The sequence below is a fragment of the Quercus lobata genome, chromosome 2 (genome assembly GCF_001633185.2).
Source record: "Quercus lobata isolate SW786 chromosome 2, ValleyOak3.0 Primary Assembly, whole genome shotgun sequence".
Classification (NCBI taxonomy): domain Eukaryota; kingdom Viridiplantae; phylum Streptophyta; class Magnoliopsida; order Fagales; family Fagaceae; genus Quercus; species Quercus lobata.
The window spans coordinates 71,481,214-71,553,078 of record NC_044905.1 but is presented as its reverse complement, the minus strand read 5'-3'; the positions used below and the strand labels follow the sequence as shown (position 1 = coordinate 71,553,078).

General features: G+C 36.6%; 4 protein-coding genes across 6 annotated transcripts in view; 3 read left to right on the top strand and 1 right to left on the bottom strand.

Annotated features, from left to right (window-relative positions):
* LOC115976446 (sulfite oxidase) overlaps window positions 1-7,722 on the bottom strand; it is a 9,707-nt gene extending 1,985 nt beyond the window's left edge. Inside the window, exons 1-10 of one of the 2 annotated variants that reach the window (XM_031097729.1) lie at window positions 7,502-7,722; window positions 4,940-5,055; window positions 4,775-4,837; window positions 4,528-4,564; window positions 4,309-4,390; window positions 3,490-3,608; window positions 3,248-3,343; window positions 2,535-2,645; window positions 2,348-2,449; window positions 1,121-1,168 (exon numbers count right to left, since the gene is read on the bottom strand). In XM_031097729.1, coding sequence (XP_030953589.1) covers window positions 1,121-1,168; window positions 2,348-2,449; window positions 2,535-2,645; window positions 3,248-3,343; window positions 3,490-3,608; window positions 4,309-4,390; window positions 4,528-4,564; window positions 4,775-4,837; window positions 4,940-5,055; window positions 7,502-7,576 — 849 coding nt within the window. In that variant the 5' untranslated portion in view covers window positions 7,577-7,722. The remainder of the gene's footprint in view (window positions 1-1,120; window positions 1,169-2,347; window positions 2,450-2,534; window positions 2,646-3,247; window positions 3,344-3,489; window positions 3,609-4,308; window positions 4,391-4,527; window positions 4,565-4,774; window positions 4,838-4,939; window positions 5,056-7,501) is intronic. The other variant, XM_031097730.1, reaches the window with a different exon arrangement.
* Window positions 7,723-18,967: 11,245 nt separating this feature from the next.
* Window positions 18,968-25,005, top strand: LOC115976445. Of its 2 annotated transcripts, none has more exons than XM_031097727.1 (8): window positions 18,968-19,090; window positions 20,240-20,309; window positions 20,979-21,631; window positions 21,720-21,923; window positions 23,080-23,172; window positions 23,310-23,411; window positions 23,506-23,890; window positions 24,646-25,005. In XM_031097727.1, the coding sequence occupies exons 3-8, from the start codon at window positions 21,011-21,013 to the stop codon at window positions 24,699-24,701; spliced, it is 1,461 nt and encodes a 486-aa protein (XP_030953587.1). In that variant the 5' UTR covers window positions 18,968-19,090; window positions 20,240-20,309; window positions 20,979-21,010; the 3' UTR covers window positions 24,702-25,005. The 2 variants fall into 2 exon arrangements, with proteins under 2 accessions (XP_030953587.1, XP_030953586.1); XM_031097726.1 differs by having other exon boundaries at window positions 20,240-20,406.
* Window positions 25,006-31,433: 6,428 nt separating this feature from the next.
* On the top strand, window positions 31,434-34,930 carry LOC115976444 (pentatricopeptide repeat-containing protein At5g56310-like). The gene is made up of 2 exons (XM_031097725.1): window positions 31,434-34,181; window positions 34,302-34,930. The coding sequence occupies exon 1, from the start codon at window positions 31,503-31,505 to the stop codon at window positions 32,988-32,990; it is 1,488 nt and encodes a 495-aa protein (XP_030953585.1). The 5' UTR covers window positions 31,434-31,502; the 3' UTR covers window positions 32,991-34,181; window positions 34,302-34,930.
* An 18,201-nt stretch (window positions 34,931-53,131) lies between these two features.
* On the top strand, window positions 53,132-55,559 carry LOC115978230. Its single transcript, XM_031100247.1, is given in 5 exon segments — window positions 53,132-53,543; window positions 53,703-53,898; window positions 53,900-54,216; window positions 54,812-55,151; window positions 55,153-55,559. Coding segments are annotated over 5 exon segments (1,158 nt in total). The 5' UTR covers window positions 53,132-53,488; the 3' UTR covers window positions 55,403-55,559.
* Window positions 55,560-71,865: the final 16,306 nt, after the last annotated feature.

The following is a 71,865-nucleotide window of genomic DNA, read 5'->3' as shown; positions in this document are numbered from 1 at the left end:
CGGGTCTAATAAAGCTTGAAAGATTTTGAAATCCAAACAGAGCTAGCTTAAAAATAACATAATTAACAGTAAATGCGTTACCAAACAAGGACCGAAGCAATTGAAGCATATTTTCTCACCTAGCAAACAGCTCCTGCGAAGATTTTCTGGGAAAATTTGAGATCTGAGAAAATTAGTTTCAGAATCAAAAAGGGGAAGTGTTGAGAAAAGGGTTTGGGAAGAGAGGCAAGGTGCTCTCTTTGTCCAAATTCTCACTGTGTCTCTGTAATTTTTCTTCCATCCATTGGGTTAAATGGGTGGGTTACTAATTAAATGGATTGGGTTGATAATGAATAATTTATTTATATATAAACGGGTCATAAATAGAGAAATGGGTAATTACACACCCAACTCATTTATGACCCAACCCGCCCATTTGCCACCCCAATGGGAACAAAGAGAAAATATAAGAACTTTAACAGCTAGACATAAAATCCGGAATTACAACAGAGATTCAGAACTTGTTGTGGGTTAAGTAAAATTCAAAAAGGATATGTCATCTAAGTCACAAAAGTATGACTTCCAATTGAATAGAAAGGTGGAAAAGAATACATGTGGCTGATCTGATTAGTTGTTGAGGAATCATAGTTGACCTCAAAGTTTTGGGACCAGGACTTGGTTGTGATTGTAACTTGTAAGTAAAAATCAAAAATAAATACAATGCCGCACCAGCATATTATAGAAAAGAACTCCTCAGCACCTACGGACCATATACCAAGAAATGTTCCAATTCAAATATAAATTTTGATGCTAGAAAAGTTTGGATAGGTAAAGATGGGTTGTACAGCCATACACAGTTGAAAAAAATCATACATCATTATCATCAATTGATAATAACATCTCACAGATATTTGGATCATTCTATTTTTGTAGATATTTCAAAAGCTAATGAACCACACAATTAACTAGATATCCTATGCTTAATGACAAAGTTGAGCAGAACCCTTAATATTCATGCCACAGGAGAACTAGTTGAGCTTAGTAATGCTACTCATCAGATGTTTCTGCATGTCATGATAGATGGTAAAAAATAACTTCATACACAAGTAGAGTAAAACATGTAATTACAAATAGAACTAACCTTTCCAGGTTTAATTGCATTCACATCTTCTAAAGAGCATATTACACTCTGTCAATCAGCACATTTATGTTAGTAGATATCATTGCACAAACACAGAGGGAAGGGGAAAAATGAGAGATAATATCTGAAGTTTAATTTAGCAAAAAAGAAGCTTTTTCTATGAGGAATTTTATGGTACCCACTATGATTTTTTAAGGATATTAACTTCCAAAAACACATGACAGTAAGTCATGTCACATTGAATAGTAACTCTATGATATTCTAACTTCTTTTCTTCTTCTTTTTTCTGCGACAAACTGTGACAAACTCACATAAGACAATGTCTATGTCAAGTCTGATGGTACTTCACCATATCACTAGGTGACCTAGGATATTTTTCTTTTTTTTTTAGTCACTTTGGACAAATAGTAATAAGGTTAGACAACATAGTATTTATGTCAAATCCAATGGTAAATTCCGCAAAATTGCATGGTTTCTTCCTTCCTTTTTTCTTTTTTTTTCAGTGGTTGTCACTTTAGACAGACAGTAAATAGGGCTGTCTATGGGCTAGGCGGGTTTGGGTTTACCTAGAACCTGCCACTCGATCCAATAACAGCAGGTTGGGGCAGGAGACCAATCGATGCCAACTGGTCAGTGACGAGTTGTCGAGCAAGCGAGTCATCGGATTTGGCAGGCCTCAGTTTGAGATCACAATTTAAAAAACAATGGTTTGAAGGTGATGAAGGAGATGACTCTATAGTCGCACTACCTTGCCCAGATCTCAACCTCCACGGTTAGATCTGGACTTCCAACTCCCGCAACCATATCTCAACTTCAACTACTGCAACTCCAGTACAGACCAGGTCAGCTGGTCGGATCAGATCCGCTGGGTTGTTGGACAGCCCTAAGTAACAAGTTCCACATGACTAACTTCGTCACATTTGCTGGTAAATTGCCTCACATTGAGAAGTAAATCCAAGGTGGGTATAATACTGCTAAAAAAACTAGAGGTACCATAGAAGAAACCTTCTTCTATATGATATATCAAAAGTTAATAAGATGTAAATTACATGTAACCGACCTTGACATTAACTGTATGAATGAACCAATATTCAATTAAAACAGCTTATCTGAGATCCTACTTGCATTTAAGAAATCAAAGTAATGCTTCTCTAATTAGAAAAACCTAATATTTAACATCAGAAGCATTAGGTATTACAACAAAAAGAAGTAGCATATTGAAATTACCTGAACAGGGAAATCCATTTGTGGTCTCCTGCTTGCCCAATTAATGTTATCCCAATCCACTGAAGGGGGAAACATTTTATAGTCTTTTTGCATAAAGAAACCCTGCAACATGTGTAAATTTGACTACATAAACAATGTAGCAAACGAACCATTAAAAAAAATTCAAAATTAATAGTGCATGTCCAACCTGGCATTCTTCTGCAATTATATTAATAGAATCAATCCACTTAACAGAACGGGCACCAATAATACCAGGGACAACCACACGCAATGGATACCCATGATCCCTGTTAAGAGTCTTTGGAATGATAACAAGAAAGTAAATCAACAAGAGAACAATAGATAATATAATAAAAAAAAAGGTAACACAAAAACAAGCCTATGAAGAATACCTCAAAAACATGAGATAGATCCACATTTTTTTATTGGTTAGTTACAAATGCACCCGGTGAGTCTTGAACCCATGACCTCACCCTCCATCCCATTATTATGGGAGGAGAGGGTGCCAACTGAGCTATAGCTCATTGGCAACATGAGATAGACCCACATGCAACACATGCTTTTACAATATGCACAGGAAAATCTTTTGAAATACATCTTGTCAGTTAAATCGCAATTATCATAGGGAATTATAATAGTTATACTTGACTGTAGGAGTAACCAACAAAAACACTTGGCAATTAGTGTTGAGCTCCAAAAACAGAATTTTCTGGCTGGGATTAGCATAAGAAGCATAAAGTAGAAATTTATTAAAACCAAAACTAAGAGATAAAGAAAGAGTAAAAAGAAACCAGGAAGACAATTAGTTCGATACAAAGTGAAGTATAGAAAGATGGCATAGTTTATTAATAGATAAGCACAATAGTTACATTCTTAGGACCTCAAGGAAAATTCACTTACCTCTCCATTCATCTCATAAGCAAGTAAAACATCTGCATCAGGATTTGTGGCCTGACTAAGTGGAATAGATGCCTTGTAGGGGCCACCATTCTCTTCCTAAAGTTTTAATTATTCAGAAAGCATTACATCAGTAAAGTCCCTCCATAAAACTTAACATGCAAAAAAAAATTCATCATACTGAAAGGGCCAGAAAACAACAGAAGAAGTTTTAAAATAATATTTTGAAAGGCCGAGTTTGTTACCTTACATTTATCAACGCTTACAAATTCAACATGTTTTCCACCTGATTGAGTGGTACTTGTCAAATTAGGTATTCCAACGAGTTCAAGAACATCAGCCAACTTGGCTCCACCCCAGACAGCTGAAAAGAACTCAAAGAATGACAAGAAATTATAATTAATTAGGTAAAACATGTTTGACTGTAGCTGTTGTATATCTCAACATGATTTAGATACTTCAGAGATATGAATGATAACTACTAAAAATCCTTCAGAAAATATATGATTTTAGCTAGACTGAAACTTATATACAACTCAAGTCTTCCCTCTGTCCAGACTAAAATTTTACATATCAGAAAACAAGAAGAAATTAATTGAAGGAATAACACGACTTCAATTAATTCTCTTTGAAGCCAAAAGGCAAATCTTGAATCAAAATGTGATTCCCTTCTACTAAGTATGTTAAATTTCAATTGATTATAAAGTATATTTCCAAATGGGTTTCTACGGGGTTGTTGTTATTTTTATTTTAAAGGTAGGGTTTCTACAGTTATTTGTATCACAACAATTAGCTATATTGAAAACTTAGTTGTGTGAATTTTTAAGTAATAAATGTAGCCTACAAGAAACCACATTTTCAACAAATCAGTAAAGCATCAAAAAAAAAAAAAAAAAAAACACTATGGGATCAAATTTAATCCATCATCAGCGTCAACATATCCTCTAGTATGCCAAAACATCACTGCAAAGATTCTTAACTCCAAATTATTGTCCTGGTTGAATATCTTTCAGATTAACACCTATATCAAAACAAATGGTAAATCTACAATGGAGAAAACAAACCATTTCCTAAAGCAGAAACATCCCAGCCCACTCCCTTCACTTTTCTGGTTTTGCTCATAGCAGTCCTTCTGTTACCTGCACACTATGATATAAGCCAAATAATTAGTTCATAGCATAGCCAAGAACATAGCCAAGTTTCTCTTTGCTACAACTTGATGCAAGAGGCTCCATTTGGCTCCAAACAAAACAAAGGCAACAACATATGTACAACAGAAATACCTGTAAAGTGGCAGTAACATTATACTTTGGAAGCATCCTGTAACAGATAACAAGAGTGTAAATTCCTTGGTCAAGTACAGTTGTATTGCATGTGAACAAATATACTAGTATTGCCAATTTCTGTAGAAGAAATCAAACAAATTGTACCAACATAACAATAGAGATTAACCTAGCTTTATGTTCCAAATGTATAATAGGCATTCTAGTACAAAATGCAGAAAATGTGATCCCCTATCCCAGCACTCACCAAATATCCTTCATAAACAGCTTCTTGGGATTCTTTATCAACCCAGATATAGAAAAACAATATCTGTTCTGCCACACAGGTTCATGATCAGTTATAATTGCTTGACATCAAACACTTTGAATATCTTATAGTTTGGAGAGAAGGAACTAAAAGAGCAAATGAAACCTTTCCAAGTCTTCAACTATTGGGATTGGACCATGATTTCTCTTGTAGAACAAATCCACGGGAGTCACATAAGAGGAAACCAAGAGTGAACGTGGTGGCTCAGCATTGAAGGGTTCCTGTATCAGAGATGTTAGGAAAATAATATTTACTCTTTTTTTGATATATATATAAATATAAATTTTTTTACTCTATTGGATTTGAAAGCAGGGGAAAGAAACATTAGCATATACATAAAGTACAGTATTGCAAATGGTACTCAATTTAGAAATTGCTTTTGGTTCAATGAACAATTTTCCAAAAGAATAACTTGCCTTGATTCACTCTATCAGCCATATCTTCAGTTGAATAACATACTATATATTTTTCATTCATTTTGTTTTTCCCCTTAATCTTCTTATGAGAGTAAGCATCTGTAGCAGTTGCATTATACATATATAAATCAGCTTGTACCTAATTACAGAACCACATTTAGACCAAGGGGGGCTGTGGCCCCCCTGGCCCTTGAAATTTCTTTACCCTGTGTATAGATAAAGTTTTGTATAGTAACTAAAAAAAATTATAGTACATATTTAAAATTAAAAGTTTAGACTTCCAGAGTTGCACCTGACCCCCACCAACCCCCCCCCCCCCCCGCCTTTTCAAGAATTAATAAGTTAGTCCAAAGAGTTAAAAAAAAAATTAATTAATTTAGTTAATGAATTCCTTAAACTCAAGTGGTGCTACTATATTGAAGTTGTCAAGCTCAAGAAGTGTTGTAAACTCGTCCATGGACCACCAGTACCTTGAGGTGTTCCCATCCCCCCATGCTTTGTCTTTGGAATTGATTCCGGAAAAAAAAAATGGAATGATTTTATTAATGGTTCTGTTTTCTTTACTGCAAAATGCTTAAACTTTGGGGTTGAAAAATATATCTTTTCATTTCCTTGTCTTTATTTTTTCTTAGTTATTTCACTTATTTCAATTATAAAAATATAATATCGAATTATAAAAATAATAAATAAATAAAAATAATAAAAAAAGAAAATGGAGGGCTAACTATGCATGTATCATCCCCCTTTTTTGGTAGTTCTGGTGACTAAAACATATTATTAAGTAGTTTTGATACAGTCAAACTGAAAGCGTTATTTTTGTTCAAATTGTTTGGGATTTTCATTTTTTCAAAATTATATTTTTCTCTCATTGTCATGGTTATCAATTCATTATTATTTTTTTGTTCTCAAAGCTGATTTTTTTTTTTTTTTCTAAAAAAAATTGTTTGGGTTTGGAATTAGGTTCCAGGAAAGATATGAAATCATAAATTTGTTTATATAAGAGAATTTAGGGTAGTCTCAAGCTTTAAAATCCAGAGAAATTGTTGTGAAATTTAGTATAGATTATAGAATCAATCATAGATGACTTATAGGATTTTTTAAAAGAAATTTGTGTTATATTTTTATAGATGATCAAGTTGAAATGTGTTAAAAGATAAAGTATAGTTTCTATTATTCAATTTTTTTTTATTTTTTATTTTTGATAGGTAATCAAAAATATATTATTAAAGAAAATAGTAAGGAAAAATACAAGTTGTTCATGATGATGAACAACAAGAAAAGGATAAAACAAATTACAAAAAATAAAAATAAAAAGAGAGAGGGAAATTAGGAAACTAATCTAAGAGAAAACATAAACTCAGAGAGAGAGAGAGGAACAATCAGTAAAACCCCAACAACAAGACCACTCAAAAAGACTACGCTGGCATAAAACCTTTAACTCTTCCAACGTCTTCCCAGTGTCCTCAAAGGAACAACAATTTCGTTCCAACCAAGTAATCCACATCAAGCAGCCTGGAATTAAATTCCAAATATTCAAGTATGATTCCCAAGCCATTGGTGCCAACAAAATAATAATCCCGCCATTGAATATAGGCTAGTTTTATTTTTCATATATAATTTATTCTTGAATCTTTTTATTAGTTATCATTCTTAATTGGTGATTTTTTTTTTCTTCATACTTTTGTCTCCCCCAAAAATGAAATCCTAATCCCTCCTGCACCAACCCAAGTTACATGATAAAAAATCCCTTGACCCCAATCTCAAAATGTACTCCCAAATGCAAATATGAAATAAAACAAGATATCTGATTAGAGATTTTTGGCACACACAACTCAAGCCCAAAAGAGACCTTTTGCAGCAAAATGACCACTTTTGAAAGCTAGAGCCCAACATGAAAATTGATAACCCAGTTCCACCAATTCCCAAAATTACAATTTACCATCCCAATAGGACCATGGAAAATTATACCAGATACCAAAAAAAAAAAAAAAAAAAAAAATGAAACTTAGATATCCATATTAAGTTACATTCGATCACAATAAGAACCCGGATGAGGCAAAAGCGTTTATATCCATTTTCAATCACAGACCATAACTTTTTCACGTATACATACATAAAATTGTGACCATGTAGGTAAGTTTTGAAGATTTATACAATTCCCAATAGAAAGAACCAAACTTTATAGGAAAAAAAAACTTGATTAACGATTAACCAATTACAATTATTATTACAATGATACTGAAAAGTTTACCTTAGCGTTGATTTGAAGACATGGGTGACGAGGTGGTTCTTTCGAGTAATCCAAGGGTCCTTCCAGTCCCGGCATTTTTTCTTAGCTTTTCCTTCCCTCGAAGCCTCCAAAATGGGTTCTCTGTAGTCTGTACAAAGCTAAAGAATGGGTGAGGATGAAATACAAGACCAGATCAATCACGGCTGTGATATTACGCGGTCACAGTCCAATGGGTGGCTTTGTTGCTGTGAAAAATACGGTGACAAATGGTCTGTGAGGTATTTGGCTGTCACTGTAGCAATTTGAAGTTAGGCTGTTGCCTGTTGGTGTGTGTGTTTTTTTAAACCTCGGTAAAGATCGAGCGACAGGTGGCAATTGGTGAGATTGTGGGCTGACGTGTACATAATTTTGGAATGTTTTGGATTTGAGACGAGACTGTTTGGGCATTATCTCATAGCTGACTCAGCTGAGTGGAACACACTAAAAAAAACCATCAGCGCTGTTAGTTTTTTTTTTACAACCCAAAATTTTATATTCCTTTATAATTGTTTTATTTTAGCCCATCGCTCTCCACCCATGGAGAAAGTATACTCTGATTTAAGTGTATATTTTTTCTCACTCACAATTGGTGGGTCTCATCCATTGTGAGTGTGAGGAAATATTCACCAGAAACAGACGTATTTTTCCCCGGCCCATGGTGGATGGGGGGTTAATCGGTTATCCCTCATCCCAATCCTTTTTTTTTGTTTTTTGCTAGGTAATTGTTTATGCAGGTGCAGGGGCTTGAACCCCTGAGCTGAAGGTCACTAAGGAGACCGGGTACCACTTGGGCCAACAGGCCCGGTGGTCCTCATCCCAATCCTTGACGACATATGAAAAGTGTCCTAAGTTTGGTTTGAGCTCGATCTAAGCTTATAAATTATGTTTGAACTTGAGCTTGAACTTGAGCCTATCATATAGTCCAAAAGTTTAAGCTCGGTTTGGCTCTGCTTGATTTATTAGTCAAATTGAGCTTGAGCTCAAAATTCGATACAAAGACATTATCAAGTCCATTTAGTTTAGACATGTAATCCCGACTCCAAATTAATTAAGGTTTGGAGGGATAAAGTTTATTCTTCAAACTCAAATCAAGCTTATTACTATGTCCATAAACTAGTCTGAGCTTGACTTGTTTTTCATTGAGCTTTATTGTTCACAAACTTGTTAATATATATATTTGGCCTTAGGTCATTTATTAAACAAGTCTAAAATTAAGGCTTAAGATTGACTCGTTCATAAACAAACAAACATGAATGACTTTTTTTTATCGACGAGTCAAATCTGAGCTGCTTATGAACAACTTGATTCATTTACAATCGTACATGAGGTAACCACATTCCATACTAACACTTTCAATGTAGTGTGTTAGTGACATACATTCATTATTCAAACATTTTAATACCTAACTTAAGTATGACCACCCTGCATTATTAAGGTGGGTGTTGAGGGCCATTTGTGGAAGCTCAGGCAGACAGAAAGAAAGCCCAATAATAAGGGCAAACAAAGAATTGATAAAATAGATAGCAAAAAACTATTAGACCCAAACGGCAGGAATAATGGATCACAGGCCCAACAAACAAACGAATGGGTCTTGAAGAGGTAAGCGAGCTCAAAGAAACTAGGAAAGAAAGAAATAGCATCCCATGGGCAGTGTATGAGGTAGAAAAGCGAGAAAGGGCCGCCGCAGGCCCAAGGCAATGCAAACTAAGAGAGTTAGGGTTTATGACAGGCCCATGAACCCTAAGGATGAGAATAAGGTTATTGGGCCGGGGAAGCCCAATGAAGTTAGTAAAAAGCTCATGGGAGTGTAGAATTAAGTAAACGGGCCAAGGAAGCCCAAAGAAAGCGATCGGGCCATGGATGCCCAAAGGGACATGGGAGCCCATAAGTAAAAGCAAAACAGTGCCCATGACAGGCCACTGAGAAAAGGAATAAACGGCTGGCCCAAAAGAGGTCCAGCAGGATTAAGTTATTACGGTAAGAATAACAGCTTAACGTTGCAATAAATAAAGAAAATTAAGAGTGGACCAAAGAAATGAAAGGCTCATCATCAAACAAAACCCAACTCTTGAATGGAGCGGGAAACCAAAGAAAAGCCCACATGAAAGGTCAGAAAATACAGACGGAGAGCCTCTAGATCACGGCAGACGCATGAGCAGCAGGCAGACTCTTGGACATATTTGAAAGGAAAGCACGCGCAAGGCCCAGGCACCACCAGCCTGTACCCAGCCAATACAGGACGTGGTGGGGCCATGGGCCAGAGGTAAGAGGTAAAGGGGGTATGGTTTGGTGGTGGGGAGAGGGGAAAAGATCTATTTTGCGGCTCCTGCCCAAGCCCTTTTGGGAGGTACGTCCTGCTAGGATGACAGACCACCCAAAAGAAGCAAGTTTGAGGGGGAACCGTTGGGTGCATGCCTTAAGGGAAAGAGAGAGAAAGCACTTATACCGTGGCAGGAAAGAAGTGCTACGGTAGACGGAGGAATGAAACAAAACCTACCTTTGTTTGGCAAGGGTAAGTGCCACACACCTTTGGTGGTTGGCAAGTGCGCCCAGACTAGACAAAGACGGTTAAGGGGCAAAGTAGTAAAAACTGGCCACGGCAGGCACTATAAAAGGACCTTTGTCGTGCCCTAAAAAGAGGATCGAAAAACAGAGTATTCACGGAGTAAGAAAAAAAAGCAGAGTAAAAAGAAAAGAAAAAAGATAAGAAAGAAAACAGAGAAGAAAAGAGAGGAAATTAGGAAAAAAGAGAGATAACTCAATGGGCATGCACCAGTAGGTCGGTTTCCCTCTCTCCCCCTTCAAATCCTGCTCTCTCTTCTAAAACGTAACAAGGATTCTTTTTGGGCAATAACCATTTAGGTCCGACTCCCTTAAAGCCATTAATCCCCACGGCAGGATCTTTTCCTGGGAGATTATTTGCATTGAGAAGAGGGCGTTCTCCTCTTTTTGGCTTTGCTTTAGCAGACCAAATTTAAAACTTGATTTATGCCCATTATTGATTAGTTCATATTATTTTATTTCTCTTTTACTTTCTCTGTGAATGACATTATCGCAACTGTAATCATGCTTTATGCTTTATAAGTAGGGATTACATAGCCATTTATTTAAATAGTCAGAATACTCTGTTTTGATTATTATTATTATATCTGTTTGCCGTAACTCATTTGAAACAATTCTGCTTGCCGTAAGCCTACTCCTGGCAAACAAGGCATAAGTTTGTACACAAACCGGCCCAAGTTGAGTTACAATTGGACCGGCCCCAACTCCCTTATTTAGAAAACATTCGGGCCCATTACCGCAGGAGGCAGCCCAGCCCAACGCACAAAAGGCCCCTACAGTGGGCAATTTTATTTTATTTATTTTTATGTAGGTTCTCTATATCAAATGAAGAGTAATTCCTTCTCCAAAAAAAAAAAAAAATGAAGAGTAATTATTTAATGCTCTGTGACTAACTAATTAAGTTTATGGTAAGACACATTGTTCATATGAAAAACACTATTGAAATACTGAATAATTACATTCAAATGAAATATGCTACTCTGTACATTAAAGAATATAAAACATTATTTAGTCAAAAGAAAAGTAAAAAACAAAGGAGGGGTTGGCAAAAATAAATAAATAAAATAGTTGAGAAAAATATAACTGTTACATTTCTCTTATAGCTTTGCCATTTTTATTTATTTTTTCTTAGATAATCTTTGGGTATCAATTGATATAAAAAATAGAGATGGATAGCAATGGGTAGGGTAGAGTCGAGGAATGAAATTTTCATATGAACTTGTTTAATTTTGTTATATTTTCCGTAGATGGAAATTTTATTGTTGATATAATTAAAAAAAAAAACTATTGTTTCTATCATATCTTGAATTTCATTTTAAAAGATAGAAATAAAAATACTTTATTTATGTCTATTATGATTCAGAGGTCATAAAAAAAAAAGGAAAAAAAAGGAGTTTTAATTGAAGGGAAAAGAAAACGTTTTTTTTTACATTTCAAAAGTTATAGAAATTGTTGATGCTCATTTTGGGAAGCCCAATAGAAAGAAGAAACCCAGCAACATGGGAAGAAAAGAGTTAGTAAGTATATAGAAAAACTATTAAGCTCAAGCCGCAGGAATAATGGATCACAAGCTCATTAAATAAACAAATGGGCCTAAAAGAGCTTAGAGAGAGAGAAGTAGCAAACTCATGGGCAGTATGTGATGTCGAAAAATGAGAATGGGTCACAGCAAGCTTGAAGTAATGCAAGCAAAGAAAGTAAGAGGTTGATGGTAAGCCCATGAGCCCCAAGGATGAAGGATAAGGTAATTGGGCCAGGGAAGCCCAAAGGAGTTAGTAAAAACCCATGAGAACACAGAGTTAGGAAAAGGGCCAATGAATCCCAAGGAAAGCAAATGGGCCAAGGATGCCCAAGAGAAAATAAATGGGACACAAGATCCCACAAGTAATGTAATAAAAAGCCCAATGACCATACTGAGTTATTGAGAGAAGAATAAGTAGCAGGACCAATGAAACCTAGTAGACTTGGGTCAAATGACATCACAGCAGGAATGACAGAATAGTGCAGCAAGAAATGGTAGCAAGACTGCAGAAAGGAGTAAAAGAATGGGCTGAAAAAGGAAAAACCCACAATCAAACAAAGCCCAGCCCTTAAGGGGAGCAAACCATAAAGAAAGGGAAATCAGAAAACAGCTCATGCCATAAGAAGTCAATGGTGGACGGCAGAATGTGTAGAGAAACCTCCAGACCATGGCAAACGCAGCGGGTAAGTTTTGGACACACGCAGAAGTTGAGCACGCGCAAGGCTTAAACTTCACCAGCCTGTACCCAGCCAATATAGGAGGTGGTGGGTTATGGGTCAAAGGTAAGAGAGGGTATGATCTGGCGGTGGGGAGAGGGGAAAACCTATTCTAGGGTTCCTGCTCAGACTTTTTTGGGGAAAATGTCCTGCTGGGATGACATACCGCCCAAAAGAAGTAAGGATGAGTTGGAACCATTAGGTGCATGCCATGAGGGATGGAGAGAGAAAGAGCACCCACAACGTAGCAGGTAAGAGTGCCACGACAAACAAAAGAACAAAATAGTCTTCTTTGTCTAGTGATGGGGAGTTGCACGGCCAGCACAGGTAAGTAGTGCTGGCTGAGCAGTTGACAAACCAGTGGTAGTTGGCAAGGACACTCAGACCAGAGAAAGGTAATTAAAGGCTAAAATAGTAAAAGTTAGTCACAGCAAGCATTATATAAAGGACCCTTGCCGTGCACAGTAAAGGAAAAGAGGAAAAGAATCATGATAATAGTAACCTCTAGGAGAAAATCACAACACTGAGAAAATAAGAGAAAAATAAAGAGAAAAGGAAAATTAGAAATAAGGAAAGAAAACAGAGAGGTAGAGTGGCAAGCATGCACCAATAGATTGATCATCTCTCTTAAAGTCCTGCTTTCTGCAAAAAGTAAAGGATTCTTTTGGGCATAAGTCATTCAGGTCTGCTTCCCTCAAAGTGATTAATTTCCACGGCAGGATTTTCCCTGGGAGATTGTCGAGGGAGAAATTGATGCCTCTATCTAAGATGTTGGGAAGCCAAGCCAAAACTCGACTATGAACTCTTGAGATGATACCCAAAGGCTTTCGGTGTGATGACAAAATCTATCCAAGCAAGAAACAAAGGCTGCACATGACAAAATAGCAATAGAAGCCCAATGAAAAACACATTACAATACTTAATTAGTACATTAATGGTCCTGGTCCGATAGTTCAAATCAGTCCTCTAGTGATACGGTATTATCTCCAGCATTAGGGTAATTTCAGGTTAATAAGTGTGTTTATATGGTAAAAATCATATTTTTTCCTTAGTATTATTAAGTCAACATGAGGGAGAACTTTCATAGTTTCCAAAACATTATGGCCTTCATCATAATAATAATAAACAATGATTAAATGCTCCATAATTACAAATAAAAGAGGAAAAATGGATGGAATGAAGGGAGAGAAAGATCCCCAACTCAGTGCACCAATTATTAAACTAAGATTTCGGTAAGTATATGTGCATAAGGCATGAATGAGGTGAATGTGAGCTGTTTCGAGTGAGTGGGATAGGATTAATACTGAGATTAAAGGTTTTTGTGAGTAATGGGCTGTTTGTGACTAGTTGGAGGACATTTTTGAGCTGTGATTGTGTAAAAGGGGGAGAAGAATATCTGGGATTAGATGAGTGTAGGCTAAAAATGATAAGTGGTAAGCTTAAGGAGAGCTAAACCACCAGAAAAATTGGCAAACGAACCCCAAAGTCTTAGAGGGGGGTGGCTGTCCCGTTGTGGGCTGAGGTGCTTATGTTTTTATAATGGAGTTTAGAAAAGCATTAATTAACAAGCATAAAAAAAAAAAAACGTAGGTCTGATTCAGGGGAGCAGGTCAGCTGAATTAATAACTTGGATTTGGCCTAAAAATGGGAGATTTGCTTTTAAGGATGTTTTGTTTCTTTGGGCAAGGTAGTTTTTGGAGTAATATTGCATTAAATGTTAAGATTGCTAAGATTGTGTTCAGCCAATGAGATTAAGGCAAGTATTAAGGAAGAATCCTAGTACTGCAACTGAGATTTGGACCTTAGGAAGTAGGATTCAACACCCCAAGCCAGATGTCAAAGTTTAAGCCCACTTTAGAGGGTTCCGCTGAAGATCCCTTTATGCCCTTTAAACCATATGTTCCCAATTTTTTTCCCTTTAGGATTCATGGGCTTGGCACATGAATCATGTTTTGAACGTTTTTTTAACATTTATAGCATCAATTTGTTGAAGTTTGGATAATTTGGTTTCAGCTCCCCTTTCGCTGAAGGAGTAGTCTTGAGGAAGATGATGGAGTCCCTTCATCCTTTTGACTTCAGCTGATATGACAGCCCTTGGGCACTGTTCACGTCAGGTAGAGGGTGGCAGAAAATTGATGATACAGCCCCTAGTTCATCCTCAAAGGCTTGGTCCTCTTGTAGGGGGCTCTAGTTGTTTCTTTGGTTAGGGATGAACAAGAGCTGGTTGCCCACTTTCAAGCCTCTTGCTGGGACCTTTTTGGACTGGATCTTTACTTCATTTCAGCACATTTAGTTGGGCCACATGACCCTTTCTTTACTTGGGCTTGCTCCCTTCTCCACGAGATTCTTGGGCTTACAAAATGGGCATTAAAGACATGTTTTGCCATGAGTTTTTTACTCCTCGTGGATTTTAAATAACTCCTCATAATTTTTACTATGGATTACTTTGTAAATGATATTTTCCTTGGGGCTTTTTTAAATAATAGCCTCCAATATTTTTCTTGAGAATAATATTTATCATGGGCTTTAAATAAATATGGTAACAATCACTATAATGGAATAATGTGATGTTTTCATGAGTTTCTCTATAGATAATCATAATGGACATGAATAATTACCATGAGTTTTGGTAATAAATATTATGAATGTTGTGATGTAAGATGGATAGTGAACATAAGTTTATAATATGAAATAAATAAATAATAATCATATCTTTTCATGAGCTTTTATAAGATGATCGTCATGGGTTTTGAGAGTAGATAATTCATAAATTTCATAAGCTTGTAATATTATGATAATAGGTTTAAAGATCTAAAGTATTGTTCATTATTGGACTTTTAAGTGAAAAAATTATGATATAGTATTTTGCCAAGTATTGATAACCTTGGGTTTTCGACAAATAGTGCCAAGTAGTTAGCTTGAGTTTTTAATAGTACCAATGTAAGTTGGGTTTTTGTTATTACCGATGAGAATTGGGTTTTGATGTTGCCAATGGGAATTGGACTTTGATATTGCCAATAAGAATTGGGTTTTGATGTTACCAATGAGAATTGAGTTTTGGATAAATAAATCGCCATGGGTTCAAACCATGAGTTTTGATCATGGACTTGAATTCCATTGATAAAATTGTTTTGCCATGGATTTGAATCATGGACTCTTCAAATATTGCCAAGCATAAGTATTCTTGGGCTTTAAATAGAATAAAATGTGTGTATTGGGTTCATAAGGTCGGTTTTGGGCTTAGCTAAATAATGATAATAAAATTGGATAAAATAAGAGTTTTTGAGCTTTTTGTGATAGTTTATATCATGACCCAATTTAGATAATGAGATATGAAATATTTGTAATAAACATAATAATAGAGCCAAAAAATATTGGAAAAACCTAATAACTTATAGTGATATAAATAGGTGGTACTCAAATAAAGTTAGGTGTAAAAAAAAGTACCTTAATAGAGATTATTCACATTGAGGAAAACGGTTTCCCTCATTGGTCTTGGTCCTGTGATATAACTTAGCATAACAGATTAATTTTTTTCTTTCTTTTGTTAACTCATGCCTTACCTGTTTATTTCCACCATTTTCTTTACAAGGCTTTTCTTATCATTGTGATTATCATTCTAATTGGGGATTATTTATTCACTTTGTCTAAAGTTAAAAGTACTTTATTTTATTATTATTATTATCATGTCTGCTTGCCATGACTCATCCGAAGTAGTTCCGCCTACCATGGGCATATTTTTTTTTTGCTAGGTAATTGGTTATTGCGGGGGCTCGAACCCCTGAGCTAACGGTTTCATGGTGTTGAGGGTCATTTATGAGAATCCAAGTAGAAAGAAGAAAAGCTCAATGACAAGGGCAGTAAAGAATTGGCAAGCAGATGGCAAAACCATTAGGCCCAAGCGGCAGGAATAATGGATCACAGGCCCATGAAATAAATAAATGGGCTTTGAAGAGGCAAGTGGGCTTAAAGAAGCCCAGAAAGAGAGAAATAGCATACACATAGACAGTGTATGATGTAGAAAAGTGAGAAAGGGTTGCCGTAGGCCCAAAGTAATGCAAACAAAGAAAGTAAGGGGTTAATGGCAGGCCCATGAACCCCAAGGATGAGAATAAGGTAATTGGGTTAAGGAAGCCCAATGAAGTTAGTAAAAACCCATGAGAATGCAGAATTAGTAAAAGGGCCAAGGAAGCCCAAAGAAAGCAAGTGGGCCAATGATGCCCAAGAGAAAGACAAAAGGGACACAGAAGCCCATAAGTAAGAAAACCAATGGCCATACCAAGCCACTGGGGGAAAGAGTAAACGGCTGGCCTAAAGAGGCCCAACAGGATTGAGTCATTACCGCAGGAATAACAGAATAACATGGCAGGAAATGAGAGCAATCAATAAGTGGGCCAAAGAAATATAAGACCCATTATCAAATAAGGCCCAGCTCCTAAGAGGAGCAGGAAATCGAAAAGCAGCCCACATAAAAGGTCAAAGAAAATGGACGGTAGGCTATGCAAGCAAGCCTCCAAACTACGGCAGACGAATGAGCAGCAGACAAATTTTGGACACATATGGAAGGAAGGCATGCGCAAGGCCCAGACACCACCAGCCTGTACCCAGCCAATACAGGGCATGATGAAGTCAAGGGTCAGAGATTCAGAGGGCATGGTTTGGTGGTAGGGAGAGAGGAAAAATCTATTTTTGAGATTCCCGCTCAAGTTCTTTCGGGGAAATTTCCTACTGGGATGACTTACTACCTAAAAGAAGCAAGCTGAGTTGGAACTACTAGGTGCATGCCATGAGGGATAAGGAGAGAGAAAGAACCCAAATCGTAGCAGGAAAGGGTGCCACGGCAAACAAACAAACGAAATACCCTTCTTTGTCTGGTGATGAAAGGGTGGCACACAGACGGACCAGTGGTGGTCGACTAGTACACCTAGACCAGACAAAGGAGGTTAAGGGCTAAAACAGTAAAATCCGGTCACGGCAGGCACTATAAAAAAAGAACCTTGCTGTGACCAAAAAACAGAGTAAGAACGGAAATCATAACTAAGAAATAGGAATTAAAAAAGAAAGACCAAAAAATAGAAAAGAAATGAGTGGGAGGGAAAGAAGGAAAACAACCAGAAAGAAAATAAAGTGAGAATTAGAACGGCAGGCATGTATCGGTAGATTGATTCTCTCTCTTTCTCACGAAATCCTGCTCTCTGTTAAAACCAAAAGGGGCCTCTGTGCATCAGCCATTCAGGTCCGTTTCTCTCAGGGCAGTTAATCTCCACGGTAGGATTTTTCCTGAAAGATTAATTGCGTTGAGAAGGAACGTTCTTTCCTCTCTGGTTTTGCTCTTGCGGACCAGATTTTAGTCAATTTCTTCATCTTTTGATTAACCCATACATATTACTATTTGCCCCCTTTTGTTCTGTTCTTTTCTTTTTGTAAAAGTGATTATTATTACTGTGATTGTGTTTGGGGGATTATTTGGTCATTTCCTACTAAGTAGCCAGATATTTTATATTTTTATTATTATGTCTATTTGCCATAACTTGTCTGAAACAGCTCTGTTTGCTGCAAGTACGTTCCTGGCAAACTAGACTTAGTTTGCGCACAAGCCGGACCAAATTGAGTTGCAATTGAACCGGTCCCAACTCCCTTACCCAGAAAACTTGGGCCTAGTGCAGTAGGAAGCAACCCAACATTACTAGCACAGCCCACCACTTTACACATGGTAAATTGGGTACCACTTGGGCCACAAGGCCCGGTGGTGCCTACTATGGGCATATGAATGAAGTTCTTGGCAAATGAGGCATAATTTGTGCATAAGTCGGACCAAAATGAGTTGTAGTTGGACCGGTCTCAACTCCCTTACTCAAAACACTTGGACCCAGTACAGCAGGAGGTGGCCTAACCCAACATTACAAAAAAAGGCCCACCATAGAAATTTATGTAAGTTGCATGTGGTATTTGTCTAGCTACTAAAAAGTAAAACTAACCATCAGTAAGTAAAATTTCGACGTATAAAAAAAAAATAAAAGGATTATTAATGCCAAAAAAAACACTTAATAAACAAACACAATATATGATGGATATTCTATCTTTTGGTGAGTTTTCTATGTTTTCTTACATTTAAAAAAAAAAAAAGAAAAAATTCAGGCGGTATCATGTCTAAATGAATGACTTCATATTTATCAAATTTATGTGTAACGTAAGTATACTCACTACCCAAAAAAAAAAAAAATACTTGACTTATTTTGATCCAATTTTTTTAAGGGGTTAACTAAAAAGGGTCGAAATAAACACTAAAAATGGGTGTCCATGTACTAAGTATTAAGGTTGCGTTTAGTATTGGCTGAAAAATGTAGCTTTTTTTTACTATTTAATTTATTTTTGTTACTATTTATGAGTTTCATCGCACTTTTTGGTTTATGAGTTTCACACTATTTCAACTAGTTTTTAACTTTATCTTTACTGCTTTCAGCAAAAAAATTTTAATTTCGGTTAAATAAGCTGTTTTAAATCCACCCTGTTAGGAGGGTTGTAAGATTTAAGTTTTGAGTTTAACCCTCGAAATAAACCAACAGAACCGTTAAGAGAAAAAAGAAAAAAGAAAAAAGAAAAAAGCGGGAGAGTGGCTCCATGTATTTATATTTAGAATTTAAAAAAATAAAAAGAAAAAACTCATTTCGTTCAGTCAGTCCCATTTTCGTTGATTTTAAGCTCTCCGACGACGATCAGAGGCGTGGTGGTCGGCGATATCATCTTCGCCACTTCTTCGTCCGATTACAGGTCTCTCTATTTAACTCTCTGTTTGTTTCCCGAGAATTTTTTTTTTTTTTGAAGTCTGTCACGTAAATTGCATAGCAGACCTTGCCAAACATTTTTTTTTTTTGGTATTCTCTCTCATTTTCTCACTCCCGTTCTCTTCATTGGAAGAGAGAGACTACGAAGTATTGGTCCAATTTTGGGTTAGTCCTAGTGTTTTGGGGGTTCAGGCGAAAGCAGTAGCATAATTTTGGGTCTAGGGTTTGGATACTTTGGAATTGGAATTGCGTAACTCTCCTATGGAATCTGAAGCATTGGCTTTGGGTTTTCTTTATTTCTTTCTTTATATCTGTTATTTTTATTCCAATCATAATATAGGATATGCATCTATTTCATTTGGTTGGGTCTTGACGATGAGAGGGAACGATGGGTTTGGTGAGAATTGGGATAACGTGAAGCATTTTGATGTTGTTCTTCATTATCCTAAGGATTCTGGCTTTTTTGTTGTTTGATTGGGGGTGCATTAGAGAGTTTGAATGTTGAGGATGATTGTGGGTACATTATAGAGTTGATAAGTGTTGATGGTATAGTATTTCAATAGTATCAATTTAAGTATGGGTTGGATTTATGAGGGTTTTTTTTTTTTTTTTTTGTGATGCTGTTTTGTTAATTTTTGTTTCCCTGTAGACACTGCTTGCGCCCACACTTTGGAAATGAGCACTGGTTTTGTTTTTTGTTTTGTGTGGAGCACAAGGATTGGATGATGAAGTTTTGAGCTTCTGTGAAAGTATTTGATCTGAGATTTTGATGCTGGTTTTGAAAAATCTATGTGTATAATTATTGTCCATTTCTTTTGATTCGGTGCTTAGGATTTCGTTTGACCTTTAAGCTATAGATTTTTTTTGATACAAGTAATTTAGCTATTTCTCATTTATTTTGAAATTGGTCTTGTTTTCTTAATTCTTTTAGTTGTAATCTTGTCTGTGTAAATTGCATAACTTGTAACTCTGAGAAAAAACTGGAGAGGGACATATGTTATAGTCATGTTGATTATGAGACTTTATTTGTACGGTCAATGGAAAGTAGTAGGCTTGGGCAATTTTGTTTTGTTTCATGTGTTGTACATTTTAATTTCTCTCAATTCTAAATCTAACATGGGTTCTCACTTGACAGAGAAGCCAAATAAGTCATAAAAGACTTGGAGAAAAGGGCATTGGGAGAGGAACCATAGAGTGGTTTGTTGGTAATGTGTTACAGCAGCAAGGATTCAAATTTCACTAGGAATTTAAAAAATACAAGATCTATCATCTATCCATCATATTATATAATTTGCAAGTCAGGTTGTTCACTCTATCATATTGCACTAGTGATCTATCAGCTATCATATTGGTGCCATTGTGCCAAGGACAAAGTTATGTCTTTTTAAATTGTGACTTTTTTCCCACTTATTTCATATCTCAAACTCTAACATGGAATATTTCTTTTTTTTTTAGTCTTTTCCACTGGCTTTATCACTTGTTTTAGTATTCTTTTCAGGAAGAGGACAACCTAAGGGGTGTCCCTCATTTAAAATTTCTTACAATTTTATTACTGGGTTTGTATATTTAGTTATCAAGTTATTTTTTATCATTGGATTTATCACTGGTTTTGACTGGCTTTATCACTGATTTTGTAGATTTAGTTATCAAGTAATTTTTTCCTATAATTTTTAGCTTGAGTAAATGAAGACTTGGATATTATGCTCCTAATTTTATATAATGTTCTTCATGCATTGGTTTTAAAATGACAAGAACAATGATAGTGCCCTATAGGCAAAAATATTTTAGAATAATTTTTCTATTGATAAGTGATAACACTTTGATGTACTTTGATGATAATAATTCAGTAAGTTGTTCTTTTATTCATATTGCAGCATTATATTAAGATATCATTTCTACATATAAGATGGAACACAATTGGGTAAAACTCAGGAGTAGAGCCCATCCTGAGTATAGACAAGGAGTTAAAGACTTCCTAGATTTTGCATTTGAGCATACAACAATGGGGAATAAAATTTTTTGTCCATGTAAGCGATGCAACAATTACTTTGCAAAGACTCGAGATGATGTTGAGGGTGATTTGCTTACTATTGGTATTCTCCCAAGCTATACTCGATGGTTTAGACATGGTGAGGAGAGACGTTTTGAGACATGTGATTCTTTGAATAGTGATGATGAGTCAGATGAGGATGGCTTGAGTGAGATGGAAGAAGATTATTGTGCAGCTTTCAAAGCAACAAGTTGTATAGCTGGAGATTCAAGTGGCAATGGTACTCCTAAAGGGAAGAAAAAAAGGAAGAAGAGAGGGCGAGGGCCTACTCGGAATCTTAAATTGTCCAAAGAGTTTAAAGGGGGAGAAAAATATGAAATCAGTTGGTTGAATGGAAGACCTGTAGGGCCTCATGCTCGTGTTTTAATAAATGAATGTACAAAACTTGTTAGGGAACAAGAAAATGTACCTCTAAAGTTCACAGATTGGAAAAAAGTACCCGATATCAACAAAAGGAAGCTTTTTGATAAAGTATTGGTATGTAGTATAACAAAATCTAGTAGCAGCCTCTATGTCTTCTTTGTGATATTCTCATTTTTGTAAATTTTTTTTCATTCTATTTTAGGAGTATTTCAAAGTTGAGGGCCGAGAGAAAGAGGTTTGGCGACAAATGGGTAATTCTTACTCAAATTATCGTGACTTCCTAAAAACAAATTGGTTTAAGCCATATGGTGAAGCAACGGAAGAGGCACGAGCTAATGTTCCGCCTGGAGTAGAGAGGGATGATTGGAACTGTCTTGTGGATTTGTGGACCAACAAAGATTATATGGTACCATTACATAAAATTTATTCTTAATTATGACCTATGATGACTTGCTTAGCAATACAAAATATGCCTTTATTTTTAAAAAAGAAAAACATCTCTACAACCCAATTTAATTTATGCATTTGTGGTTACTTTGTTACCTGTGAATCATTGAATTTATGTCATCCTTGATACCTTATTCATGTGTGGTTACATTGTTATTATCTCAAATAATGATTCTACATCATACAATGTTATACCATCAAGAAATTTTGCACTCATTTTCTTGAATCAAAACTGATAAGAATGAGTTTTTGAACACAGTATTATTACTTTATGTTAAGACCCTCCACTGCTGCTACATATTGCAATGGACCCATTCTACTGCATTAACCTCTGCTGCATTAGTTTGCTGCTGAATTGATGAAGTGTTGAGCTACTGAACTGAAGTGATGTAATCTAGCTATTGTGATGAACAGTTTATGTACTTAGTCTAGTATGTACTCAACTGATTATAACAGTTAAGATCGGTTAATCCATTCTACTGCATTAACCACATCCCATCTCATTCCATCTTTCTAACAATTAAGATCAGTAGGACCTTAACAATTTATAAGTAGCAGACAATGGGGGCATAGGATTAGTTAGATTATGCAGCAAATAAAGACTTACCATTAGTAAGTCATTATTTATTTGTATATAGAGATTTAATTTATAAAATGGTCTAATGGGTTTTTAAATTTCATCTTTAAAGAATGATTTTTAAGCTCATTCAGTGCTTTTCTTGATGTAGCTGTTGATGGGTATTCTTCTGTCAGAAACTTAGAATAAGTGTATGGTTAATGCAGTAGATTATTAAAGGGGGAGTAAACATTTAATGGCTTCTTAGAATAATTTTTATCTCACTTGTCAAAAAATAAGAAAAAACTTAAAACATTTAAAATACAAATTGCTTGAATGTTTTGGAGTGGCTGGTTTGTATACAATAAAATGTAAATATAAAACCTTGGTGGTTATGTATTGATGCATAGTTGATTTAGTATAATATTCTATGTTTTGATTCTATTATAATGTTTATTAGTGCTTAATCAAGGCTGGGCACGCTAATATAATGTAGGCAAAGATTAATTATTGTGTTATTAGAAATGTAGTTAATGCATACTTATCATTCTTAATGTAGGACATGTGTTTGATAAACAAGAACAATCGGAGCAAAAATGATATTGTCCACACTTCTGGATCAAAAAGTTTTCAACAACGGAGTGCGGAAGAGGTATAATTTGATAAATTATCAGAGTTCATATAGTTACACATGATGTTTTTGTCGAAAATACCTTTTTTGCTTATTCTTATAATTATAATCTAGTCAAAAACCAAGTTTATTTCCTCCTTTGTTTTGTCAAATGGTAGAAAGAGAAGACGGGTCATGACCCTACAAGAGTTCAATTATTTGACGTCACCCATGTTCAACCTAATGGGCAAGCAGTAAATGAACCAACACAAGATGCATTGGTATGAAACCTTCTAATCATATGATATAATTAGTTGTATATGGTAATTTTTTATGTGGTTTTGTTGCATGTTATACAATTACTTTTCTCTTTAGATGGCTTTGAGGAATCTTACTGCTCAAGTGAATGAGGGAGCATTGCATATGTCTCAAGACCAAATGTTTACGGAGGTGTTTGGACCTGAGCGTCATGGACGAGTTCGTGGCTATGGGGCCGGTATTACTCCTACAAAGTTAAAGGGCTCCTCCTCATCCATAATGCATGACCTTGAGAAACAACTCCAGGAATCTGAGCAAAAACGTGTGGAGGCAGATGCAGAAGCTAATGCTAAGGTTGATTTGTTGAAAGGAGAGGTAGATCAACTTAAGAGCATGTTGGAACAACAAGCTAGTCAAATGGCAGAACAAAGTAGACGTTTTGAAGATATGATGGCGCAAGTGATGAGTTGTATGACCTCACAATCAGCTCAATCAAATAGAGGTTTAAGGATCATTGACTTCAATTTATAGCTCTAAAATTTTCTTACTATTCTTAGGAAAATTTTGTAGTACAGTCATCATTATAACTAAGATAGCTATGCATCTTTTAGAAATGTGGTCTTATGACTAGGACATACAGCACTAAAGAGATGTTAAAACAGATAACAAGGAATTGGAAATCTGCTGAATTCTAATATTTCCCAGTTTAACCCAGACTCTCTCTCTCTCTCTCCCCAGCTTAATGAAATGAAAATTATTTTGGTATGATAGCCAGACTTACATAATTATTATATTAGCAAGTAGATTCTTGAAATGATTTAATTACACAATTCTGCTCGCTTATGCAAGTTGGTCAGAGTGGCATGGTGTTAGTAAAAATATCAATTAAATTGAAGCCTATTACCAATTACATAGATGAATTCTTTTTGAAAGTCCATTACTTCTTTTTTTTGGGGTAAAACTTTGGAAGTCCATAACTAGTTAGGAATGAATATGAAAGTACACGATGGCCTTATTAATATGTTGGTTTAGGGGTCTAGTTATATGATTAATGGTCCGTTTGGATGGAGGGAGAAAGAGGGGGAGTAGAGTAAAATAGAGTAGATTTAGCACAAAATTAACTTATTTTTAGCCTACTCTACTCTACTCCCTCTCCTTCCCCCCTCCATCCAGACAGGCCATAAAGGTATCTAAGTTTGGTTTTGCCTGTCATCTCTTATAGTGAATTATTAAACTGAAGTCTTTTTGGTTTTCCTTCTTTACCATCAGCTTCAAGAGAAACAACGCGAAATAGAAGGACAAAGAGAAAATAATTCTGATTGATATGATCGCCAAAGAAAGGGACCAGCAAATTGTGGAAGACAAGTTAAGTGTAAGCCAAAAAAAAAAAAAAAATCTGATTGTAAATTTAACAAAGATGCATATGGTGAAATGTGGTTTTTTTTTTTTTTTTTTTTGATGTTTTAGTTTATCATATTAAGATTTTGGAACTATTGTGGACTTGGTGAAATGTGGAATTTGGTTGTTTTGTTTTGATGTTATAGTTTATCATGTTAGGATTTTGGAACACATCGAAAGAGATTTGGAGCATGTTGTATAATATTGTGTTTTGAGATAGTTTAGACCTTGTAATGTGCTTTAGAGTATATATGCATGGTTGTGGTATGTATTGAAATGGTCTGGAGCAGGTTATATAATATAATATTGTGTTTTGGAATATTTTGATTGAAGAAGTGAAGAAAAAAAAAAGAAACGAAAAACAAAACTTATTTCGAGGGTTTGGAGACCTTTAAAAAAGGCTACTATTAAGGAGGAATATGCAATTGGGAATTTCACTACCTTGAGCATTCGCACTAGAGATTACAAATGCCAAATGTAAGGAAAATTTGGCGTTTCAAGCCTAAAAGAGCTCAGCATTTGGAATTGTAAATGTAGACTATTTTAAATGTAAAAATAAAAATTTTATTTTATTCCTTTTCTCTCTTATCTGTTCCTGACTCTCCCAGTCTCTCAACTCTATCTCCCACGTCTCTCTCTCTTTTAGATTTCTTTCTCTCCCTTTCCTCTCTCTTAGCAATTTCTCCCTCTCCCTTTACTCTCCCTCAAGCCACCGTTGGCCACCATCGCCCAACAATGCCAAGCCCAAGCTGTGTCTCGATGTTTTGCTCCGATGGGTTCGATGTGGCTTCGACGGGTCTGGTGATGGTCTCTCACGGGGATCGGTGTGGCGTGGAGGATTGTGACCAGTGGTGTGGAGGGTCTCTCATGGTGCAATGCTCATGGACCACGTGGAGGTTGATCTCACCGTGGCTGTGGTGATGAGTATTGTGGTGTTAAATCTTGTGGTGGTGGTGGTGGTGGGTCTTGCATTGGTGGGTATTTGTTTTGTTTATGGGTGAAGATCGAGTGGGTTTGTGGTGGAGATCGTGGCAGATCGGTGGTGGGTTTTGGTAGATTGGCGTGGGTTATTTTGGCATGGGTTTCTTTGGAGGCATGGTTCAGGTGGTGGGTTTTGTTTGGTGTGAGTTGTGGTGTGGAGATTTGCTGTCTGGTGTGGAGTTGTGGTGGCTATGGCGTTGTGATTGGCTTCGATGGCTCCATTAATGGTTTTTTTTTTTTTTTTTGGTATATGTGGGGTGTTTTGGTTTGGTTTTATGGTTTTTTTATTTTTTATTTTTTACATGGTTTTGCTTTTGGTGGTGGTGGTGTCAAGTGTGTGTAGTGCAGTGGTGGTGGGATTGTGGTGATGGTGGTTTGACTGGTTTCAGTAAATTTGTGATTGTTCTTAAACAGAAAGAATGAGAGGAAAAGAATAAATAATGTGTTTCATCTATACTACTATTTAAAGGGCTTCCCCTATTTGGATTCCACATTTTTCATACCTAAGATACCCTCATCATACCCACTTACAAGTTTTCAACTACCAGGGATAGATATGTAAATTAAAACTTTTACATTTTAAAACCACAAACTCACGTATGTTTTGCAGTTTCTATCTCACTTTCTCTCTCTCATTTTTCTTCAGATTGCAGATATTTCAGGTTCTATTTTTTGCAAGTTCTTCTTTATTATCTTTTCTTTTCTTTGAGTTCTACTTTTTTTTTTCTTATATGTATCATGTTAACTCTCTTTTTTTTTTTTTTTTTCTTCTTCTTTTTTTTAAATGTAATTTTGAAATAAATGGTTCCTTCATATACTCTACCATTGTACTTCTTAATGAATTGTCATTTCATGTTGTAGGTATTGTGATCCAAAGACAGGGATGCCTTATGCTACAAAAGAAGCATTCAAAATCATTCGTAAACAGTTAAATAGTATGGCTTCTCTTACCTCCTTTAATAGCCTTTGTTTACATTATATTTAAAAAATTTGAATTGAAATAAAAATAGTTTCATATAAATGATCATTTACTATTTCCTTCTCCTTCCTCACTTCACTTCATTTTTTTTTTCCTTCTTCATATATATATAATATATATATATTTTACCATCATTGTGTATGTTTTGGCGTTAAATTTTTTTATTTAGGTATGTAGCAACCTTGAGTTCTACTTATATATATATATATATATATATGTATCACGTTAACTCTCTCTCTTTTTTTTCTTTTCTTTTTTTTTTAAATTTAATTTTGAAATGTTGGTGGTGACTGAAAACAAAAAAAGCCACGTTGTATCAAAAAAATTATCTACCACGTTTCTATTTTGAAAAAAAAAAAAAAAAAACCTCTGGCCGACCCTTTTTTTTTTCAAATTCAAATTCAAATTCAAAAAAAAAAAAAACCTTAACACGTTTGAATTCCACTCCCACATTTTACTCCTAACAAATTGTTTGAATTTCACTCTCCCATGTTTTACTCCTAAGAAACTGCTTTACTATCAAATTTAAAAAATTTAACTTCTCTTTAATAACATGCACACTAATGTTGGTTTGTTAATTAAAGTTTTTTATTAAAAAAAAAAAAAAATACTGGGTTCCCTAATTCTTTTATCTTTCTTAGGTTCATGTATACACAAACTTTTTGGATTGCATTGAGGAGTCATTGGAATGGACATGTAAAATAGTAGGGTTAGACATGTAAAATTATCAATTTAAAGAGTCCTAAATTTTAGATAAACTTGACAAAACATTACCTACAAAATAGGAACACTTCTACTAACCCACTTATTCTAACACATGTTTCTAATATTATATTCTTAAAAAAAACCCTCACGTTGAGTAAAAAAAAAAAAAAAACACAACTAAATAGTAAAAGTTCTAATATTTTATTCTTAGAAAAAACCTCAAGTTCAGTAAAAAAAAAAAAAAAAAACCTAATGAAATACCCTTAATTTAATAAACTTCTCTTTATCTCTAAATCATAAGAAATGGTTTAAAATCTTAAATTGATAAAAATTGAAAACAAAAAACCTAATGAAAAAAGCTCGCTATATCAAAAAAATTATCTACCATGTTTCTATTTTGAGAAAAAAAAAAAAATCCTTAACACATTTGAATTCCACTCCCACATTTTACTCCTAACAAATTGTTTGAATTCCACTCTCCCATGTTTTACTCCTAAGAAACTGCTTTACTATCAAATTTAAAAATTTTAACTTCTCTTTAATAACATGCACTAATACTCATCACACCCCTAGATTTTTTTTTGGTGATTGGAAAATGTAATAATCTCAAATTATAATAAATGCTCTAAGTTAACTCTTACCCAAAAAATAGAAGAGCCTCTGATCACGCTCGTGAGCGCGTGCTCAAAGGCTAGTTGTAAATGATGGTGATTTTAGGATATATTATTTTATTGTGTAGAAATATTATTTTAATGAGTAGAACAGGAAAATAAAAATTGGAATGTTGGGAGTGTTGTAAAATGGTATAGTATAAATAATAAAGTAAGTTTTAAGATGGTAAAATAGAATAATTTGAAGATTTTGGATGCGAATGATTATAAGTGGGATAATTTTTATATATATTTCAACAGTTGGTGACCCTCGGTAAAAATGAACTTGAAGAAAATCTTTTTTTTTTTTTGGGTGGTGGGCACTTTATCATTAATGAAATAATTTCTCCATTTTAAAATTCTCCATGTGAAAAATAAAATAGTAAGACTCCTATACTATCCAAAGATTATTACCAACCATCATTATGGAAACAGGTGTAATCGAAAAATAGAGATGGATAAATAGTAACAAATTATATAAATCAAAGCAATGAACTATAATGCATTTGTAGGATAGAATACCTCATGGTTAAAATAGAGGTGAGCTCATGTGTTAAATTGCAAACCTAGAGGTCCTAGACCAATCAAATATTTGTAATAGCCACTTTTCCACTCTCCAAGTTCTCAAATTATAAATAAAGTCCATTAAACACACTCAATTCAATTTAACTAATTCCTCCAAATATTTCCAAATAGTATAAACAACATGCAAAGATTTTCTACTTTTGACTTCTATCAAGTCTAAAGATTTATATGTTTGATTTTCACATTTTCATCAAACGAATGTAAGAGAAAGCTGTCTATAAATTATGCCATGACCACAAATATTTTTTGGGATGAAATAAAAGTTGTTTATTTTATGAGATTACTTTAGCATGAATATTTGGACATTATATATTGTAATAGAATTTGCATACGGAAGCTCTAAGGAAATTGTTATCTAAATAACAAGTTTCTTGTAAACTCATAAATCCTAGTTCATAGTCGGTGGTAAATTTAAGAATTTTATAAAGTATCAATCAAAATGATTTGTTTTGATCATGGAAGTGCAGATTTCTAATTGATATATTAGTGTGTCTTAAATATGTAAGATACATTGAACTTGATTGTTGTGAGATCTATTACTCTACAAACTATTGTTACCTGAATAATAAATCTTATGATTTCTATTTTCATAGACTCTCAATCATGAGAGAATTGTGAACTTGAGCATAAAATGTTTGCTTTGATGTATACAAGAGTGAGATATTACATGTTTAAAACCTCAGTACGTTAGGCAATTACATGTAGTGTTGTAGGAAACATACATTCTCAAGACATAATTCACAATCTTTTTCTAGAGAAACAAAACATTATCTTGAGATAAGCCTAATGAGAATTGGTTATTCTAAGTGTTAGACCCGACTACTTTAGTAAAGAGTTACTAAAATTTATATTTAATGAAATTAAATTTCACAATTATAAGAATAACTAGAAGATTAAACTAAGGACTCAAGGAATAAAAAATAGTGATTTACAAAATCACCATGTTTTTTATGACTTTGTTTTATTATGAGTATTTTTAAGGAGGGGTTGAATGCTCGTATAATATAGTTTTGGGATTTAATTTAATTAATAAAACCTATAGTACAATTTTATTTTTATAATAGAATTAAATATAATTAATGATAATTTTGAGCTTAAACGAGTTGACAAGAGGCTCAAAGTCCAATGGAGCTAAAGTTTTATTTATTCATTTAGTCTCATCTCAAGTTACATATTAAGGATATGTTTGGATACCGCTTATTTTGCTGAAAACTAAAAATACTGTAGCAAAATAATTTTTAAATGTGTGAATAGTACCGTGAAAATTTTTGTTGAAAAAAGAGAGAAGTTTGTGGGTCTCATGAACAGTGCACATGACCCACTGGAAACACACCTCAACCACAGAACGCGCATCTAAAAAAAAATAAATAAATAAAAACGCAGATGCAAGATGCTGCCTTTTCATCAATACCCAAATGGGTACTAAAGCCTAAAAAGCTAATCTATTTATTAGAAGGATTAGTTATCTGTAAGTAACATTTTGCTAACAGCTATTAAAAAAAAAAAAAAAAAAAAAATACTCCATGTAGTTTTTATGTAAGTTTTCAGCAGATCATAAAAGATCTCTCAAGCGTTCCCTTTTATTTCTTAATTAAGTGCATCAAGGTATGTATTCTACAAACAATATTCCAGTATTCAAAGATTATATCTGTTTTCTTGTATAATGGGAGTAGATCCATTTTGTCTTCCGCTGCATACGTTTTGTATGCGATGCAATAGGTTTTTCCAACGTATATGCATCAACAATACCACATCATCTAACTTTAGTTGATATGAGAGAAGTCATATGCTTCAAGCATACATTCCACGAAAATACATTTTACAAGAAAAGCAAAAGTTAAGAAATAACCAATTATATGCTCGAGAAAACCAAGAAATAGATGTTGGACGAGCTGAGGTGTTTCTAAAAGTTCCAAAAAATATATATGTATTATTAGGAGTTGAGACTATTAATCTCTTAAATTCAAATGTCATATCACATATGTCGTTATGTACTATGATTTTTGCCTCTATATCTAATATGCATAATATTACAAAACAACCAAGAGGAAATTATAGTAGATAAAGTAGCAAGAGCCAACGTTGGGAGAAAATATAAGTTCCAATTAATTAAATTTTTTTTTTCAAGATTGTAGTTTCATACCACTCTAAATCAAATGACATAGAAGCAGACTGCATAACCTTGTCATTTGTCTAAGCCTTCTTTTTTTTTTTTTTTTTTGCTTGACTTGTCTAAGCCTCTTAAATAAGAGGCTCCTACTAAGCTAAATAATGCTAATACTAGAAAAACATTAGTATTTTCTTTAAGATCATGTTGAATATAATATATAGAGACACCATTTAACCCAAAAGACTATCACTCATTCTTTTCATTAATATTTAATCACACCTCTCATATGTAAATATTAATTCCAACAAATCCCTTTTTTTCATCTAAAATAACAAGAAGGTAAACCTTTTTTTTCATTCTGAAAAGATAAATGCAAAGAACTCATCTAGTGATGTAATATTTTGCATTTAAATGAAGTGAAAAAGAATGAAAAAAAAAGCATAAAAAAGAAGCATCCAGCAATGTTTTTTTGAATGATTTAGAATACATTTTAGTATTTTACTATACCAAAATTCCAAAATCAAATTCAAATCAAACATAATTTGACTTTCTTTCATCCCCGATCCCATTAATATTTAAGGAAAAAAAAAAGGATCCTTGTTCAATAAATTAAAGAGAACGTGTAACAATATATGAGTATAATGCAAAGTTTCTCTGCTATTCTCTAACGGCTCGTTTTCATGTCGGTCTCAACCAACCTCCAAAAATGTTCCCGCCAAAACCGATCTTCTTCACCAACTCACTCTCTCTCTTCACACTACGCTTACACTCTTCTTACACCTGTTTTCCTCTACCGCCAAAGCCTCCTGGTCTTTCTCTCCTAGCAGACCAATGTACTTCAATGCGCCAACTCAAACAAGTCCACGCCCAAATGATTGTCTCTGCTCGCATCCACGATACTTTCGCCGCTAGCAGATTGCTCTCCTTCTGCTCTCTCTCTGAGTTCGGCGATGTTCTTTACGCTCTAAAGATCTTCGAGAACACACAAACCCCGAATGGCTTTATGTGGAACACGCTCATTAGAGCTAACGCTAGTGGCCCAAACCCTTGTGAGGCTCTGTTTCTTTATGTAAGGATGAGGAGGGTCGGTGTTGTACCGGGTAAACACACGTTCCCTTTTGTTCTCAAAGCTTGTTTTCGGTTTTGCTCGGTTTTATTGTGCAAACAGGTTCATACCCATGTTGTGAAATTTGGGTTGGACTTGGATTTGCATGTGGTTAATGGGTTGGTGAGGGGTTACTCTGTTTCGAGTAGTTTAGGGGATGCCCGGTTGGTGTTTGAGGAATTTCCTGAGAGGAATTTGAGTATTTGGACGACGATGATTAGTGGGTATGCGCAGAATTTTTGTTCCAATGAGGCTTTGGTGCTTTTTGATCAAATGGTTGCTGAGGGGTTTGAACCAAACGATGCAACTTTGGCCTCTGTGTTGTCTGCTTGTGCTCGATCGGGTTGTTTAGAATTGGGAGAAAGAATTCACTTGTTTATGAAGGAGAAAGGGATTGAGGTGGGAGTGATTCTTGGGACGGCATTGGTGCATATGTATGCGAAGAATGGAGCGATTTTGGTAGCTCAGGAATTGTTTGATAGTATGTGTGAAAAGAATGTTGCGACTTGGAATGCAATAATTTGTGGGTTGGCAAGTCATGGCCGTGTTGAAGAGGCACTTAGTCTCTTCCGAAAGCTAGAGAATGTGCAGGTTCTGCCAAATGACATTACATTTGTTGGGGTTTTATCTGCCTGTTGTCATGCTGGCTTGATTGATGTTGGAAGTGAGATTTTTCGTTCCATGAAAAGGGTGTATGGCATTGAACCGAAGATTGAGCATTTTGGGTGCATGGTTGATCTTCTTGGGAGAGGTGGGAAGCTGCTGGAAGCAGAGGAATTGATAAAAGGAATGGTGTGGAAGCCTGATGTGGTGATCTGGGGAGCTTTGTTGGGGGCCAGTAAAAACCATGGAAATATCGAGGTTGCTGAAAGAGTGGTAAACGAAATTCTTGTTTTGGAACCTCATAATCATGGGGTTTATGTTGTTTTGTCTAATATGTATGCAGAGGCTGGACAGTGGGGAGATGTTTTGAGGCTGAGAAAGTTAATGAAAGAAGGGAGCCTGAAGAAAACACCTGGATGGAGCCTGGTGGATAGTGAAAATGTTGTATGTAAATATGCATCAGAAAATACCCATTTGGCAGTGTGAAATAGAAATGGCTTGATGATATATCATGATTGAGAGATGGTATAAATTTTAATTAACATACGAGAAGAGACCAGTGGTTTTTATCATGCATGAGTATCTTGATTGGTCTTTCTTGTAGACAAAAGAAGCGGGAAGGGGTATTTGATCTTGATTCATGTGATCTAATTATGTTTAGGCTGCCTTTTATTCTGATCTTCCTTAGTTAGAGGAGACACAAATTGCACTTCGAAGCCAAATTACATGGACTCCTGACGCACTTCGTTCCTAAAGTCAAAACATCAATTAAGATTGTTGCTCAGGTTTGCAGCCAGTTTAGAGCTGCATGACAGCTTAAGATTAATTGGAATTATAGCCAGTTTAGAGCTGCATGACAGCTTAAGATTAATTGGAATTATAACTTGAAATTACCATTTAGAGATTCTAATAACTTCTTTATCAGAGATTTTACCAGAGGGGCTCAAGCTAGACTGACAATTTAGTTCTTAGCAGAAAGGAACTGGATCAACCAAGAAATGTCTTCTTCTTCTTTTTTTAAACTGAATTCAAGCCACATGGAGTCTTAACTCCTATCAGTTTGCTCAACTATACCACCGTTTAGACCAAAGATGGAGTTTTCTGTTCAGCAACACAGGATGTGGTTTTGCATTTATTATAGTTTGTAATTCAATAGTTAGGGTAACCAATTCACAGTCATCAAACTTGAATTTGATTTTCAATTTAAAACGGAAGTTTGTGAAATACCAAATTGTTCTGATTTCAGAGATTTTACCAGAGGGGCTCAAGCTAGACTGACAATTTAGTTCTTAGCAGAAAGGAACTGGATCAACCAAGAAATGTCTTCTTCTTCTTTTTTTAAACTGAATTCAAGCCACATGGAGTCTTAACTCCTATCAGTTTGCTCAACTATACCACCGTTTAGACCAAAGATGGAGTTTTCTGTTCAGCAACACGGGATGTGGTTTTGCATTTATTATAGTTTGTAATTCAATAGTTAGGGTAACCAATTCACAGTCATCAAACTTGAATTTGATTTTCAATTTAAAACGGAAGTTTGTGAAATACCAAATTGTTCTGATTGTAATATTTGTACTCTCTGTGGTACCCATTTGGGCAAGTCTGTTTATGCAGTATGATTCATCTATAGCTGACAAACTGCTCTTTTATATGTTCGTCACACTGTGGATTACAAAGGTACATTCTCTGTTAGAGCTACAAGCTGCCATGAACCATGTGTATTTGTCTACTTGGTTGATGGTGATATCTGCTTTTAAGCTTCCCAACTGAATTCCATCTTCTGATTTGATTCTGCAGGAACACAGAACCCATTAGTTCATCATGTGGGTATGAAAAATCATCTTCACTCTCAACAAAAGTAGCTTGGACTCCTCCTCCATTGGGTTGGCTCAAACTCCAATTTGATGCAACCATTTGTTGTGACCATGGATCTTACCTAACAGTTGTGGCCACTGACTGGCAAAGGACCGATCAACAAGTGGCTCTCTTGGCAACCACTTGTGCCAAGAATCTTGGAATTAATTTTGTAAATCTGAGGGGGACTTTCAATCTCTTTTGACAGTAATTAATGACTCCTCAGGAGATTAGCTTCTGGGAAATCCATTCACTAGTCCTTGATACGTCCAAGCTATTTGAACTCTTTTCTTTTATGGACTTCTTAATATCCGAGTATTTCCTTTTATACAAATATCATAGCTGAGCCCCAGGAGATTATAGTCCAGCAACTTTCACTGGCTGAAACAGACAAGGATGGCAGCTTCCTATCTACAATAAACAACCTATTGCTTTTCTCTTTTTCTGTCATGAGTAAATTTCATCAAGCATGATGAAGCTTGCGACTGGCATGCATATTGGTAATGGTTACCAAAATACTTTGTACAAAATAATTTCCTCTTTATTAACTGAGTTGTCTTTTCCCTAACATATTGGTGAAGGGAGAGGGGTCCTTGACTTTTTAACCCCCTCCCACAATGTATAATAATTATACAGTAATAATTTAATATAATGAATAAATTCTACATTATGCCCTCTTCAAATTTTTTTAAAATTTTTATGTCTCATATTTTTTAATATTCAATTTGTTAGCCATATATAGCTCATTAATTTTAGGAGCATTTCAACCTTTTTAAGCTGATTTTCAAAAATATGTATGAGTAAATCTTTTATTAAAAAAAATTATTTTTCATTTTGTATTTAGAAAACTAGACATTAAGGAATACATTTCCCCCCCTTCCCGTTGGAATAAAAATGCTATGATTTTATGGTTAAAAGTTTGTGTCATATTCTACTTTGTTATTTGTAAGCAAAAGGAAAGTTTTTCATTTAGTGTTGTTAATATTATTTTTCTCTTATATTACATTGTATATGTAAGTACTAGGAAATTGACAGCCCAGGCCCACTAAGAACAGTGATGCCTTGTCCCTCAACTCAAGCCCACACAATAGAATTTTTAAGGAGAATGGGAAAAAAGTTTTAATGTAATTCTTGGACTAAATTCTGGTCTAATCTGAGGAACTAGAAGCTCTAAAGATAGACAATTCAAATACTAATTAAGAATTTTACTGTCCTCGGGAGAATCCGAGGACTTGTTCTTATAGATGAATAATACAAATTCTACACCAAACCTTCACTGTTCATTCTATAGTTTATTTTTACACTTAGAGAAAAAATCCTCCTTTAACTGGGAGGTTCCCCTCTCTTATATATATCCTTCCTCTTGGCATCCTAACTCTCCACCTATATACCTCAGGACTTTCCTTAGGTCACTTGTCCCATCAGAGCTCTGATGAAGATGGTAGAAGGGGTTGCTAGCTGTGAAACTATTGTTTAGGTGTCATTTCCTCATTAATGCAGCTAATATGGTTGTTGCAGTGCATTCAATGCGGTGGGGGAAGGTATACCCTTTACATGAAGCTTCCTCCCACCGTCTTGGCCCTCCTTCCATGATCCTTTCTCCTCCAAATGAGTCCTCCTGTAATGCTACTCTGCATCCCTTTCCCTTCTCGAATTGGTGAAGTTCTTGGGTCAGAAATATTTTTACAAGTGGAACCATGCGATACTTCATTTTACATTGTCTTTGGTCCTCGGATGCCCTACAACATATGTTAAGACATATTAAAGTAGCATCTTTTTTAAACAAAATAGTTGATTTGTATATATTTTATTTTTTCTAAAACTATAGAAAAAGTTTAGGTTCAACTTCAAACCAATTTGAAGCCATCTTCCTCTATCCTAAGAAGTGGCGATTAAAAAGATCATACATATATAAATTTACTCACATTACTCAAAGTTTAGCTCCAAACCAATTTGAAAATATCTTTCTGCATCCTACTAAGTGATGATTGAAAAGATTATCCATGTGTAATTTTAGAGTCACAAGACTTTTTTAATAAGTTGTGTGACTTGTGAGAAATGTTTTTATGCAACTTGGATTGCATGAATTTTTATGCAACCCAATACGTTGCGGTTAAAAAAACCATCCACAAACATAGTGAGCTGCATAAAAAATCTTGTAGTCCATGTTGTATTAAAGCTTTTCATTTAAATAATACACATAAATAATCTTATAAATCTCGATGTAAGGGGTTGAAGGAGATTCTTCCAAGCTAATTAGGAAGTTAACTTTGTTCTAAGACTATTACTATACTCTAATGTATAAATTTTAATTTATTTAATACAAACTATGATTTAAAATATTTAAATAATATTAATTAAAATTAATATAATTTAACAATATTTGCCTTGAATTATATAAAACTAACTTGAAATTTTCTTATAAAACAAGGGTAAAGAACCATGCCTTAATCCTAAGAAAATTGTTGATTTTTTCTTATATAGAAGAGAATTATATATATATATATATGTGTGTGTGTGTGTGTGTGTGTGTGTGTGTGTGTGTGTGTGTTATTTTATAGACTTAAAAGTTATTGATTTATTTAGTTTAGCCCCTTACAAATATTATTTTTTGGCTGTGTCACAAGTAGTTAAAGTGTTGAACAATTACTGTAGTGAATTGAAAACAAGCCAATCAAAATTTCAACCAATTAAATTAATAATTTAATAAGAATGAAATTGAAAACAAAGAACTTTTTTTGTTAAAAAAATTAAACAAAAATATACTCGGCTGCCAGGACTCGAACCTGGGACCTTCTTGCGAAGGCCGGATAATCCAAATTTACTTAGCTACAGCGGAATCCTTGTAGTTCGTTGCACTAGTAATTTATTTATCTATAATTAGGTTGTGGTAATCAAGTGAGATCCATCTGACAACATATTCCTATTATAAAAAAAAAAATGACAATATAAATTTCATTATTCTTTTTTCGAGAACAACCTTTCATTATCTAAAGTCTTCACAAGCTCCCAATTAGGCAATTAGTGTTTGGTGTTCACTGTTCAGTCAAGCAGTATTGAAGCCCCAGACCGTCTAAAAAGGGCTTAGCCTGAGCTACAAAATTAAAAATTGGATTTTGATATTAATTGCACAAATTATATTCAATCAAGGCAAAGTATCAAATTACAAATACATAAACAAAGCTCAAAGATCAAAGTTACATCTTACAAATACCAAGTTCTAAATTATAACCACAAACATACATAATATCTCACATAAACAACACAAAACAAATAACAATAAATAATTTTTGTAGGGACTAAGTTTGAGCACTTCTTCTATTAGAGGAGTGGACTCAAGTCCAACTAGCCCAATACAATAAATTTATAGAGAGTAAGTTCAAGAACTAGGTCTTAGTGAGGATTACAACAACCAGACACGGTTACAAACGGATTGAACAACAAGGACATGGACTAAAGTATAAAATTCTGTCCTAAGGTCTTCCGTCCGAGGAACTTAGTGTTCTTATTGTTTCTTCAGTGCTAGGTTGCAAAGGTTTTCCAGAATCATGCAAATTGCTACCATTCCCCCCTCTCTCCAGGAGGATTTTTCTCATTATATATACTCTTTTGGTTGATCTTGGCCCTTCATCTGTTAGTCATGCAGGTTAACGCTTGAGTGCTTGTTTCATCAGCCATCTTCTTAGGCCTTCTATGTGTTGCAGTGACTGAGACAGCACTGTTCAGGGGTCATTTCCTCATTAATGCGGCCAGAATGTTAGTTGTGGGCATTTAATGCGGAGGTGACAGTTTCTCCTTGAGCTATTCCTACACCATGCTTCCGTGGCTGTCCTACAGTACTTGTTCTTTTTCTTAGGACGCTCTGGGAGGCTACCGTTAATGGCGGACCGTTCTTCCCTACTAGGATTTGGGTTGGCCGAGGACAGGATTGTCCTCGATGATGTTTCTAGACCACTTGGGCTTTCTTTATTCGTCATCGGCCATTACTTCCTCCTCGGCGTGAGCCTTGGGCTTAGTATGAGGTGAGCCAGGGTTGTTAGATTCTTTGACCCCATAATAACCCCTTAAAATCATGTTGTCCAGCTCTTCAGACGAAGAGGGGGATTTCGGTGTCCTCGGGCCTTTATCATGGTTTGTCAAGTCTTGTCCTCCGTCAGTGCCAGAGCCTCTTCGCTTGTCCAAGGCTTGCTCCTGATGCTTCGGTATACGGAACACGCCCTCATTAAATTCTGGCGGCTTTGTGCTCCCCACTGATATGGCCGAGTTGGGGAATCTGAGGAGGCAAGAGGTCTTCCTCAGCATCAAGAGGTATTTGGGCATGGTAAGGCTTCTAACACTTATGACTTCGTTGATTTTTGTTCCTTGATTTCCAACTTACCGTGTCCTTGTTTCTATTGTCAGGCTATCTAGGCCACCTATAGGCTGGAAAAGGATGCTAAGGAGCAGAGCAGGTCCTTGGAGCTTGAGCGTGACAAGCGCTTGGATGCTACGTAGACCTTCAAAAACTCCGAGGCTGATCTCTCGAAGGCCAGGGAGGAGTTGAAGGAGATGACCAAGGCCAGGGACAGTGCTGAAGCAGGCCTAGCTGGCGCTTAAAAATAGGCTGAGGACTAGACGAGGTGCTTACTCGAAGCCGAGGACCAGTTGAAGATCACCAAGGAGAAGATCAATGATTTAAAGAAGAAATTGTCCGAGGCGGAGGGGGCCAAAAGCGTCGCGGAATGGGCCAGCGATGAAGCCTTAAGGGCTAAGGCAGAGGCAGAATTCGCCAGGACGGAGGCCGAGAGCTCTAAGGAGAAAGCCGAGGAGAAGGCTTATGACTTGGGAGTGGCTGAGACCTAGGCCACTCTCAAGGCTCAAGTCCCTGGAGTATGCAGGCTCTACTGCTCCCAGGTTTGGAATGAAGCCCTCAAGCAAGCTGGGGTTGAGGCTTCATCCAATTTGTGGAAGGTGGAGAATGTATACTACCCCCCGGCAATCCAGGAAACTGCCCCTGCCAGCTTTGAGGCTGAGAGTGTTCTTGAGAAGGCTGAGACTGCTCGGTCTGAGGCTGCTCTGGCCATAACCGCTCCTAATGAGCTAGCCGAGGAGGGTGAGTTTCTTGGGGCGGCAGAAACACATGGAGATTTGAATCCTGTAGCGCCCCAGGAGGCTGCAGAGTCTACAGCTAATGCTCAAGCCCTTCATGCCGAGGAGCCAGCTCTCTTGGTTCAACCCCTCCAGACCGTTCCTCTAGGTGATGGCTCTAAGGGTCCTGAGGTCATTCCTGCTCAGCTCCCCAAGGAAGGGGTCAAAATAAAGTTGAAGAAATAGGCAGCCTAGCTAACTTTTGTATTAGTCTTTTAGTTAGGTTTTTTTTTTTTTTTTTTTTTTTTTTTTTTTTTAATTTTTAATTTTTAATAAATTTTTAAGGATGTTGGAATCATTGTAACTAAACTTTTAGATTAAATATATGAAATTCCTTTCTTTCCCTCCTTTATTTATTTTTTTATTTTTTTATTTTTGTTTACATTATGTGTTTATTGTTATTACTGCTATTGTTATTACTGTGAGCCTTGTGTCTTATGAATCGGTTACCCTAATGGGTAAGAATGGCTATGTACATATCATACTTGAAATTAAACCTTTAAATTCTAACTCACAGGTATTGAGGGGACGCTTAGCTCGCCTTTACCCATATTTTTAAGGGGCAGGGGCCAAGTATATGATCCGAGGTTCCTAGAGTGTACTTAGGCCATATTTGCAACTTTTATGAAGCTTGAAGTAGCTAGTTTCCCCATAAATTTGAGTCCGAGAACCATGCAAGACCTTGGTTCTGTCTAGCACTTAGATTTTTCTTAAAGTAGCTAGTTTCTCCATAGGTTTGAGTTCGAGGACCATGCAAGACCTTGGTTCTGTCTAGTACTTAGATTTTTCTTGAAGTAGCTAGTTTCCTCATAGGTTTGAGTCCGAGGACCATGCAAGACCTTGGTTCTGTCTAGTACTTAGATGGTCGTCGTAATACGAGACATATAACCATAATGGATTGAAAATTTGAATTAAAGAAATACTTTTGTTAATAATAATACATTCTCAGGTTATTTACATTCTAGGGACGAGGTACAGCTTTTTCATCTAAGTCTTCTAAGTAGTATGCACCTATTCCTGCTACTGAAGTAATTCGGTATGGTTCTTCCCAATTGAGTCCTAGCTTTCCCCAAGATAGGTTCTTCGCAGCACCCACAACTTTCCTCAACACTAGGTCCCCTGATGCTAGTGGTCTCAGCTTCACATTGGCCTCATATCCTTGCTTGAGTTTCTGATGGTAATAGGCCGACTGGATCGCTGCCTTTTCTCTTCGTTCATCGACCAGATCTAGGCTCTTCCCTAGTAGTTGATCATTACTGCTTGGGGTAAAGGAGCTCGTCCTCAGCGTTGGGAAGCTTGCCTTTAGAGGGATAACAGCCTTGGCCCCATAGGTCATGGCAAAAGGTGTCTCCCCTGTTGACCGTCATGGTATAGTCCGGTAGGTCCATAAGACGTACGACAGCTCTTCTACCCATCTTCCCTTGGCATCATCCAGTCTTTTCTTAAGCCCATTGACTATGACCTTATTGACAACCTCGGCCTATTCATTTCCTTGAGGATAAGCTGGAGTTGAGTACCTGTTAGTGATCTCTAGTTCGCAGCAGTATCTTCTGAAGGCTTTACTGTCAAATTGGAGTCCATTATCTGAAATGAGGGTATGAGGGACCCCGAATCGTGTAATAATGTTTCTACAGATGAATTTCTTAGCATCCACATCCCTGATGTTTGCCAATGGCTCAGTTTCGACCCATTTGGTGAAGTAATCTGTGCCGACCAACAGATATCTCCTGTTTCCTATTGCCTTGGGGAAAGGGCCTACAATATCCAGACCCTACTAGGCAAATGGCCATGGACTGGACAAAGGGTTGAAGACCCCTCTTGACTGATGAATATTTGGGGCAAACTTTTGGCACTGGTCACATTTCTTAGCATATTCTAGGGCTTCCTTTTGCATCCCCGGCCACCAATATCCCTAGGTAATGGCTCGGTACGACGGAGATCTTCCCTCTATGTGACTCTCGTAGGTCCCTTCGTGCAGCTCTTCAAGCAGTAGTTCTGATGCCTCAGGGTGGACACACAACAAATATGGTCCAAAATAGGAGCGCTTGTACAATTTGTGGTCCTCGGACAACTAGAATCGAGGAGCTTTTCTTCGTATTTTTTCAACCTCTGACTTTTCCTCGGGCAAGATATCATCTTTGAGGAACCTCATTATAGGGTCCATCCAGCTAGGGCCCGCTCTAACTTCATGGATATGAACCATGTCTTTTGCAACCTCATTTGCTCTGTCCAGATGCTCGACAAGAATAATTCGAGGCAGACCCCCTGCCGAGGAGGTAGCAAGCTTGACCAATGAATCTGTATGAGTGTTTCCGCTTCCGGAGATGTGTGACAAGCTGAAAAGGTTGAAGTTTGACTGCAAGCGTTTGACCTGACTTAAGTACTCTTGCATCCTCGAATCTCTGGCCTCTAATTCTCCCTTTACCTAGCCCACTATTAGTCTTAAGTCTGAGAACATCTCTATTGCTTTTCCTCCAATTTTCTGCACCATGGCCATTCCTTGTAACAAGGCCTCATATTCGGCCTCGTTTTTTGTGGCTGGGAACCCAAGTCTTAGGGACTTCTCTATGGTAGTCCTCTCAGGAGATATCAGGACTAGCCTCACTCCGGACCCTTTTTGATTTACTGCCCCATCAACATACACCTTCCAACATGGGGGTCCTGGCGTAGAGATTACCCCAACCAATTTTCCATCCATGTTGCGCTCCTCTGCTACTATTTCTACCGGTGGTTCAGCAAATTCGGCCACCAAGTCAGCTAGGACCTGACCCTTTATGGAGGTCCGAGGTATGTATTTGATGTCAAAAACCCCCAGAATTGTGCTCCATATGGTAATCCTTTTAGTGTAATCAGCGGTCCGAAGTACGAACTTCAAGGATAGTTGGGTTAGAACAACCACTATGTGGGCTTGGAAATAATGGGGAAGCTTTTGCGTAGCATGGACCACAGCCAGTATGACTTTCTCCAGGGGTAAGTATCTAACCTTAGCTTCATGCAGCGACTTGCTCACGTAATAGACTGGCTTTTGAAGGCCATTGTCATCTCGTATTAGCACCAAGCTCACAGCATGAGGGGCCACAGCAATATATGCGTATAGGACTTCATCGGCCTTAGGACTGGACATGATAGGTGGCCGGGATAGGTATTCTTTGAGTTGCTGGAATGCCACAATGCAGTCCTCAGACCACTCAAACCCTTTCCACTTGTTGATCAAGAGATAGAACGGTCTACATCTATTTGTCGGCCTGGAAATGAATCGATTCAAGGTTGCGATCATCCCAGTAAGCTTTTGAACCTCCTTGTCGTTCTGCGGTGGTTTTAGATCATTTATAGCCTTGATCTAGTTGGGGTTAACCTCAATTCTCCTATGAGTAACCATGTAGTCCAAAAACTTGCCTGATCCCACACTAAATGAGCATTTGGAAGCATTTAGGCGCAACTTATGCTTCCTTAAGATACCAAAGGTGTTGCCAAGGTCTCCCAAATGCTCGAACACCACTTTACTCTTCACCACCATATCATCGACATAGATTTCGATGCTCATGCCTAACTGCGGCTCGAACATTCTTGTCATCATTCTTTGATAAGTGGACCCTGCATTCTTTAGTCCGAACGACATTACCTTGTAGTGGTAGTTCCAAGTTGGTGTCACGAAAGCTGTCTTCTCTTGATCTTCTAGGGCTAACGGTATTTGATGATAGCCTTGAAAGGCATCTAAAAAGCTCATTCGAGGATGGCCTGCTGTTGCATCCATCAGCTGGTCTATTCGAGGTATGGGGAACGGGTCTTTTGGGCATGCTTTATTTAGGTCCGTGAAGTCCACACAAACTCGTCATTTTCCACTTTTCTTCTTGACCACCACGGTGTTGGCCAACCATTTGGGGTAAAAAACCTCTTTGATAGCCCCTGCACGCTTAAGCTTTGCCACTTCGTCCCTAATCGCATCGGCGTGCTCTCTTGATGGGCGACATGGTGGGTGCTTCTTGGGAGTGATGGACAGGTTGACATTGAGATGATGACAGATGAAGGTTGGATCAATCCCGGGAGCATTACAAGCATCCCATGCAAATACGTCAATGTTACTTTTGAGAAACTCAATCAACTCCTCCTTTTCCTGAAGAGGCAGTTGAGCCCCTACCCGAAAGAACTTCTCTGGGTCATCACCAATAACCACCTCCTCTAAATCTTCACATTTCACCTCCTCGGCAGCCGTATCAGGAGGCGAAACCGAGGCCCTTGATTGCTATAAGTTCTTTTCAGCAGAGGTCGAAGACTTCGCATCGAGCCGATATGAGATGGCAGCCACCACACACTGCCTTGCTGTGGATTGGCAACCACGGATTTCGAGAATTTGGTCCCCTAACGGGAACTTCACCTTCTGATGCAATGAGGAAGCAACGACCCCTAAGGTGTGGAGCCAGGGCCTACCGACGATGGCTGTGTAGGGAGAGTAGGTGTCCACCACAATAAAGTTCACCTCCATTATCTCTAGGTCGGTCTGGATGGGTAGCCTAATCATGCCTTTTGGAATGACAAGCTTTCCGTCGAAGCTCATCAGAGGAGAGTTATAGGGCATCAGATCTTCCAGTTTTAACCCCAGCCCCTTATAGAGGTCGGGGTACATGACCTCGGATCCACTGCCACCATCCACCATCATTCTTTTCACATCGTAGTCTCAGATTCTGAGAGTGATCAACAACGCATCGTCGTGGGGCTGGGTGGTTCCAATCTTGTATTATTCTGAAAAACTCAAGATTGGATGAAAATTCATTTTGGCCCTCTTCGGCTCTGGCTGGGATTCCTTGGTAAGCCGCCGAGCTACAAATAACACTCGTGAAGGGCGCGTGCCTGTCCTTCCTGGCGCAGCCAAGATTACATTGATCGTTTCTATGGGTGGCCTTAGGGCAGTATCTCTCTGGGGTTCCTGATGGGTCTGGTCTTGGTGACTACTGGGATGATGCAGAAGGTGTTTCAGCTTTCCTTCTCGGACCAGCTGGTCCAAATAGTTCCAGAGGTTCCTGCAGTTCTCCGTGGTATGCCCATGGTCTTGGTGGTATTGGCAATAAAAGTTCTGATTGCGCCTTGTGGACTCTCCCGCCATCTTATTTGGCCACTTAAAATATGGCTCGCTTTTGATTTTCTCCAACACCCGATGTACTAGTTCTCGAAATACAGTATTGACAATCTGTGTGTTGGTCACTCCAGATTGCCTTACAAAATCTCTCCTCGGACGGTTGCCGTTATACCAGTCCGACCTGAAATCCCTCCTCTGCTGAGGGATAACCTTCTTTTTTCCTCTACCTTGCAACTAGTCTTCCTCCACTCGTTTATATTTATCGATCCGATCCATCAGTTGGTGCATACTGGTGGCGGGCTTGTCAGTCAGAGGCTTCCTCAAGCTATGCTCGGCTAGGAGACTATTTTTGAAGGTGCTGATGGCGACATCATCAAAATTGTTGCCCATTTCATTAAATGTCTCCCAATATCTGTCAGAGTAGGCCTTTAGAGTTTCTCCATCATGCATGTATAACAACAGTAAAGCACTCAAAGGCCGAGGAGCTCTGCTATTTGTAACGAAACGGGAGCCAAAAGCTTGGGTTAGCTACCTAGATGAACCTATGGAATTCGTCTTAAGCCATTGAACCGCCTCATTGCCACTGGTCCCGAGCTAGACGGAAAAACCTTGCACATCAACACATTGTCTTTAGAATGAACAGCCATCCTTTGATTAAACTGGCTCACATGCTCCACGGGGTCTGTTTTGCCATTGTAAATGGCGAAGGTTGGCTGCTGGAATCGTCGAGGAAATATAGCCCCTTCTATGTGGTGCGTGAAAGGTGACTTGGAGAGTTGATCCAATGCCCTACTCATGGCATCGTTTCCCAAGCCCCTAGGAGATGGGCTTTTACGCTTACACCTCCAGTAGTGCTCTTCTTCGTGAGAAAAGGTCTCACTTGGGGGAGTTCTTGATCTTTGCCTATAGTCATCGTCACTTTCATCATCGGAGGGTATGTCAAGCCTAGAATGAGATCGCCTTCGTTGTGCATGGCGCAGCTTTCTCTTTAAATCATCTATCTCTCGCTACATGGCCTGCTTATCATTCTGTCTCTAGGATACATGACTCCTAACTTCTTCTGGTTGCATGGCCCGGTTGTTATTTTGTCTCTGGAACACATGACTGCCCACACGAGAATAACTTTTGTTGGTTTGAGTGGTGTGTACACTTCCCTCTCGAAACCTTCCATTTTCTTCATTTCAATCACATTCAGGGTTAGGAAAGTTACCCTGTTGTTGGGATCTAGCCGATTCGGGCTGATGGGAGCCTACTTGATGAGGGCCTGATCCTACCATATTTAATTGTTGCCTTTACTAACACACGAGTTCTTCCCACAGACGGCGCCAATTGTAGAGACTGAGTTCGAGCACTTCTTCTATTGGAGGAGTGGACTCAAGCCTAACTAGCCCAATACAATAAATTTATAGAGAGTAGGTTCAAGAATTAGGTCTTAGTGAGGATTACAACAACCAGACACGGTTACGAACGGATTGAACAACAAGGACATGGACTAAAGTATAAAATTATGTCCTAGAATTTTCTGTCCGAGGAACTTAGTGTCCTTATTCTTTCTTTAGTGCTAGGTTGCAAAGGTTTTCCAGAATCATGCAAATTGCTACCATTCCCCCCTCTCTCCAAGAGGATTTTTCTCATTATATATCTCCTTTCGGTTGATCTTGGCCGTCCATCTGTTGGTCATGCAGGTTAACGCTCGAGTGCTTGTCCCATCAGCCACCTTCCCAGGCCTTCTGTGTGTTGCAGCGACTAAGACAGTACTGTTCAGGGGTCATTTCCTTATTAATGCGGACAGAACGTTAGTTGTGGGCATTTAATGCGGAGGTGACAGTTTCTCCTTGAGTTATTCCTACACCATGCTTCTGTGGCTATCCTACAGTACTTGTTCTTTTTCTTGGGATGCTTTGGGAGGCTGCCGTTAATGGCGGACCGTTCTTCCCTACTAGGATCTGGGTTAGCCGAGGACAAGATTGTCCTCGGCGATGTTTCTGGACCACTTGGGCTTTCTTTATTCGTCTTCAGTCACTACTTCCTTCTCGGCGTGGGTCTTGGGCTTAGTATGAGGTGGGCCAGGGTTGTCAGATTCTTTGACCCCATAATTTTATATTTTAAGTTGTCTTTTCCCTAACATATTGGGGAAGGGAGAGAGGTCCTTGACTTTTTAACCCCCTTCCCACAATGTATAATAAATGTAATGTAATAATTTAAGGTAATGGATAAATTTTAAACTATAAAAACTTCCAATTTAAACAATTTATTGATAACACAATTTTTTTATCTTTAGTTTTTTATAAATTTTGCCGGTATAAAAGATATAAGAAGAAAATGTAATCTAATGGTGGATTTGTCAAAATTATATCTCTAATAAAAAAATATTGAGTAAGTAAGATTACAACCAATTTTGTAGTTAAATTTTGTCTTTAAAATTTTGTGACATATTCTACTTTATTATTTATAAACAAGAGAAAATTTTTTCATTTAGTATTGTTAAATTGTTGATTTTATTTTTCTCTTATATGACAATGTATATTGTAAGGACTTAATTTAGACTTTTAGCCCAATAGATATATTAAGCCCAAAACAATAAATTTGTAGAGAATGGGTTGGAAAACTAGGCTCTAGTGAATCAGATAACAGAAAAATAGGTTTTTATGCTAAAGAGAGAAAGATAACAGAAGTTTATTAAGGAATAATCGTTCTCGGATTAGTCTGAGGACACTGATTCTTAAATATTTACTCTTGAAGCTTTATTATAGATCTATTTTACAGTTTTTCCTCTCCCTTTCTCATGGAGGGTCTTTCACGTTATATAACCCTCTTTGGTCCATCTTGATCCTACACTTGTTAATTATCTGAGCCCTTACTTGAGTACCTATCCCATCAAACACCCTTTTTGGCTTTTTGTGAGTTGCGTTGGCCAAGGCAGCACTGTTCAGAGGTCTTTTCCACATAAATGCGGCCAGAAAAATAGCTATAGTGCATTTAATGTGGTGGTAGCAGATTTCCCTTAGATATTTTTGAGTTTCCTTCCTTCTTGCATGTTCATGAGACACGTTCCTATCGCTGGAATTTCTTGGAGGGTTACCTTAGTTGCTGGAATACATGCTTGAGCTGCATTCATCATATCCGAGGAGGAGCTCCTCCTCGGATCACCTTCCGTTCATTCCTCACTTATGAGACTTTAATTGGGAACCCCTGACAACTACTTGCTCCTCCTCGGACAATTCAGTGTCCTCGGACAAAAGCCCAAGGCCCAACATATTATTCTGGGCCTTTATCCCTACATATATGTTAAGCATATTAAAGTAAAATTTTAAAAAAAAATTAATACATATTATGTTTTCTAAAACTATAGAAAAAGTTTAGCTCTAAACCAGTTTGAAACATCTTCCTCTATCCTACGAAGTGGCCACTGAAGAGACTATCCATGTATAGGTTTACTCACATAGCTCAAAGTTTAGCACCAAAACAGTTTGGAAATTTCTTCCTTCAATCTACTAAAAGCATTTCCAACAGATTAGACAAATTTTTGTACTGTTTGGAGAATGAATAGTGACTTTTACCTTTTAGCTACCCATTTTTTCAAATACACTTTCCAACAGATTCTCTATCTCATTTAAATATTATTTCTTCATTCATTATTTATTCTTTTTTTAATAACTATACATCTTCCAACATTTTTTTATTCAATACCTTATTATTACAATAGAAAAAAAATATTTGAAGAATGAATAGTAGCTCATTAGACTTGATGAGTTACTGTTCATGAGCCAAAAAAAATTTCAGGTATAGAGAGTCTGTTGGAGACCTATTTTGTGGGTTTACTTTCTATAATAGAGAGGATTTTGTGTTTAGAGAGCCTATTGGAGATGTTCTCAGTGGCGATTGAAAAAATCATCCACATATAGTTGTAATCACATGACTTTTTAGTAAGTTATATTACTTTTTTAAATAATACATATGGATAATCTTATAAATCGCTATCATAGTAGGTTAGAGGAGATTCCAAATTTGTTTAGAGTTAAACTTTATTCTAAGAGTACCACTATACTCTAATGTGTAATTTTTAATTTATTTCATAAAAATATTTGATTTAAAATGTTTAAATAATATTAATTTTAATTAATATAATTTAAGGATGATTAGTTAATTATGAGTTAATGAAAGAAAATTATGTATTAAATTATATAAAACTAACATGAAATTTTCTTATAAAACAAAGTAAACAACCATGCGTTAATCCTAGAAAATTATTGATTTTTTCTTATATTGAAGAGAATTATATATCCATATATATGTTTGTATTATTTTATAGACTTAAAAGTCATTGATGTATTTTAGGCCCTTAAAAATTTTATTTTTTGGCTATGTCACATGGTAGTTTTCTTTTATTTTTATTTTTATTTTTATGAGAAACGTGTCATCTGTATATATTAAGAGGATTTAGAAAGTTAGTTATTGTTTTTTTTCCTATCAAAAATACCCCTAAATTAATTAACCAACAACTTAAAAATGAGGTTAAAATAGTAAATTGAAAAAAGAAAGTTAGTTATTGTTTTTTTTACTGTTAAAAATACCCCTACCTAAAACTTAAAAATTGAGTTAAAATAGTAAATTGACAAAAATAATAAATTCCTACTTCTACGTTGAAATGCCTTCCTGCTTCTAATAAACTCCTACTTTTACGTTGATTTAAATTCCTACTTCTACTCACTAACTTCCTACAAAATAGGATTACTCTTTTGTTAGTTTTAAAACTCCTCCAATTTACAAAACGTACCCCACGTATTCAATTTATTTATTTATTTATTTTAAACGTCATCACAATGTATTTGTTTCTTCTGTCTTCCTTTTTTTTTTCAATTTTCCTTTTTTTAAATTTCATTACACCCTTAGTTTTTTCTTTTTTTAAAAAAAATTAGAAAAAGTAGAAATTCCAAATTATAATAAATGCAAATTATTAATCTTTACCCAAAAAATAGAAGAGTCTTTGAGCACGCTCACCCGCGTGAGTGTGCTTAGAGGCTAGTGTTAGTTAAAGTGTTGAACAATCAGTGTAGTGATGGCAAAGCCTATCAAAAATTCAACGAATTAAATTAATAATTTAATAAGAATGAAATTGAAAACAAAGAACGTTTTTGTTATTAGGAAAAAATGTATTCCGCTGCCAGGACTCGAACCTGGGACCCTCTTACGAAGGCCGAATATCCCAATTTACTAAGCTACAGCGGAATCCTTGAAATACGAAGCGCTAGTAATTTATCTATAACTACGTTGTGGACTTGTGGTAATCAAGTGACCTCAATCTGACCATATATTCCCTATTAAAAAAAATGACAATATAACTTTCAATATCTTTTTTTTTTTTTGGAGAAAAACCTTCGTTATCTAGTCTTCACAAGTTACCAATCAGTCATTGGTATTCACTCTTCAGTCATGCAGTATTATTGAAGCAGAGACTGTTTAAAAGGGCTTAGCTTGAGCTACAAAATTAAAAATTGGATTTTGATACTAATCGCACAAATTACATCCAATCAAGGCAAAGATATAAACAAAGTTCAAATATCAAAGTTACATCTTACAAATACCAAATTTTAAGTTCTAACACCCCAAACTTACATAATTTCAATCAATTCTTGCCAATATCCGCACTTGGAAATTAAGAACATAAATCCAATAGCACAAACAAGATGTTCACGAACATATATAATATCTCACATAAACAAAACAAAATAAATAGTAATACATAATTTTCTTTTTATTATTATTTTTTTTTTTGTTGAGTTCTCTTTTCCCTAACTTATTGGTGAAGGGAGAGGGGTCCTTGATTTTTTAACCCCCTCCCACAATGTACAATAAATATGCTGTAATAAATTAAAATAATGAAGGGTGAATTACGTATTTAGTCCTTATTTTTTACATCATATTTCAATTTAGTTTCTAACTTTTTAATTGTGTCAATTTGGTCCCTGATCTTTTAGAGTCATGTCAATTTAGTCCATACCGTTATCTTTTGAATGAAAATTGCTGACATAGCAAATAACCAAAATAAAAAATTAGATTATTTTTACATCAACATAAGCTAATATTTTATTTTGGTAGTTAGTCACGTGAGCAATTTCTATCCAAAAGATAAAAGCAGAGACTAAATTGACACAAAACTAAACGGTTAGAAACCAAATTTAAATAATTGAAAGATTAGAGACCAAATTAAAATATGGTATAAACAATAAGAACTAAATATGTAGTTTATCCAATAATGAATAAATTTTATGTCATGCCCCATTCAAATAATTTTCAAATTTGTTATGTCTCATTTTTTTTTAATATTCAATTTGGTTGCCATTTATAGCTCATTCATTTTAAGAGCATTTCAAGCATTTGTTTCCAAAAATAAGTAATCTCTTCGGAGCATTTCAACTTTTTCAAGCATATTCCATTTAGAATAAAAAATAGACAAAATTTAGTTACAAAATTAGTTGTAGTCTAAGATTACAACTTTGCTCAATATCTTTTTATTGAAAATGAATTTTGACAAATTTACTATTGGATTACATCTTCGTTTTATATTCTCCATGCTTGCAGAATTTCTAGAAAATTAAAGATCAATAGCTATGTTATCAATAAATTGTTTAAATTGCAAGTTTTTGTAGTTTAAAATTATACATAAAATATAAGCTTATAGATCATATAGTAAATTATATCTGATTGACACAAAATTTGAAATGTGCATTAAGAGTGTAAAGAACATGTAATTCAACAGTTAAATTTTTAAAATATGTAGTATTATTTATTTTATTGAGTAAGGTTGTAGCCTTAGGCTACAACTAATTTTGAACCTAAAATTTGTCCATAAAAAATGCTATGATTTTTATGATTAAAAGTTTGTGACATATCCTACTTTGTTATTTATTAAAAAAAAAGATTTTGTTTAGTATTGTTAATATTATTTTTCACTTATATTACATTGTTATGTTAAGCATATTAAAGTAAGGACAAAGTTTAGTTAAAGAGATGGCAATTTTGCTCCCTCCCCCCCCTCCTCACTTTGCCCCATGCAGGTTTTCCCTGCACCGCAAAGGTCGTGGGGTGAGGATGGGGCAAGATTTTAGCCCCGCATCACGGGACGAGGTTGAGATGAGTTTAGATTTTTTTAGACCCAATTCGTCCCGCCCCGCATTGATAAGGGTTAAATTGTAAATTTTTCATACCCAAAAACTCTACTATTTAAACAAATATATCACCAACTTATTTTATTCTATCCAACAAGGATTTCTGCCTTTTTTTTTTTTTTTTCTTAGCAAGGTTAGAAATGAGGTACCAATTTTAACATTTTCTTTTGTCTTCATTATAAACAAATTTATATATTATTGAATCATTGATTTTGTATTATGATATTTTTGTTGTGATATTGTCTTGTTAAACACTTTAATAATATTATTTTTGCTAAAAATTAGTTTGATTTGATGGGATAAATTTATTTTTAATTTCAAGTATATTTTTATTAACAAAATAGGTTTTATTGAAAACAATTGCAATAATTGTGGGCAAATTAACAAGAAGTAAAGTTTTACGAGGTGGGGCGGGATTTTATGGGGCTCCAAGGAGCGGGGATGGGGCAAGAAAATTTTCCCCGTCATACAAGGCGGGACGGGGCGAGGTAGGGCGAGAATGGGGTAAGACAAAACTATGCAGGACAGAGGCAGAGACCCCATTCTTCGGATCCGTCCCGCTCCATTGCCATCCCTTATGGTAAACCAATATGAAAATGATATTATTCAAATTGGAAAGTGCTAGGACCACAAATTATTGTACAACTTTTGCCACAACTTTCCTGGCTAGTTGTGACCTATGAGTAGTGGATGTGTGGACCTCATGGACCCACTATTTTCTCTTTATCACTCATAACTTGATATGTGACAAGTTGTAACAAAAGTTGTGGTTCTAGCATTGCTCTATTCAAATAACAACATACCATATTGATAATTATATTTTAAAAAACTATGGGGAAAAAAATATTGTCTCCCTAACGTTATTCTTCCTTAAAAATTCTACTAATAAAAAGTAATTTATGAGGAATATAATACAACATACGTAGTTTACATAACAATAAATAAACTAATGCAAAGGTTGTAATTCCTGTTGGTTGGAATAAGCCAAGAGAGGGTTGGTTCAAACTTAATTCAGATGGTGCATCATTTGGAAATCCGGGTAAGGCAGGGGGTGGAGGGATCATTAGAGATAGTCAAGGAATCTGGGTCAAGGACTATGCAAGATCAATTGGTTTCACCTCAAGCATCATGGCTGAGCTATGGGCTTTGAGAGATGGGTTGAGACTTGCGGATCACCTTGGAATTCGGCAACTGGATGTTGAACTGGATGCTATGGTGATTGTTGGGCTGCTAAACTCAAAAAAGAATCCTAACTCAGCTTATGCTCCTCTGTTATTTGATTGCAGATACCTCCTGGACAAGTTTCCTCAAGTACGGGTGGTGCATGTGTTTAGAGAAGCCAATAAATGTGCGGATTGGTTCGCAAAATGGGGCTGTTCTATGCAGGAAGATTTTGCTGTGTTTGATTTTCCTTTTACTGCTGAACTAGAAACTTTATTAGCTAAGGACATCAATGGCTTGTATTATTGTAGACTGGTTGCTGCCAGTATGGCTTCTGTTGCTGTGTAGTCTCTCCTTTTGTGTTTAATAATATTTCCCTTTTACCAAAAAAAAAAAACAATAAATAAACAATAATAATAATAATACAACGGGCCTAGAAATGCCTAGAAAAGGAAACATGTACAGCTCACGTAGTCATGTGACTTCCATAGAGTCAACGTTTCAGACTTCTAAGGTTACTCTCTTTTATATTTTGTGGATCTACACTCTTGCTTGTTGTAATCAAACAATCCAATTTTATTCCTTCTGTAGCAAAGAAAATGCAGCCGGAAATCATCCTTCCCTCACTTTTTTTCATAGGATTAGCATCCGCAGGTAACATCAGCAACAAAGTTTCGATCTTTATTCTTTACTACGCAATTTCCCAACACCCAAAAGTAAAAAGACATAAGCAAATATTGTAGCAAATGAAGTATCTTGTTTTGAGTAACATATATATATTTTTAACATATATTAACATGTTCATATATGCAGATCTTCTTCAGAATCCAGATTTTGAATCTCCACCATCAAACTTGACAGGAAATTCCAACTCCTCAGTTGTGCCATTGGGCCAAAACAACACAATTCCTGGATGGACATTTGAAGGTACCATGAATTATGTAAAAGATAGTCAAAACATATCATTGCCAGGGAATGGACATGGCATACAATTGGGTCAAGATGGCAAACAACCAAACTTTCACTGCTAATGGCAATATCATAAATTACTTGCTTACCTTCACGTTGGCCCCAGGAGGTCAGAATTGTTCAGCCAACGCTGATATAGTAGTGTCAGCCCCAGATAGTACCATGGTCTTTTCTTGGAAGCAACATTATGGGAAAACATGGGAGAGCTATGGTCACTACTTGGGTAGTTGGGGTGAGGGAGAGCCTATTAATCTCGTGTTTCAAAGCCAAACCACAGAAACTGATCCCAATTCCATATGTTGGCCTGTGCTTGATACGCTTCTCCTTAAGGGCATTGCAGAATCTTTTGAAGCCACTGGTAAGTACATTTCTAATTCTACATAACAATTGAAAATAGTCCATCAATTTTGAGTCAAAATTTAAATTTAAATTTATGGATAAATAAGGTTGGAATTATGGAATTAATAAAGCTCAAAGATCATGAAAACTTTTCAGTTTTTCCAAGTACCTAAGATTGGAAATCCATGAATTCCAGCCTCTGTTTGTTGCCAAGGATATTGTTTTTAAGTTCAAGATTTGCCTTCACAGGTTCTAGCGTGCAACATAGGATCTATTTTACTACTAGCGTTTACCATATTATGTTCATAGTATGACCGGAAATGAATACATGTAATTGACCCTAATTAGTTTATTGAGAATCCACAGCCGACTTCAAAATTTTGGGATTAAGGTTTTTTTTTTTTTTTTTTTTTTTTGTTGTTGTTGTTTACCAAATTATGTTCAATAGTTCATCTCTTTAGTCAAAATTTTCTTCGAGAAGAACATATAGGCACAAGTAGTTTGAGGCTCTTAAGTCTCGATAAAGCGCATTATGCAGAGCATTGCAAAAAAAGAATGAAGCTACATTTACAATTTTACACAATTATTGAAGGGTTGTTTGTGGTTGGACACAGATAACCTATTGCTAAATGGAGGATTTGAATACGGTCCTGATTTCTTGAGTAACTCTACTGAGGGAATTCTGCTTGATCAAACACCAAGTCCTGTTCAATCCCCATTACTACTATGGTCTGTGCAAGGAACTGTCAAATACATAGACTCCAAATACTACTTTGTCCCACAAGGCAATGCTGCTATAGAGATTGTCTCAGGAGTTTCAGCTGGCATACAAATACCAACAATTCTTAACGAAGGCTCTACCTATAACTTGAATTTCACATTGGGAGATGCTAATGATACTTGTGTGGGAGATTTCTTAGTAGGTGCTCTAGCAGGATCGACTGCCCAGAATTTCGCTGAAGAGCAATGGGACTGGCTCGGCTGAGAAATTCTCTTTGACATTCAAGGCAGGTCCAAGTCCAACTTTAATCAGTTTCCTCAGCTATAAAACAAGCCAGACAAAAGATGGTGTGTTCTGTGGTCCTTTGATCGATGATGTGGTTTTGCTTTTGCGTGCTTCTTCTGGCTTGAAACTAGAAATGCAATTGAAGGTTCTGATTTCTCTTTATATACTGGTAGCCATTCTACAAATACATTGGAGATGACATCAAGCACTTGTTTAAAAAACCAACTTAACAGCCTTGCTCATGTTTGAAGTTAGTTTGAGATTGTATTGGCCCTATTGGGTATGTTAACCTTTTTGTTGCTGAGGAATGTTAATTGCGGACTTTCTGTGCTAGTAATATTATATTGTTGATTAATTATTGTTATGTTTGTGATAGTGATTGAATCTTCTTATTGAGATTGCTTGGTAGGTGATCAAATGGCTCTGTTGCAGGATTGCCTGGGTCAAAATACTCAAAGCTCAAAAATATGGTTATTGACTGGGTTTTAATTTGATTCAAAGTTAAAGGTACAAACTACAAAGTACAAACACATGCCTAGTTATGTGAACTGTTATGTTCCTGTGCCATGTTATGAGAAACGTAAATCCCTCTTATGTTGTGTTTGGAGAAAGAATTTGATGAAGGAGCCATCTAGATGCGATTTGAAGTGGCACAAACCTTTTGTTATTTATATACATATTGATGCCGTGGGAATTTAGAAATAACTTGTCAACCTTGGTGTGCCAGTGCCAAACTAGGAACATTCTCTGATGGAATTTAATAGTTCTAGTGTAATGGTAAGGACAAAGTTTGTCCTAATGATGGTAATAAAAGCACAATATCATGGAATTAAAAAAAAAAAAGAAAAAAAGAAAAAAGACGATATTACTAGTTGAACATTTTGATAACTTGCCCAATTACGTGTCGATCATGGTATAGCTTAAGTGATGTGCGAATTGGAAGCTTTGTTGGCTCTGAAATTGGTAGGAAATCAGAAGGGATGCTTGGTGGAGTAATTACATGTTGATCATGGTATGGCTTAAGTGATACACGAATTGAAGGCTTTTTTGGTACTGAAACTGAAACCGGTAGGAAATCAGAAGGGATACTTGGTGGAGTAATTACATGTTGATCATGGTATAGCTTAAGTGATGTGCGAATTGAAGGCTTTTTTGGCCCTGAAACCGGTAGGGAATCAAAAGGGATGCTTGGTGGAGTAATTACATGTCGATCATGGTATAGCTTAAGTGATTCTCGAATTGAAAGCTTTCTAGAAGATGGTTGCTCGATTGAAGCATTACCCAAACATATGAGAGTATAAAAAAAGAGAAGGGAAGCATAAGCAAATAAAGAAATTGGGAGGTGGGAAATGGAAGCCATAGTTGTATTAGCTATTTGTTAGTGCATTAGAGAGGGTGGTGAGAATTTATAGGAAGAAACCTCTCATGACTCTTGGCATATGAAACTTTTTACTTTTTTTTTTAGGTAACGAGGAGGGGGGGGGGGGGGGGGGGGGGGAGCGGTTTAATCCATTAATTTTGACTTTTTTTGATCAAGTTTATCATCACCCATTAAATATATTAATTACTTGCTGTATTAGATATTAAAAAAAAAATAACTCTCTGACGTAAAGGGATAAAACGGATTTGTAGCATTATTAACTGTACGTAATTGAGATTTGAGTTATCAATTATTGATTTATTGCTGATTTTGTTTCTTATCCAAAATTAATGAGAATTTGGGAATTGGGGGATTTGGAGTCCAAATATTCTTTCCCACTTTTCTTACTCCACTCTATACTCCACAAATAAAAATTTGTCATGTGTTCACCTAATTAATTAATTACTACTATTAATTAATAATGGTAGTATTAATAAGTCAATAATGAGAGTATTTAATTAATTAGGTAAACACGAGGCAAGTTTTTATCGGTAGAGTATAGAGTGAAGCAGGAAAAGTGGAGAAGGAAAAGTACGTGGGACTGAAGATTTGGATTCGAGGATTTGATAATAATGATTTGTTTTACTTTTACCAAATGCCATAGGCATAATTGACATTTGATTCTTTTTGATTGAGTAATAAAAATTACTATCTTTTGAATAAATATTGAAGTGTCGTAAAGCAACAATATGGAAAGTTAAAAATAAAAGAATACCAAAGAGATCGTTATCAAATTGCAATCTTTTTTTTTCTTGAAAAAAAAAAAGTTTAAACATCTTTTTCTATTTTAGAGTCCTAGTTTAAACTTTGAATGTTACTTCAGTGTATATGTATTTAACTTACTAATCTCGATATTTATGCATTTGCAATTGTTTCATTTGTGATAAATTAAACCTTAGATTTCCTAGGTTCACGGTTCACTGTTTGGATTTATTGTAAATTCTAAATAATTACAATATAATTTTTCAAGCCTTTTTGGTAGGTTTGACCCTTCTACAGGTTTCATGGTTAATTTTATTGGCCCTATTAATTGGGAAATTATTGTGTACTGAACCTAGCTAATCAAATTCCATTAAGGGGAAATTGCACTTTACCCACATGTGGTTTTGCCCGTTTTAACAATGCCCACCCGTGGTTTAAAAGTTGTCACTTTACCCACCTGAGGTGGCCTCCGTTAGACCCCTGTTACCCACCTTTGCCCTTTTCGTTAGAAAATCCCATTTACTATATAAGCCAAAATTAGAACCCAATTAGAACTCTAAAAAAGGACTGAGCTCTCTCCTTCTCTCTACCTTCGAACCCCCAAAAATCCCCAAGCCCATAATCCCTTTCTCTCTTTACTTTGATTGTCAAAGTGAAATCCCCGAACACTTGCAAGCAAGGAGGAGGTGTGCTGAAGCTTGGGTTTTCCTCTATATCTGGTATGAAATGACTTTCTAGGGTTTACCATTGTTGTGTTTATTATTTTTCAATATGTAGTGATTGATGAAGGTGATTCGGATTAAAGTTTTTCTGTCATAAAATTAGTGGTTTACCATTGGTGTGTTTGTTCTTTTATAGTTGACATTGATGACTGTGGTCTCTAGGAATATTTTGGTTAGATGCATCTTTAGGTTGTCTATGGTCCCATGGAGAAAAATTGTTTAGTTGGTTGTGTTTCTTGTCTCTGACCCCACGTTACTTGGTTTTTAGTGTGCAACTGAAATTATTTTGCTTTTGTCATTAGTGCTCTCTATGCATGTGTTGGTTATGTATTTAATTACTGTTGTTTGTGCATGTGTTTTAACTCCTGCAGATGGCTACTAATATTCATTTTGAATTTACTATTCACCATAATGGGAATTTTGAGTAGAACCCTGGTTTAGAGTATGTAGGTGGTGAGGTATCCACAATGGTTAATGTTGATCCAGATCTACTAAGTCATTTTGAGATACAAGATATTTATGCTGAGGCTAGGGGACCCATTAACAGTAGGATTTATTATTTAATACCTGATGGTGACTTAGAGCAAGGGTTAAGGTTAATTACTTCAAATGATGATGTGACCTACATGTGTGAATTACATGCTGAATGGCCAACAAATGAAATCACACTTTATGTAGAACCTGAAGTCGAACCAATTGCTATTGAAGAACCTATAGTTGAACCAAATCAACCAATTGCAGTAGACCAGCCATGGGAAATGAATGATGAAGATGATGAAACTGATGATGATACTAATTGTGAGGAGGTGACCAATACTGTTAGATCATCTATGGTTGAACAAAATGATGTTAATGAAGAACCTGTTAAGGGTTTAAGGGATGGCAGTGTTGGTGGAGCTGTGCATGTGGATGGCCAGGCTACCCATGGACAAACTGTTGGTAGTGAAGATGTTCATGTGGATGAACCTGATTGGCTAGATGAAGGGTATGAAGGACCAAATTATCCTGATGACATATTTGGTGCTCAGAACAATGAGGTGCCCAATATGAGAGAGCATTAAAGAGATATTGAAAATGTAAATGAGGGAGATGGTGTAAGAGAGCCAGTTACAGATAATGGGAAGAGACCAGAAGCTGTTGCCAGCGATCAAGCTGGTGATAATAATGATTGGGCTAAAAAAGCTCTTGATGATGATGACACTAGGAGCATAAACAGTTCAGAGGATGAGGATGAAAAGGTGAGATGTCCAAAGTTTAATGAAAAGACTAGCATGAGTAACCCAGATTTATGCAAGGGTATGAAGTTCCCAAATGAGAAGGTGTTTAGGGCTGCCTTAAGGGAATATGCAGTGAAAAAGCCTGTGGACATTAAGTTCAAGTTTAATGAGAAGACCAAAGTTTCTATCCGTTGAAAGTATGAATATGGTTGGAGGGTATATGTATCACAAATTGCAGGGGAGTTAACCTTCCAAATAAAGACCATGGTTCCAACTTGTACATGTGGGAAGACATTCAAGCATAGTCAGGTCACTTCTACATATGTGGCTAGGAAATACTTGGATGATTTTAACAAATACCCTAATTGGGTAGTTTCTGGTGTGAAGCATCGAGTTATGCAGGATGTGCATGTGGACTTGAGCATAAATCAAGTGTACAGAACTAAGAGGAAAGTTAGAGAGTTCATACTAGGTGATGAGAGGTTGCAGTATGAGAAGCTTAGGGACTATGCAAAGATGATAAGAGTAACTGATGTGGGAAGTAAGGTGATTCTGCAAACTGAGATTACTGAGCCTAACACACAACCCAAGTTCAAGAGGATGTATGTGAGATACAATGCACAGAAAGTTGGATTCTTGAGGGGATGCAAGCCACTTGTAGGATTAGATGGTTGCCACTTGAAGGGCAAGTTTGGTGGACATATATTATCAGCAACTGCAAGGGATGAGAATAACAATATTTTCCCTGTTACATTAGGTGTAGTTGAGCAAGAAAACAAGGATTCCTGGGTGTGATTTTTACAAATATTTGCAGATGATATTCAGAGGCCAGACGAGCTGAATCTGGTGTTCATTTCAGATAGGCAGAAGGTAATACAATTCACTTGCTTTTTGAGACTGTTGTTTGTTCTTAATCATTACATTTCTACTTTTTGATAGTTTTATTTTTATTCTTAGGCAGATGGTGTTCATTTTTGTTCTTTGGATTTTTTTTTTATTGTATTTATGATAACCAGGGATTGATACCTGTCATGGAGATGTTGTTCCCAATAGTTGAACATAGGATTTATGTGAAGCATATTTACAACAACTTTAAGTTAAACTTCAAGAGTATAGAATTGAAGGCTGCATTATGGAGGTGTGCTGCAGAAACAACAATTAGGGAGTTTGAGAAGAGAATGCAAGATATGAAGGAATTGGACAAAGAAGCATGAGAGTATCTAGCAGACATCCAACCAACCCAATGGACCAAGTCACATTTCACTCCAAGGGTCATCTCTAATTGTTATGTGAACAATCTTAGTGAGTCATTTAATTCTATAATTCTAGTAGCTAGGGATAAGCCTATCATTGCCATGCTAGAGTGGATTAGGGTTAGGTTGATGACTAGAATGTACAATAAGAGAACTGGGATTGAAAAAGTCACTAGTGACATATGTCCAAACATAGTGCAGAAGTTTGAGTAATTGAAAGTTAATTCTAAGTCATTTTCTGCTATTCCATCAGGTTGCTATATATATGAGGTTGATAATGAGTATGAGAGGCATTTGGTTAACCTTACAAGAAAGTGTTGTACTTGTAGAGTTTAGGATTTGACAGGAATCCCATGTAAACATGGTGTTGCAGCAATCTATAAGAACCTGGAGATGCTTGAGGATTATGTGCATGGATGCTTTAGAAAGGATGCCTATGTGGCTGCATATAAGGAGATGATTACCCCACTGCCTGGCCAAGATGAATGGGTTGAAACCAACCAACCTGCCCCTGTTGCTCCAATTGTGTACAAGCCTCTAGGCAAGCCATCAATGAAAATGAAGAAAGATGCAGATGAGCCAAACAACCCATACAAAGTTTCTAGGTCATATAGACCTATAAAATGTAGGTTTTGCTATCAGGAGGGGCATAATTCAAGGAGGTGTAAGGTTGGAATAATTGGTGAGACACCATGGCAAAGGAGGCAGAGACTTGAGAGGCAAAAAAAAATTATAAGTAAAGCAAGAATGTGTTCACTATGAAAATTATATTACAAATCTATTTTTGATGCAAGACAATTCTTTTTAGGGATGGCAATTTGGGTTTGCGAGTTGGGTTCGTGTCGTGTTGAGTCATGAGTACTCTGCTATATGGGTTAACCTGAACTCGACCTGTTTAGTAAACGTGTCAAGAATTATCAACCCTAACTTGACTCGTTTATTAAACAGGTCGACCCGACACAACACGTTTAACCTATTTAATTGATAAGTCATGTAAAAGTCAATACAAATGACCCATTTAATAACCTATTTGATTAATAGGTTATACATGACCTAAATAACCTATTATCAATTTCCATATATCTAAAATTAAAATACAATTACAGTCATAAATATAGTAATATACATATAATTACAACAAAAAAATTAAGCAATAATAACAAAATTTAATATATTTATTATCTAAACAGGTTAGACGGGTTCACATGTTGAACACAAGCACGACCCGTTTATTAAACGGGTCAGTCGTGTCGACCTGAATATGACCCAAACCCGTTTAATCTCAACCCATGACTTGTTTGTAAACGGGTTAATCGTGTTAAGTTTGTGGGTCATGTCAGATTTTGCCACCCCTAATTCTTTTTGTAAGAACAAGAGGGACAAGGAACAAGCAGCCAGCCAGCTAGCCAACAAACCAACTAGCCACTTAGGCGACCACTAAGGAGGTTTGCAAGGCAACCAGCTAGCCAGCCAGCGAACCAGCCAGCTAGTCAACCACCTAGGCAACCACCAAAGAGGTTTGAAAGGCAGCCACCTTGGTTTGCCAACCAGGTAGCCAACTAGGTAGGCAGGCAGGCAGCCAACCAACCAACCAACCATCAATGAGGTTTGCAAGGCAGCCAACCACCCAGGCAGCTAACTAGGCAACCAATGAGCAAGCAAGGCAGTCAACAGGATTAGCAAATAAGAAGGCCAACCAGCCAACCACCATTCAAGCAAGGCAGCCACCTAGATCTGCAAACAAGGCAGCTAACCAACAAGCAAGGCACCCTCCTAGGCCAGTAAATAATGCAGCCAAGTAGACAACCAGTCAACCAACAAGTGGAGTAGCTAGCCATTCAACAAGAAAACCAACCACCCATCAAGCAAGTCAACTAGTCAACCAGCCACAAAAGCAGCCACTGAGGCAGCCAACAGGCATACCCTGCACACAGCCAACAAAAACATTTGCTTCAGCTTCAAGTAGACCACCACCATCTGTAGCAAAGTCAAGCAAACCATCACCAAGTAAAGCACCCGCAGCTTAATGGTTCTCATATAGCCAGCCTATCTCTCATACTCCTAAGGAAACATGGGACATAAGAAAACCTCTATCTGAGGTATATACACAAACACAAACAACACTCTTTATACTTACATAAAACACTGGATTAGATCTTGATATGGAGTTTCTATGTATTTTGCAGCCTTGAAGGGGGTTGGTACCACCAAGGGTAGTTAGGAGCAGTCATCTGTTCTCATATGGGAGAAGAGGTGAATCAAGAGCTGAGACATCTGGTGCAATGTTCTCAACAGGCAGGGGTAAAGGCAAGGACAAGGGCAAGGTCTTTGGGAAATGAAAATTGGAGAATGTACAAGTAGAAGAGTTATTGACATATGGGGTAGAAGCCGTGATACCAACTGAAGTGAGTTTGTGCAGTGCATGGGTCACAGGATTTGACCCCATCCAAAACGATGGTTTAATGATGGAGCACTTGGATTGGTTAGAAGAGTGCCAGGAAGCAGTAACCATATGACTCGCAGAGTATCAATAGAGTCTCTCCCAAAGATACAACCGAGATATAAAAGGTAGGGAATTCAGCGCCGGGGACTTAGTGTTGAGAAAGGTCGTGGGAAACATGCGGGACGTAGGTGCAGGGAAGTTAGCTCAAACGTGGGAGGGACTGTACAGAGTTACCGCCATTGTAAGCACGGGGACTTACTATCTAGAAGACCTTAATGAGAGGCCACTCCCCCGACCATGGAATGTCCATAACCTAAAGAAGTTTTATCTGTGACCATTCATACACGAGAACGTAAGTCCAAATCTTGTACTCCGCTATAATCAAGTTAATGATGAAGTTACTTATCTAAGCTATTTTTGATTTCGTCATTGCACTATAAGTGATTGCATATTCAATACGAATGGAAAACACTAAGGACGAAAACCTCATTATCAAGATCGCCGAGCAGGTGGAAACCTTATCGTTCTTACAAAAAACTCTAAGGATAGAGACCTCATTCTCGGTTCGATCAAAATCGTCGAGCAGGTGGAAACCTTATCATTCTTACGAAAGACTCTAAGGGCAGAAACCTCATTCTCGGTTCGATCAAGATCGTCGAGCAGGTGGAAACCTTGTTATTCATACAAAAAACTCTAAGGTTAGGAACCTCATTCGGTTCGATCAAAATCGCCGAGCAGATGAGAATTGTGCAACAGGTTCTGAGGCACTGTGCAGATCACATTCTCAGTAAAACAAACATACATCGTATAAACACGACATATTAGGTCTTGATTTAACCCACCGTGCAGGCAACTCCCGGCTAAACATGCAAAAGAATAAATAGCAACTACAAAAATAGATGAAGAAAGGCAACACCGAAGATCAAAGTAAAGCACTCACAGGCATGGTCCAAACAAACACACAATGAATAGATAGTCATTCAAATAAAGTTAAAAGCAGAATCAATGTCTCATTGCCAAACCCGGCAACCGTGTACGGGTCATCCCCGCAAAATAAAAAAGTTGTTCAGTCACCACAACCCGGTGACGTAGGCAAATTTACCAGGTAATATAAAAAAAATGTAGTAAAAAGAAGTAAAAGCATGAGAAAAGCAGTACAGCAAGTAACTTATTCAGGTGGAGGGTCTAGTCTGATCTGCTGTTTCGGGCTGCTGCTGGTTGGTCACGGGAAAGTGCAGGTCCCCACCGAGATGATCTTGAGCATTTGGGATGTTGGTGGCTTCCATTTCATCTGGCTCTGCATGAGTGTCGATTTGTTCACCAGCTCCCTCATACTTGTTGTTTCCTCCTCCTCAACGAGCACTGAGGGATCCTGCACGGCAGTGACAGAGCTCGGAAAAGGAATCTGGCTGGGATCTCTCAAAGGGGAATCCTCGGGAACCCCTAAAACTTGCAGAGTAGCAAACCACCCAGCCTCAAAACCCAGCCTTCGAGCTTGGTTCACCATTGGTCCTCGGCTTGGGCCGTGTTTAGGCTAATTGCTTGAGCCAACTTGACATTTGTTTCATTCTGCTTAGCTAGGAGTTTCACGCACCTCTTCTCCACCAAAGCTCTATTCTTCTCCGCAGCAGCAGCCTTCTTCTCGGTAGAATCAGCTGCCTTTAGTTTTTCTTTGGCCGTTTTGGCAGCTATCTCCCGTGCCTTCCTCTCTCGATCAACCTCCTCGACAAGATCCTTTGCACAACCACCCAGAATATGGGCCAATTAAGCAGCCTAACAAAGACGGAACTTAGTAAGGCAACAAAATGAAGAGGATGATAAGTAATCGACAAATAAAGAGCTACCGCGATAGTATGCCACTGTAACCTGCGCCCCACGGACTCCTCCGACCCTTCTTCGAAGGCATGTACATCATCGGGCAGAAAGAGACCCGTGGCCAAGGTTTGAGCAATGCAGCCCCCCTCGCCTTTCTCCCACATCCGCACACAGGCAGTTGAGGGCAGAGGCTTGTCGTCCAGTAGAAACTTAGGCTTCCACGCCGACGCGGCTTGAGAGGAGGATGCAACACTCGGCCCGACCTGGGTTTGCGGCTCGTGAATAACGACACCTCTTGTTGGCCGGGGAGGAGTCTGAGTGGCTACATCTCCCGGACCCGTGGGTGGTTGATCGGCGACCCTCTGCCTTTTCCAAGCTCGTCCAGCTTGAGGAGGGGGTGGAGGGGGAAATGCCTGGGTTTGGCTCTAAGAGGATGGGGGCTGAATGGCCTGCCGCGCATTGGGTATGAAACGATCAATGGTCATGGTGTTCCTGGTCACCATGTCTTCGCCGAGAAAGGGATTGGTGGCCGACAAGTTGGTTTCGTCAACTACAAGATGCTCGGCTTCCTCTACAGGGGCCTCGGGTTCAACAGGGTTCTCGAGGTGAGCGAGTCCTTGAACAAGAGCTTCTTCTTGGATAGCCTCGTGAGCTAACTCTCGGAGACGCCAAGACACGCGTTTCGCAGACTCGTCCCGTAGAGGCGCTAACTCGTTTGAGTAGGTATAACGCTTTCCAAATTCCCTCTGCTTGCCGATCTTAAGCTTCGGCGGTAGAAAATTCGCATACCGAACGTCTATATACGACAAAAGTGGGCTGTCAACTAACAGCGCCTGCTTGAAAGACTGCTAGGTATAATAAACGGGTTCTACCCCGAGGATCAGATGTGAGGCTCGGAGCTATCCATCCCAATGCATAAATGTCTCGGAACGAAGGATTAAATTCAAGCCTCTGACGTGGATTGTTCTAATGTCCGGGACGAACAATTTATCGTCTACAAAGGAACGAGATGCGATGTCAACAACCAATAATAAAAAGTTACTTCAATAAAAAGAAAAGAAAAAGAGAAATGGTTAAGTTAGAGATTGGTACGAACCCACTTCACACCGTGAAAGGGGGTAGGGGATCTCCCCGGAAAACCAGTTGTCGTGCACCCGGACAAACTCCCTGGCCGAGTTCCTATTCGAATCAGGTAGGCATGATATCAGCTGTACCCGATTATCCCTAGTTTTTAAGTAATAGTTGGAAGTTTTATTCCCACAGAGACTGTACATGTGGTTTATGTCATGGTGATCCAACTGTAAATCAAAGGTGTGATTCAACCTACTAATGCAACTAACTACCCGGTAAAAATTGGGAGGGAGCTGGTCGGGGCACAGCCCATAGTACCTAAGTGTATTGGTCAAAAGAGGGTCCACAGGGAACCTAACCCCACCCTCTAGAACTGCCATTAAAGGAAAAAAAGTTGTACCATGCCCTCTGTGGAGAGCGATTTCGCTCTTGTCGCTCTTGTCGCAGTAAGCCACTTCCACGTCACCGGGGATGTCAAACTTCTGCCTAAAGGTGGCCAAAGCCGCCGGGGCCTCCAAGAGATAAGAATAACCCATTTTTGAAATCTAATACTGTGAGAGGGAACTTATAGAAAGAAGTTGAAGAAAAAGGAAAGGGAAGAGAACTTACTTTGGGCTCTAAGGAAGAAAGGGACTATGGGCTGGTGAGTAAGCGCTCAAAGGAGTGATCGGCAGAGAGTATGCTCAAGAAGTAAGAAGTGAAAAAGTGAAAGAATGTTCTAAAGAGAACTATTTATAGGAGCGGAAGAGGGCATGGGAATGTTTAATCAACAATAAATAGGCACGATTCACGAAAAACCCTACAAATGCCAATGATAACCGACACGCGTGCCGCTTCGGTTCACAAACCATCAGGCAATAATGACAACTGAACTTGGTGCTTTGGAATAGTGTGTCTTTTGAGAAGAGCATTAATGGGAAGCCATAACCGCATGAATCCCTAGCTGTAGGGCTTTCAAAATAAGAGGGCCTGATCGGTTCCTTGATTCTTCCCGGCAACCGGGCATGAATCAAGGGGAGGCTAATGTACAGCACCGAGGTACCCAGACCCAATTAGGCCCTGGGTTCAGGCCCAATAGCACGGCCCCATTTTTCAAATCTCTGCTTTAAACTACCTTCATAAACTGTGAGTTTTAATCTCATCCCCTAACCGGTGCTCGGCATAAATTTCCCGAACAACTAAGCAAGTCTTTTATCCAGACGTTCCATAGGGTGCTCGACAATTCCCAGGAAACATCACTACCGGGCATATTAGCTTGAGTTGGAACCAAGTTCCAAAGCCATAATCTCAGCATTCCACTCTCACCTAAACACCCACTTACAACAGATAATATTGGACCTTTGATTGCACTAACAATGGCAGTAATCATGACCTCCCCACTAACTTAGAGCTATAAATAGTAGAAGTTGGGGAAGAAATGGGGGTTCAGAAACAAGGAGAAAAAAACAAGAAAGAGAGAGAGAGAAGGAATATCACTTTGAGTCTCTGTACCAAGAACGACCCAAAGTAGGAAATCCTAAAACCCACCTCATAAATAAGTTGTGAGCCCAAGTGAAGTTAGGCCCAATAATTTCATTTCTAGCACGCACAAATACATTTCCCGTGCATCGCACGGGTTAGCGACTAGTATAAAATTATAATGAAATTTTTTGAGATTTTACTTTGTTTTCATATTATAATATTCAATGAAATCTTTTGCTACCTTTTCTTTATACAATGAGTGATAGCATGAAAACGGGAATTATACAATGAATGCTATAAGTTGTGGTACTAGATTTTCTCAATATAGATAAGGAAAATTTCGAGATTTTACCTTCCTTTTCATGTTGCTATAATATTCAATGAAATCTTCTTCTTTTTTCCTGTTTTGTATCAAAAAATAATGAGTAATGCCAAAGGTGCAATATAACAATCCATCAAAGGATTCGTTAGTGCACATTTAAGGTAAAAGAAAAAAAAAAAAAGGAAGGTAAAAGAAATTATTTTTAATATAGGAAAATTTCTTATCGTAGGAGAGATTTAAGGAGATCATTTTGCATTAAATTAATATAAGAGTTTATATGGAAAGAACTCATTATATAATCTTGCCATATATTAAACATAAAAACCAACTAATAATGCATTTTTCATAATTTTTTTTAAACAAACGCTAAAAAGGAATGGTCAAAATTGATTGACAAATAATTAAATACACAATTAGATAAAAATTGCCATAGAGTTTTTTAATTTGATAATTTTTCTTCCCTCGTTGAACTTTTAATTTGTTAATAGAGTTTCTTTACCTTACATCATTATCATAAGATAATGTTATTTGCATACCATTTTCTCAACCAAAAAAAAAAAAAAAATGTTATTTGCATACCAAGATAAGAATGGACATTTTTTATATTTTAGAATAGATGGAAGAATCTAATTGTTCATCAATATTATAAAATAAATTACTTTAACAACACCCTATGAGGGTCCCATTTGATGTATGTTAAGGAAAGCCAAGAACTTTTTGAAGAACTAATTAGGACATATGTTGTTGTCATACGAAGAAACTTTGGACATATACAGAAACGTATTAGGCCAAAAAGCTGCTATTAAGAGATTGTTTGCTCTTAAACGCATTAAGCCCTAATTGTGATTGCTTATTGATGTAAGCTTTTTTCTTTTTTTCTTTTTTTGAGAAATAAATAGGCACACACAAGGGAGGGAGAAATGGGTTCTAACACAAAGATACATCACAAACTCCTTAAAGTTAGCCGAATCACCTTAAATATTGTTATTTTGTGTGGTTGTTTTATTTTCTAATTTGTATGAATACACTTCCGCTAGCAAAACATTATTACAATCTTCAAATGTAAAGAGATATGAGCATTGTGCCCTTGTGGTCCAATAGCACATGCTCTCACCTTATACAAGATGAGAGCATGTGCTATTGTAAGGTTTAATTTCAAAGTTCAATCATTTACCATTTCACTTAGCTTAAAAGAAAAACATGTGTAGGGTTTATGATTTATAAAAAGTGATATTGAGGTAATTGTTAGGTCCAATAGATTGGATGTTGGCAACTGATGACAAAAAGGTTGAGTCATGTTGAGTCTTTGATGTACATTTGTGAGTCCAAGATGAAGACTCAAGATCTGTTGAGGAAAACAAAGTTTCTGGAATCTCCACACTTGCTCAACCAATCAAGATTTAATCTCAACTACTCTTTGATTCCTTCTCAATCAATCAAGAATCGCAAATTAATTTAGAATTTGACCTGAGGCGATTCTCATTTAGTTGGTTGTACCAAGTGGGTTTTTGTAACCCTAATAGAGCGTCTATATAAAGGCCCATTAAGCACAACTTTTACTGAGGTTGGAGAGGGAAACCCTACACTTTTCAGAGAGAAGATTTTCGTGTCCACCTATTCAACCATGATTTTAGAAGAAAACATAGATTCATCTTCCACAGTGTTGTTGTTATCATATATAGAAATATAGAGTAGATATAGTTTAAAGCCATAGAGTTATCCCATGGTTTGTTATGGATATCAAATCTTCAGGTGGATACTTGAAGTCTTGAGCGAGTCTTTGATGTATATTTGTGAGTCCAAGATGAAGACTCAATATTTGTTGAAGAAAACAAAGTTTCTAGAATCTCCACACCTGCTCAACCAATCAAGATTTAATCTTAACTCCTCCTTGATTCCTTCTCGATCAATTAAGAATCGCAAATTAATTTAGAATTTGACTTGAGGCAATTTTCATTTAGTTGGTTGTATCAAGTGGGTTTTGGCAACCCTAATAGAGAGCCTATGTAAAGGCCTATTAAGCATAACTTTTACTACGGTTGGAGAGGGAAACCCTACGCTTTTCAGAAAGAAGATCTTCGCCTCCACCTATTCAACCCCTGATTTTAGAAGGAAACATAGATTCGTTTTCCACAGTGTTGTTGTTGTCATATATAGAAATATAGTGTAGATATAGTTTAAAGCCATAGAGTTATCCCATGGTTTGTTATGGATATCAAATCTTCAAGTGGATGCTTGAAGACTTGAGCGAGGTGTTCACATTCAATGGAGTCTGTTGTAAAAAAATCTATGGATTCAGAACTGCACACTTGTGTAACGTTAGTAAGTATTAAATGAGTTAGTGGTAGATTTAGAGTTAAATCTATTGTATTAACTTTAATTTTATTAGTGGATCTATTTTGCCACTGAGGTTGGTATGGCTAAGCCCTCATAGTGGTTTTTATTATGGGACAATTATTGTTCCATTGGTTTTTCCTGCATCACATATATATTGTATTAATTGTTTATTATTTTTTATATGGAATACATTGATCTATATGGTAATTAATTTGAAAATCAATTTGAATTTATAACTCTTTAATTTAACAAGTTGATTATTTTTGCAATAAAATCAACCGAGGTCTAAATTTGTCATAACAATAATGTTATGTAAAAATGATGTTACACCACTCACAATTAATAAATTATGAAAATGATTTTATTACCAACCAAGTACAAAACTAGGATTTCATCTTTGGGGGGGGGCATGATATGAATGACAAATTTTCAAATTTTAATAATGAGAATTATGCAAAGATTTAAGAGTAAATTAATGCTGTGGAAAATAAAACTTACATCTATTCAATGTCTATTTATTGTTAAAAAAATATAGATAAAATAAAAAGACTAATTTTTTTAATACATTTTAAGTTTTTTGTTTTTTTGAGAAAGAGTTTCAACCTATGGCGTTCACTAAGTGTATCAAGGTGTATTTATCATCTATCAAGGTGTATTAAGTTAATCATCTATCAAGGTGTATTAATTTTGTAGCAATTTTCTTTATATCAAAGCAAGATGCTATCCCATTTGTTTCATTCTGATTTTTGTTATGTCAATCGTTCCTGTAATAGACTAGCCGATGCTTTGGCAATGATAAATTTTAAGAACAGAAAAAATGATAAATTGATGATTATGGTGATTGGAGAAAAATTTGTACGTTTGAGAAAATGCAAAAACCAAATAGTTTGACATGAAAATAGCTCCATTCGACTCTATTGAAAATACTTAGCATTATGTTTACATACCAAAACTACAAAACAATAGGAGAAAAAGATTTTCATAACATCTTTTATTCCTTGTTTTCTTAGCTATATCAAATCCCCAAACAGGCAAACACACGGACATGGCTAGCCTACATTTAAAAAAAAAAAAAATTCCTCATGTCATTTCTGGAGCCTCTTAAGTGCCAATCCACTGATTTACCCAGTTATTGAAGTCTCAAGGCCTTTAGAGTTGAGATGTGATGTGGATGGAAAGTCTTATTTATTTATTTTTAAAAGGTGGATATAAGTTGTTAAAGGAAATTTTAAAAACTTTTGGATTCTTTGTTATTTTTATGACTTTACCATTCTAAATTTTCCTTTTATTCACTTTAAGTGTTATTGGTTTAGCTTCTTGAAAAATTACATTAATTTTATTCTCCACTTTTTTCTTGCCTGAAGTTCAGAGTTAAGTAGGCCTGAAAACAAGGGGATTTTAGTAAATGAACTAGGAAAAAGAGAGAAGAAATAATGTATTTTTCAATAAAAATTTTAAGCATTGTTTAGTGAATAAAACAAAACTAATAAAAAGATTGATTCAAAAATTTTTTTTTCCCGAAATTCATTTTAGAGAGGGAGTTGAGGGATAGGACCTTGAGATATTGGTGGTCCGTGGATGAGTTGACAACACTTCTTGAGGTAGTTAATTTCTGCTACGCCGTTAATATGTTACATATAAATATGCATCAGAATACACCCATTTGGCAGTGTGAGATAGAAAAGATTTAATAATGTGTCATGATTGTGCTTGACCTTTCTTGTAGAGAACAGAAGTGGAAAGGGGTATTTGATACTGATTCTGTTGGAATTATACTTAAAAAGTAATAATTCAAAAGAAACAAATATAATACATCTATCAAATAACAATTATATCATGTGCATATGTAATAAAAATCAACAATAAGATGTGAGAAATTTACATACTAGATTATGTTAT

What these genes read in the sequence shown, in the direction of transcription:
- LOC115976445 (XM_031097727.1), top strand. Translation starts at nt 21,011, where the DNA reads ATGGAACACAATTGGGTAAAACTCAGGAGTAGAGCCCATCCTGAGTAT. An exon ending in AACAACGGAGTGCGGAAGAG is followed by an intron (nt 23,173 to 23,309) that starts GTATAATTTGAT and finishes GTCAAATGGTAG; the next exon opens with AAAGAGAAGACGGGTCATGA. An exon ending in ATCAGCTCAATCAAATAGAG is followed by an intron (nt 23,891 to 24,645) that starts GTTTAAGGATCA and finishes TTGGTTTTCCTT; the next exon opens with CTTTACCATCAGCTTCAAGA.
- LOC115976444 (XM_031097725.1), top strand. Translation starts at nt 31,503, where the DNA reads ATGTTCCCGCCAAAACCGATCTTCTTCACCAACTCACTCTCTCTCTTC.